General features: G+C 42.8%; 3 protein-coding genes across 23 annotated transcripts in view; 2 read left to right on the forward strand and 1 right to left on the reverse strand.

Annotated features, from left to right (window-relative positions):
* The first annotated feature begins 8,677 nt into the window (after positions 1–8,677).
* LOC309644759 (zinc finger protein 75A-like) lies at positions 8,678–45,789 on the forward strand. Of its 8 annotated transcripts, XM_082428780.1 has the most exons (8): positions 8,679–8,832; positions 8,920–9,190; positions 10,727–10,855; positions 12,444–12,639; positions 13,656–13,747; positions 14,033–14,159; positions 17,792–17,902; positions 18,081–21,227. In XM_082428780.1, exons 3-8 carry the CDS (start codon positions 10,835–10,837, stop codon positions 18,677–18,679), a joined length of 1,146 nt encoding a protein of 381 aa, XP_082284906.1. In that variant the 5' UTR covers positions 8,679–8,832; positions 8,920–9,190; positions 10,727–10,834; the 3' UTR covers positions 18,680–21,227. The 8 variants fall into 8 exon arrangements, with proteins under 8 accessions (XP_082284908.1, XP_082284906.1, XP_082284905.1 ...); XM_082428782.1 differs by having other exon boundaries at positions 8,678–9,132; XM_082428779.1 differs by having other exon boundaries at positions 8,679–9,190.
* On the forward strand, positions 33,505–59,504 carry OR2C1 (olfactory receptor family 2 subfamily C member 1). The gene is given in 4 exon segments (XM_082428799.1): positions 33,505–33,585; positions 48,446–52,915; positions 52,919–53,191; positions 53,195–59,504. Coding segments are annotated over 3 exon segments (990 nt in total). The 5' UTR covers positions 33,505–33,585; positions 48,446–52,534; the 3' UTR covers positions 53,531–59,504.
* Positions 59,505–72,040: 12,536 nt separating this feature from the next.
* Positions 72,041–72,089, reverse strand: part of ZSCAN32 (zinc finger and SCAN domain containing 32) — a 12,779-nt gene continuing 12,730 nt past the window's right edge. For all 14 annotated transcript variants that reach the window (XM_082428746.1, XM_082428744.1, XM_082428745.1 and 11 more), the window contains one exon: positions 72,041–72,089. This exon is cut by the window's right edge and continues 1,524 nt beyond it. The gene's annotated coding sequence lies outside the window, so the exon portion shown is untranslated.

Here is a 72,089-nt window from a genome sequence, read left to right on the forward strand (position 1 = left end):
TGGGTTCGATCCCTGGTCAGGAAACTATATCCTGCATGCCTCAGTGAAGATCACATGGCAACGAAAGTCCTGTGTGCCACAACTAAGACCCTGTGCAGCCAAATAAATAAATAAATAAATATTTTTTTAAAAAAAGAGTGTGGTCTTGGTAAAGGGATAGACCCACAGATCAATGGCATAGAATAAAAAGTCCAGAAGCAGACCACATAAATACAGCAAGTTAATTTTTATATGCAATTCTTTTTTTTTTTTTTTTTTTTTGGCTGCACTGCCCTGCTTGCAGGATCGTAGTTCCCCAAGCATACACTGAACCTGGGCCCTGGCAGTGAAAGCACAGAGTCCTAACCATTGAACCAGCAGGGAATTCCCATAATATGCAATTTATAAATGAGATGACAATTACATAAAATAAAATTAACCATTTTAAAGTGAACAATTGAGTAACACTGAGTACATTCACAATGTTGTACACGTCTATCTAGTTCCAAAATATTTTCATCACACCCCTCCTGTAAAACCCCATATCCATTAGGCAGTTACTCCCCATTTCCGTTTCCCCACAGTGCCTGGAAAATTACAAACCTGTTTTTTGTACCTCTGGATTTATCTATTCTGAATATTTAATATAAATGATATCATACATTTATCATTGGGCCTGAATTTCTTTCACTAGCATAATGCTTTTGAAGTTCATTCACATAATAGCATGTATCAATCAGCACTTCATTCCTTTTTTGGCTGTATAATATTCAATAGTATTGATTTATTATAATTTGTTTATCCATTCATCTGTTGATGGACATCTAAGTTGTTTGTAGTTTTTAGGTATTGTGATAGTTCCTCTGTAAACATGCATGTACCAGTATTTTTGGGGGTACCTGTTTCCAGCTCTATTGTGTTTATACCCAGAAGTGGAACTGTAGGGTCATGTGGTAATTCTATGTTTAATTTTTGAGGAACAGTCAAACCTTTCTATGGTTGCTGAACTGTTTTACATTCCCACCAGCCATGTACAGGGTATCCAATAACTCTACATCCTTGACAACACTTGCTATTTTCTGTTTTTTTATTATTATTTTTGCCATCTAAATGAGTGTGAAGTGGTATTTGATTGTGGTTTTGATTAGCATTTTCCCAATGACTAATGATGTTGAGCATCTTTCTAGATTCTTCTTGGCCATTTCTCTTCTTTGGAGAAATGCCTATTCAAGTCTTTTGGCCATTTCAAAATTGGGTTGTTTGTCTTTTTGCTTTTGAGTTGTAGGAATTCTTTATATATTCTGGATATTAAACCCTTATCCTGTGTATGATTTGTAAGTATTCCCCACCCTTTTACACGTTTTCTTTTCACTTTTCTGATAATGTCCTTTGATACACAAAATATTTACATTTTGGTGATGTCCAATTTATCTATTTTTTCTTTTGTTGTTTTTGCTTTTGGTGTCATATATAAAAAGCCATTATCGGACTTCCCTGGTGGTGCAGTGGTTAAGAATCTGCCTGCCAATGCCGGGGACATGGGTTCAAGCCCTGGTTCGGGAAGATACCACATGCCACGGAGCAACTAAGCCCGTGCACCACAACTACTGAGCCTGTGCTCTAGAGCCCGCAAGCCACAACTACTGAGCCCACGTGCCACAACTACTGAAGCCCGCGTTCCTAGAGCTCGTGCTCCACAACAAGAGAAGCCACTACAATGAGAAGCCCGTGCACCGCAACGAAGAGTGGCCCCTGCTCACCGCAACCAGAGAAAGCCTGCGCACAGCAGTGAAGACCCAACACAGCCAAAAATAAATTTTTAAAAAAGCCATTATCAAATCCAATTTCATGAAGATTTTCTCATATATTTTCTTTGGAAATTTTATAGTTTTAGCTCTTATATTTAGGTCGTGGATCCATTTTCATGATTTTTTTTTGACCTTGCCACACAGCATGTGGGATCTTAGTTCCCCAAACAGGGATCGAACCCGTGCCCCCTGCAGTGGAAGCACAGAGCCTTACCCACTGAACCTCCAAAGAAGTCCCTCATGAATTTTTGTGTTTGGTGTGAGGTAGTGGTCCAACTTGTTTCTTTTGCATATGGCTATCCACTTGTGCCAGCACCATTTGTTGAGACTATTCTTTCCTGCTTGGAATGTTCTTGTAGCCCATATTGAAAATTGTTTGGCCATAGATATATTGGTTTATTTTTGGAGTTTTAATTCTATTCTAGTTGTCTGTATATCTGTCCTTATGTCAGTGCCACATTATTTTTATTACTGTAGATTTGTATTATTTTTTGAAATTGGGTAGTGTTTCTCCTCAAACTTTGTTCTCTTTTTCAAGACTGTTTTGGTTAATCAAGGGTCCCTTGCAATCCCATATTAATTTATATTGTAAAAGATTATTGAAATTTTGATATGGATTGCATTGAATCTGTAGATCACTTTGGGAGAATTGCAATACAATGTTAAGTCTTCCAATCCTTGAACACGAGGTGTCTTTCCTTTTATATATGTCTTCTTTAATTTATTTTAACAATGTTTTATAGTTTTCAACGTACAAGTCTTTCATTCCCTTGGTTAAATTTGTACCCAGGTACTTTATTCTTTTGGATGCTATTTGTAAATGGAATATTTTTCTTTATTTCCCTTTCATATTGTTCATTGCTGGTGTACAGAAACACAACTGATTTTCTATATTGATCTTGTCCTGCAACTTACTGATTTTGTTTATTATCTTTAGTAGTTTTTATATGAATTCTGTTTTTTGTTTTGTTTTGTTTTTTGCCCCACAGCGCGGCATGCAGGATCTTAGTTCCCCCACCAGGGATCAAACCCTGACCCTTGACTGAGAGCGTGGAGACCTAACCAGTGCATTGCCAAGGAAGTTCCTGGGGTTTTCTATATGTAGGATCGTGTCATCTCTGAATAGAGAAAGATTTATTTCTTCCTTTCCTATTTGAAGGCCTTTTCTTCTTTTTCTTGTCTGCGTACTCTCTATAGAACCTCCAGTATCAGTGATAACACTGAGCAGTTTTCTCTAAGCACTGGCACATGCATTATCTATCTTGAGCCTTACATTTTTCCTGCCAGCTATTATATCTACTTTATAGATGATGTAACGAAGTACTAGAGAGATCCACTGGCTACCACAACTGACTATCTGCAGAGTACACCAGGGTGCTCAAGTCTCTAGGGTCCTAGTGTTATGACCATTCTAAGGTATATGACCGTTCTTGCTGCCTCCCTTTTTAGAGGGCAGGTTAACTGGATGGCTTCGTTGACAGGAAGGAGAGAGATGAACATAGCAGAGTCTGATTGTGGGAAGAAGCAAAGGAAGAGCAGTGCTCCTCGGTAGCACTTGTGTCGTTGTCACATCTACAAACAGGGTATGAGCCCAGGTGGTGCTGGTGCAAAGACCCTTCGAAAAAAGAGAAGCGGAAGCGCCTGTCAAGCAAAACAGCAGTAACCAATAGGAGGCATCAACAAGCGCCCAGATCTAAGGCCCCGGGCTCTCGAGCAACTTCAGGGGTCCAGGTTATGACGCAAGGAGGATCCCATCTTCTCATTGGGGAACACTGCTGTCGATTAGCGGAGGGCGGAACCATGGTGGGGAGAGCTGTCCTGTAGCTCACCGCCTCCGTGTCCGGCGGCGCTGTTTTCCGGCTTAGCCCTTGCGCCTGCGTCAGGCCTTCTGGAAGTCCCGGCTTGCCCCGCGGCAGCTTCCGGCCGCACGCGCTGGAAAAGACAGCCTGGCGGGTGAGTGATGTGTTTGAGGTAGGGTTTTCCCGGGGGGCGGGCCCCAACTCCGCGGCCCCGCCCTCTTCTCTGAGGTTCTTGTCTTGTCCTGGGTCCTGTGACGGGAAGTCTCTCCGTGGCCGTTGAGCCGGAACATCCTCTCTTTGTTTGGAGAGGTGTAGGGGCGAGGTACCTGGTGTGCGGGGCCTGTCGCCCTTCACCCTGTCCGCTCAGTGTCCCCGTGAAGTGTGCTTTCAAAGGCCCTGAGCCTCTTACCCTTGTGTTTTACGCGAATAAAACACTGGTTCACGGAGGGCTTATCGCGTCCTTGTGCGCCCTTGTGCTGGGCGGTGGGGACACAAGACACCTCAGACATGCTCCTTGCGCTCAGAGAGAGCTCCCAAACTGTGGAGTAGATAAACCCGCAGAAACAAGTTCTGGTGTTAGTTGGGGTAATGTAACTGAGCAAGGGCTGTGTGCCTGCGGCGCAGAAAGCCAAACGCCGATAGCAGGTGTTTGCAGTGTTAACAGGGGCGGCGAGGCGCGCTAGGCCTTAGCGGTCCCGCTCCACCAATGGTCAGTGCCGCAGTGGTCCCCGCGGTGGCAGTCTCCATAGGTCGCAGTCCCCGAGATGCGGCCGTTTGCGCTCGCGCCCCCTTCCGGAGCATTCGTGGCGCCAGACCTGGCAGAGTGGTGCCAGAGGAGGGGGACTGAAGGGGAAGGCTGCGGCAGAGTCAGGTGCGCGCACACGTTGCAGCTTCTGGCTTTGGGCGAGTCTGGGGTGTTTCTGGCCGGGCAGGCGCACTGACAGGTAGACCTGCAGGCTGGGGAGATGGCGACGCTCTGACCGTGAATTAGGGAGACCCTCCCCTGGCATGAAAGGCCACTTGAAGATGCTGTGGCTGGAACCTGTGACCTGACCCACGTGGACAGCAAGAACAAAGGATTGACACCAAGAAGTTGACAACTAACCACGCCCTTCCCTCACCTTTCTTGTTAAAGGGCTTTGCTGAAAGCCTTTGAGGAGTTGGAGGTTTCTCAAGGCATGAGTCACCCGTCTCCTTGCATGACCCTGCAGTAAACCTTTCTCTGCTCCAAATTCTGACATTTTTGAATTGTTTGGCCTCACTGACACTTAACAAACCCCATAAGCAAAGCTAAATCATTACCCCTCATTTTACTTGTTCAAGGTCCCAAGGATCAACTTTCGCTCTCTGAAGTCTAGGCCCTGGCTAAGAGGAGAGGGTCCCTGTGCGGGCTGGTTACCCTGCTGGGGAGCATTCATCCAGCATCCAGCCTGTGTCCTCCTGCCAGTGCCCAGGCCCAGCTGGAGAGGCAGATCTCAGCTGGTGGCGCCCTCCAGGCCGGGTCCCCAGACCCTGCCCAGCCATCATCACTGAGGGAGCAAGGCACCCAGGACCTAGCTGGCCCTCAGGCTCCTCAGGCCCTGCAAACAGGGGTCAGGTCCTGTGGACTGCAACCCAGGGAGAGTGCCACCACCGGGACTACCATGATGCTGACCATTAGTATAGCAAGGCCACTAACAGCCTCTCACTAATGGCTGTGCTCTCGCCCCGCCCCCACCCCATTACAAACTGAGGTCAGAGCGTACAAGAAAGGTAATAAAAGTTTTGGGTAGAGTGATTAATCATAAACTCAATAGGGAAACTCAGTTTTAGGGGGACTCATTTTCAGTAAGAGAAGGCACGCTGAGAGAGAGTTAAAGACGGGACTGAGGAGTTCAAAGTGTTAGGAGCTTCCAAGAAGGTGATAGTGGTGGTGTTACCAGTCCTCATTCTCTGGGTTTCTTGCCTTCTCTGATGGTGCACTCCTTGAAATTTTTTCCTTATTTCCACATGTCTAATTTCTAAACAAAGTTGCCCTTTCTCCCTTGATTGGAAGGAATGCAAACTGGTACCGCTAGTGTTCAGTTTCTATGGAAAGGATGAATCAGGCCTTGGGAAAAGGCACTAAGGCTGGAAGGCACAGAGTCTGTTCCAGGATGTGGGACCAGTTCACCTGTGCTGGTTTGTAGACTGTGTATAGGAGAATGTGCAATGAGGCTGGAGGGGTAGGTTGGGCCTTGAATGCTAGGGAGAGCCTTGCGAGTTAGGAGATCTTGGCTTATTTCAGTGGCATTAGGAAGTCTTAAAGGCTTTTGAGCAATTAGATTATTAGAAAGTCAAGAAGTCCAGATCTGCTCTGTACAAAGACCAGGTGAACAGATGGGAGACTCATCTACCAGCCTGGCCTAATTGTATGTGCCTAGACCAGGTGTTCTCAATCGGGGCCGATTGCCGCCCAAATACATTTGGCAAAGTCTGGAGTCAGTCTTGTTGTCAGGACTGGTGGGTGTTCCTGACATCTAGTGGGTGGAGGCCAGGGGTACAGCTAAACATCCTACAGTGTATAGGATACCCACCCACGCACACAGACAACAAAGACCTGTCTGGCCCCAAATGTCAATAGTTCTGAAGTTCAGAAATCCCACTCTAGAGCTATAGGAGTGGAAACGAAGGGGAGACAGATCTCAGAGACATCTAAGCTAGAGACGAGTCTTCGTCTCCTTTCATACTGTTTATAATGCTTAAGTACTGGACACCCAGGCAATTAATGAGGTCTGAAGACCCCAGTCTTCCTTGTCTTTTTTCACCCATTCATTTGCCAAATATTTATTTTAGGACCAGACACTTCTTGAGGAGCTGTGATTCAACAATAAAACAAATTACCTGCTCTCCAAGAACCTTACATTTTTGTGGGGATGACAGACATTAAACAAATTAATATATGTTAAGTAGTGAGATATGCTTGAAATTCCTGTAAGATGGAGCTTCTCTTACACCACCCCAGACCATTTACTCTGCACCTTCTAAGTGCGAAGCACTGGGCCAGATGTTATACAAATAGCATTTCTAATCTTTTTCTCTGTGCTGCATGGTAGGTATTGTTATGCTCAGATGAGAAAAAGAGGCTAAGAGAGGTTGAATATTTTCCCTCACATCAGTTAGTGTGGAGTTCAGCTGGGACTGGAAACTGGATCCACCCGATGGTCGAAGTCTGTGCAATTTCCATTAGGTAACAGGTAACAACTTCCATTTCCTGTCTCATATGCCAGGTTGATTAACCCCACATTGTAGGGATTGAATTTTGGGCCAAAGATCAGCCTCAGTTCGATTTGAATTCCCCTTTATTGCTCACATTCTCCCAGGTGACTGATGGCAGATTCTGACCTCTCAGAGAGGTTGGCAACTTGGAGATCTCCCACTAGCTCTTCAGACTCTCCCATTATCAGCAACTGCTGGGCCTCACTCACAAGCTTTCAGCCAGCTCTGGGAGCTCTGCTCATGATCGTTGCAGCCCAAGCTGCATTCAAGGATAGGTTCCTGGAGCTGAAGCAATTCCTGATCTTTCTGCCCAGGGATATCCAAGCCTGGGTGAGGGCGTATCATCCAGGAAGCATTGAGAAGGCAGTGACCTTGGTGCAGCATTTAGAGTGAGAACCAGGAGACGAAGGCAATGGTGGGAAGGGAAGTATGGAAAGAGAATGGAAATCAGATTGGAGAGGGCCTGGGTTAGGGGACAGGCAGTTGAAACAAGGTGGAGAAACTTGATTTAATTACTGCTTCTTAAGCACTTGTTTGTTTTTCTCATTGGTCCATGGCAACTTTTAAGAAAACAGATTTTCTTTCCCCACTGAAGGAAGGAGGGTGGGTAGAGAGTTTTCAGTAGTTCTTGTCTGCCAAGAATAAAGGAAGGGAGGTATTTGTCCCTGTAGAACACAAGATTTCTCCTCTGCATGTTGTAAGTACCTGAGCCAGTTCTGTAAACAAGAATTTTCTGTTTTTTTAAAATTGAAGTTGATTTACAACGTTGTGCCCATCTGTGCTGCACAGCAAAGTGACTCAGTTATACACATATATACATTCTTTTTAAAAAATATTCTTTTCCATTATGGTTTATCACAGGATATTGAATATAGTTCCCTGTGCTATACAGTAGGACCTTGTTACTTATTCATCTTGTATATAATAGTTTATATCTGCTAATCCCAAACTCCCAGTCCTTCCCTCCCCCACCCTGCTTCCCCTTGGCACCCACAAGCCTGTTCTCTATGTCTGTGAGTCTGTTTCTGTTTTGTAGATAAGTTCATTTATGCCATATTTTAGATTCTACATATAAGTGATATCATATGGTATTTATCTTTCTCTTTCTGTCTGACTTCACTTAGTATAATGTCTGGTTGCATCCATGTTATTTCATTCTTTTTTTATGGTTGAGTAGTATTCCATTGTATATATATAGCACACCTTCTTTATCCATTCATCTGTTGATGGACATTTAGGTTGTTTACATGTGTTGGCTATTGTGAATAGTGTTGCTATGAACAGAGGGGTGCATGTATCTTTTTGAATTATAGATTTGTCCAGGTATATGTGCAGGAGTGGGACTGCTGGACCATATAGTAATTCTATTTTTAGTTTTCTGAGGAACCTCCACACTGTTTTCCATAGTGGCCGCACCAACTTATATTCCCACCAACAGTGTAGGAGGGTTCTTTTTTCTCCACACCCTCTCCAGTATTTATTTGTAGACTTTTTAATGATGGCCATTCTGACGGTGTGAGGTAGTTTTGATTTGCATTTACATTTCTCTAATTTTTCTAATTAGTGAGAATCTTCTGGTTGTTGACATGCCTGTTTTAAGACAGAGGGATTGCCGTGCTCAGCCAGCTGTAGGAACACTGGTTGCATGTGAGTGTCTGGGTTACACCTATCACAAGCCAGATTAGTTAGACGAAACTGCCTTTGTGAAAATTATAAACGGTACCTCATTTAAAATGGAATCAGAGCTCAAAGGGGGAGAGCTCACGCCCAACCACTAGACATCAATTGCATTTGCAACAGGTTACTACTTTACTACGCACCAGGAGGAAGATTTTCTCCTGACCCAGCAACAGGTGAGCCAATGAGAGACTGTCAAAGTTCAGCCAATGACAAGCCACTACACTCCCATTTTCCTCCAGTGGATTCTTAGGTTACAACAGTCGCTCCGAACTCTTCAGGTCTCCTGTGTAAAAGAACCATCTTCTCCAGACTTGCTTATGGTTGCCAGGGTTTGCATATTCCAAATTGCAACTCTTTATTGTCCCCAAATTAACTCATTTTGCTGATAAAATAACTGGCTATTTTATTGTTTTAAGTCAACACCAGGTACCGGAGGAGGCTGTGAGAAGCGGCGGGAGGACAGCTCGGGCACTGGCAGGGGCGGGGACGTCACCCGGTGGGACTCCGGGTTACCAGTCGCCAGCCACCCACAACGACGAAGGAAGTAATGGCCGCGAGAGGGCGGCGACCGTGCAGGGCCCTCAGGCTCCGCGGGCCTGAGACTCCGTGACATCAACTCTCGCCACCAGGTAAACCCAGTTCGCGGCGGTGAGGACGCATTGACCTGCGAGGAGCCTCTCCCCGGAAGTACGTCACTTCCCCTTCCGGTTTGATAGAGTGAGGGGTAGGGGTGGGGGTGGGTAAGCCCGTGGCGCAGGAACTGCTCCGGGCGGGCCGTCTGGGCTAGGCGAACCTAAGTGGTTCCGGGCCTGAGCCTCGGAACCCACCTCTGAGTGGCGCGGGGCGGGGAGCTGTCCTCAGAGCAGTGGCCGGACCGCCGGCGACTTGCGGTAGAGCCCCGGGAGGAGGGAGCGGCCTCCACGAAGCCAAGCCATCCGAGGTAACTTAGAAGCGGCTTCCGCTTCGGCGCAGGCTCCGGAGCCCCCGAGAGACGCCGGCCGCTGCAAGGCGGCCGGGGGTATTTCCGAGACGGGCGGTAGGACTGTCTGGGGCGAGGCCCGCCGTCAGGCTCGTGAGGCCGCTCTCTCCAACGTTTGTGCGGGTGGCGCCCGGGGCCGCGCGGCGGGAGCCCGCTCGGGCACTGCCCGCAGGCACAGTGCTCGCGGGCGCGCCCGGGCGGTCGTGTCCACTTTCCCGCCTCCGCCGGCGTTTCCTTTACTGGCTGATGTTACTGCGGGAGAAACGGGCGGTCCAGCCTCAGTCAGATCATCTTCCTCTGATGCAAAAGCCTGGGAAGTGTCCCCAGCACCTCAGAGTCATCGGGAGCCGGCCGTTTGTGAACACCGTGGCTTCCTGGGCAGAATTTCGGTGCCCTTTCCCCTGGATCACCTCAGGGAAAGTGAGCCTCACGAAGCTCTCCTCAGCCTCGCTTAGAGGTCTAAATGAGCCCTGGAGAAAGGTAGCAGCTGAATGTAATCATCACCAACTAACATGCTGTCCTTTTTTTTCCAATTGACATTTGGATAAACATTTTGTGAACAAGGATCAGCTGTAATTTTTCCTAGGTCAAGTAATGAAAATTAAAAATTCAGGTATAAGTCTTCTGCATGGTGTTCTTTATATATCTTACGAAGAAATGCCAAGATGAATGTAGAGCAACTAGTTACTTAATTGGGGGGTGCTTTTGAGAAGAATAAGGCTCCATCTTTCTGAATTACTGTTCTTCCATTCTGGTCTCATTGTTTCAGCTCTCCTGCCAGTTTTCATACAATGGAAAGGAGCACCTCAAATGGTCCAGAATCTTCCCAAAAGAACAAAGGTCATAGAAGTTGTACCCTCTTACTGAAGAGACTAGGATGATATGTTGAAATATAAGAGAAACTCAGAATAGTCTCCTGATCTTTCCTTTACAAGGAGAGGATGGCATAGGAAGTGCATCAATTAAATCTTTGGATAATCCCCAAACTCCTTGGAGCCAGTGGGTACTAGTTTTTTCACCCACCAACCTCTCCTGATTTTTTTTTTTTAAGGCAAAGTAATTTATTTATATTTGTCTTCAATAAGTCCTGCTGTATTGCGTTGAATAATAGAAAAGGAGAGAAACAAGGGCTTGGCAGTTGATTTTTAAAGTTCATTTTTCTCTCATAATAAGTAACAAGTAGTAAAGATCATGTGACTTTCTTATTGACATGCACTTTTTTTTTTTCTCACTTTAAACCTTAGAAAGAAGAACCTTCTATTGGTTTTGTTCCAGACCAGACTGGGCCTCAGTTGTCAAAGATGGTGCTGGTGGTGTGTCCAACACAGGAGCCAAATTGTTCCTAGATCAGAATGATGACAGTAGATCTGAAGGTGGGTAAGTACTTGAACCCTCAGATCAGGGCTCTGTGGGAGACCAGGGGACCTGTGACAGAGAGCTCCAGTCAGCATAAGAAATATGCCCCCCAAACGGATGGTCTCAGTCCCGAGAGGTCTCACTAGTACTTCTAGAGCTTCCTCTGTCATGATGGAGCTGGACCCAGGGAGGCTGTTGACCAGCTTCAGAAATTAAGCCCATGGTGGCTGAGGCCAGAGATTCAGTCAGAAGCGCAGATCTTGGAACTTGTGGTCCTAGAGCAGTTCCTGACCATTCTGCCCAGGGACACCCAGACCTGCATAAAGAAGCACCATCTACAGAGCATCGAGGAGGCTGTGGTCCTGGTAGAACACTTACAGAGGGAATCTGGTCAAATGAGGAATGGGGTGAGAAGAAAGATTCTTCATGTGTGCAGTGAAACAGGGTGAAGGTGGATGTATTGGGGCAGTTAATTGGGAAATAGGATGAATTAGGTCTCAGTTCTGTTGTTCCTTTAGGACATGTAAAGCAGGACGTGAAAGCACAGACCCACAGCCATAGTCAGTCCACAGGTTTCAGAGATCCTGGCAGACTTCCCTGGCCTTAGGGAGAGAGTTGCTTTTGGCCTTCTTTGGAGCCAGAGTGTGTTGAGGGTAATGAGCCTAGTCTGGCTTGGCGAAGGAGATGGGCCTCAAGTTCTTAGAAACAAACAAAAGGCAATAAGGAGTTGGAGAGGACGGGACAGATCCAGAAAAGGAGTAATTTTCAGAGACCAAAGGAGAGTGAAGATACGAAAGAGAGGGAGAAACCAAACAACTAGAGGAAGACTGCCCAGGAAGAGAAAAAGTAGAAAGAAAACAGGGAAAGAAAGATTTGGAAATCCCAACAGAGTAGCTGAGAGAAGAAAGAGCGTGAGGGATAGTGTCCTCTGTACCGTAGACAAGGGCCTCCACTGCCCTCCCTCAGTGGTTGTTCCTTGGCTGTGCTGTGAGCGGGGATCCAGGGCATGCCCTTGGGCAGGTGGCGGCATACCAGCTGGCTTCACAGGCCTGCTCAGAATACCGGGAGGGCACACGTTTTGTGTCAGAATCATTTGGGGATAGGTTGGAGCCCTGACTCTTTCCTCTTACTTTTTTCTGCATTTTATCCCAATCCTCTGTGAGACTCTTCCCTGGCCATGTGGAAAATCTGGTTGACAGGACAACTTTTAAATTCAATTCCTTAATCTTTTGAGAGAGTTAGAGGACAGGAAACCACTAAGGCAAGAATCTAAGTTGGGAGAGAAAGTCTGTCAAGGCAGCATGAGAACAGGTGGCCTGTGCAACCCTGTTAGTGATCTGAGCTGGGCTGAATGCAGAGGGTGGGGGCTGCTGTCTTGGAGGGCTGGCAGTAACCACACCTTTTTTCCTCTTCTGCCAATTTTCCTATATTTTGTGTATAGTTCTTGTGGAAAATTGGTGGTCCCGTATCTCTTTTAAGTCTCTGTGACATTTCCTTTAGTGTCTCCTTCTTCCCACAGTTTGCACTCTGCTTTTTCCTCCCTCTCCCACCAACTCCCAAACCAAAAGTAAGTTCCATGGTAACAAGGAGGGGCATTATTTCTAGGTTGCAGACCATGAGCTGGGAAAGGAGGCAGTGCTCTTGGGAGAAACAGCAGAGGCCCTAGGCGTCAAGCTGAAGCCAGCAGAGGCCCAGCAAGTGGGCATGTCCCAGGATGAAGAATTTTGGAATACACACCAGAGTCTACAAGAGCTGCTGATCAGGAATACCCACAGAGAAACTGAGCCCATATGTGAGAGGGGTAAGGAACTTCACGTTACTTTCCTTCTCCTGGGAGCTGTGATAGTAATTTGTTAAGCCAGAATGTTGTTACCACTCTCTTGCTTGCCCTGTGGATCTACTAATGCAGCCACGTTAGCAATTAGGATGCCCCCCAGGTTATGGTAGAGCAGACCAGGTGTGGGTTGGCCTAAGATACAGAAATCTCCAAACCACAGAATCCTGGTAATAACATCAGGAGTTCTGGTTTTAGAAAAGCAGAGAGGGTCAGTCTTACCTCATGCTGAAAATATGGAAGGAATTGGGATCAGAATGGGTGGTTAGTGGCAGAATGTGAACACTATTTGAACCAGAAAAAAAGTAATAAATGATAAAAAAACAAAAAAACTACATCTCTTACTGTACACTGGATTCCCTGAGTATTTTGTTTTCAATTTATGTCACGAGAGGGTAATAAAAATTTTTTCCTTTCATTAATATGCTCATGAGAACTAGGGAACCTGTTTTAGAGGCTGGTAGTTCCATGGTTTTCATTTATAATGAGAGAGGCATTTCTGAGCAGCACACACACTTTTTTTTTTTTTTAATAAATTTATGTATTTATTTATTTTTGGCTGTGTTGGGTCTTTGTTGCTGCACGTGGGCTTTCTCTAGTTGCGGCGAGCGAGGGCTACTCTTCCTTGTGGTGCACGGGCTTCTCATTGCGGTGGCTTCTCTTGTTGCAGAGCATGGGCTCTAGGCGTGCGGGCTTCAGTAGTTGTGGCTCTTGGGCTCTGGAGCGCAGGCTCAGTAGTTGGGGCACACGGGCTTCGTTGCTCCACGGCATGTGGGATCTTCCTGGACCAGGGCTCGAACCCATGTCCCCTGCATTTGCAGGCGGATTCTTAACCACTGTGCCACCAGGGAAGTCCAGCACACATACTTGTAAAGGTATCTCATCAATACTAAAAAAATCGGGGTCTTCTGTATTTTAGAAAAGAGCCTACCACGTTCAGAAACAGAAGCGAGAGAAATTACCTCTGCTGTTTTCACCCACAGCAGTGCCTGCTCACCGGATCCTAGCCTTTCCTGAACAGACAAACACCAAAGACTGGCCAGTGGCACCTGAGCTCATCTTGCCTGAGTCCCAGGTGAGCTGTGCTTTCCAGCTTCTTAGGGCTGCCTCTCCCTGCTGCCCTTGACCTGCACTGCCCAGCACGTGCTCAGAGGCGTGTTAACCCAGATGATCCCCCTGGGGAACTGGACACCTCTCAGATTGTTTGCTGATCCCTTGCCTCTTCCATTTCTGCCTCCTCACTTTAAAAAGTATCATGTGCTGTTCCTTTAGTTCCTGGCCTGACATACAAATCATGGGTCAGATGGTTGGGCTGCTTTTGAAGTGTCAAATACTGAGCTAAAGCCTATTTTCTTTTTAGAGCTTGTTGACATTTGAAGAAGTGGCCATATATTTTTCCCAGGAAGAATGGGAGTTACTGGATCCTACTCAGAAGGCCCTCTACAATGATGTAATGCAAGAAAACTATGAGACTGTCATCTCTCTAGGTAAAGATTCTCCCCTTCCCTTCATTGAATCTTTTTATTTATTTTATTTTTTTTTTATTTATCTTTTTGGCTGTGTTGGGTCTTCGTTGCTGCACGCGGGCTTTCTCTAGTTGCGGCGAGCAGGGGCTACTCTTTGTTGTGGTGCACAGGCTTCTCATTGCAGTAGCTTCTCGTTGCAGAGCACAGACTCTAGGCACGCAGGCTTCAGTAGTTGTGGCTCACGGGCTCTAGAGTGCAGGCTTAGTAGTTGTGGCGCATGGGCTTAGTTGCTCCGCGGCATGTGGGATCTTCCCGGACCAGGGCTCGAACTTGTGTCCCCTGCACTGGCAGGCGGATTCTTAACCACTGCACCACCAGGGAAGTCCTGAATCTTTTTTTAAAAAAAATTATTTATTTATTTGGCTGCGTCAGACCTTAGTTGTGGCATGTGAGATCTTCGATGTGGCATGCAAGATGTTTCGTTGCGGCACGCGGCCTTCTCTCTAGTTGTGGCACACAGGCTCTAGAGCGTGCCGGCTCAGTAGTTGTGGCGCGGGCTTCGTTGCCCCGTGGCATGTGGGATTTTAGTTCCCTGACCAGGGGTTGAACCCCCGTCTGCTGCATTGGAAGGTGGATTCTTGACCACTAAACCACCAGGGAAGTCCTTTGCCCTTCCGTTTGCATAGGAGTTGAGTAATCTGTGATATTCTTGGTTTTCTCTGTGAGAGAGTCTCTGTTCCAGTTGCTTTTTTTTTTTATATATATACAGATATATTTACCAGTTGCTTTTTTAAAAATTTTTTTAAATTTATTTATTTTTGGCTGTGTTGGGTCTTCGTTTCTGTGCAAGGCCTTTCTCTAGTTGTGGCAAGAGGGGACCACTCTTCTCCTCACGGTGCGTGGGCCTCTCTTGTTGCGGAGCACAAGCTCCAGACGCGCAGGCTCAGTAGTTGTGGCTCACGGGCCTAGTTGCTCCACGGCATGTGGGATCTTCCCAGACCAGGGCTTGAACACGTGTCCCCTGCATTGGCAGGCAGAATCTCAACCACTGCGCCACCAGGGAAGCCCTACCAGTTGCTTTTTGATTCTCAGATACTGGTTCAGCAGGGAAAAGGTGTAACCAGTTCACCTGGGAGCTTTTGCCAAGTTCACATGCTCATTCCTTATCCAGAATTTTTGTTCCCTTCCCTCCAAATTTGCTTTGCTCTTCTCTTTCCCGTCTCCCTAAAGGACGCTACCATTCACCCAATATTTCAGGCCCGAAAACCTATGGATCATTCTTTACCGTGATCTTGCCATCCTACCCCACTACTAGGTCATCGCTAATCATCTTGGCTCCACCCTCACAGTGTAGCTTGAATCGGATCATGTCTCAGCCTCTTGTGCTGTTAGCATCCTCGTCTCAGCCACAAGGTTCGCCTCAGTACTTTCTAACTGCCACCCACTGCCACCACTCCTGCCCTCCCACAATCAGTTTTCCACACAGCAGCCAGAGTCTTTTAAAACCTAATCATGGGGGGCTTCCCTGGTGGCACAGTGGTTAAGAATCTGCCTGCCAATGCAGGGGACACGGGTTTGAGCCTGCTCCAGGAAGATCCCACATGCTGCAGAGCAACTAAGCCCTTGCGCCACAACTACTGAGCCTGCATGCAACAACTGCTGAAGCCCACTTGCCTAGAGCCTGTGCTCTGCAACAAGAGAAGACATCACAATGAGAAGCCCACACACTGCAACAAAGAGTAGCCCCCGCTTGCTCACCGCAACTAGAGAAAGCCCACGCACAGCAACGAAGACCCAACACAGCCAAAAATAAATAAATAAAGTTATTTAAAAAAAAACAACCCTAATCATGGGAAATTCCCTGGTGGTCCAGTGGTTAGGACTCTGCACTTTCAGTGCCAAGGGTGTGGGTTCAGTCCCTGGTCGGGGAACTAAGATCCTGGAAGCTGCAGGGTGTGGCCAAAAAAACCAAACCTAATCAGATGATGACATTTTCTGCTTCAAAACTTTACGATAACTTCTCATCACATTCAGTATAAGAACCAAATTCCTTACCAAGGCTTCCTCCACGATCTGGCCCCTCCTCATCTCCCTGCTGTCGTCTCCTGCCACTCGTGCCCTTGCTCTGGCCTCTCTATTCACACTGCTCATCTTGCTGTTTCATGGGCTTGGTGTGCTCATTTCTTTCCCCTTCCCTGTGCCTGGCACACTTTTCTGCCATATGACAAAACTCTCAGTTTAGGGTTCTGCTCAAAATATCACTTTTTTTTTTTTAATATATATTTATGTGGCTGTGCAGGGTCTTAGTTTCGGCACTCTGGATCTTTAGTTGCAGCATGCAGGATTTTTAGTTGCAGCATGCAAACTCTTAGTTGCGGCATCTTAGCTCCCCAACTACGGATCGAACCCGGACCCACTGCATTAGGAGCATGGGTCTTAACCACTGGACCACCAAGGAAGTCCCTCAAATATCATTTTCTAAGAGAGGCTTTTCACATAGCCTTATCTAAAATAGCTTCACAGAAACAGAATCTTAAATGTTCTCTTACCCTGCTTTAGTTTTCTTCAAAACATTTATCACTTCCTGATATTTTATTTGTGTGTTTATTGACGTTAGACTGTCTCACTGTGCACTAGAAGATAAGCTCTGTGAGATCGGGGGACTTGGCTTATTCACCACTGTATCCCTAGCACATAGAGGGTGCCTGGTGCACCATAGCCACTCAGCACATATGTATTGAATGACTGAGTGATGAATGCTTTCCATACTTGGCAGTATGATTTAGAGAAAGTCCACTAAGTAATTCTGGTCTGTTTCCTCCACCTGGATGTGAACCAGTGAGCTATAAGAGTGGTAGAAATCTTTCCTGGTGCAGTGTCTGGTACCTGAGAACTCAATTGAAACTTGCTATAATATAACAGGAATCACTTGTGTTTATGATACCCAGCCCACTGACCTTCACATTGACTCCCTTAGACCTGGCCTTATCCAGTATGAGTCTTCCTAAAGAGGTAATAGGACCAGCCTGTATTTCCTGCAGCCTCTGGAGTTTGGTTACTGCTTAGTTGAATATGGAGTATTGGTTTCAGAAGATGGGGAACACGCAATGAATTCGCATACCCTTTTCATAGATCTAGCTTAGGTTTATTTCCCAGTCTTCTTTTTTTTAATTTTTATTTATTTATTTATTTATTTATTTATGGCTGTGTTGGGTCTTCGTTTCTGTGCGAGGGCTTTCTCTAGTTGCGGCAAGCGGGGGCCACTCTTCATTGCGGTGCACGGGCTTCTCACTGTCGCGGCCTCTCTTGTTGCGGAGCACAGGCTCCAGACGTGCAGGCTCAGTAATTGTGGCTCACGGGCCCAGTTGCTCCACGGCATGTGGGATCTTCCCAGACCAGGGCTCAAACCTGTGTCCCCTGCCCTGGCAGGCAGACTCTCAACCACTGCGCCACCAGGGAAGCCCCTATTTCCCAGTCTTTACATACCCACTCACAAATGCAGTATAGTGTAAACTTAATATTGGATATGAGACTCTCCATTTAACCATTCAGGATAAGAAACTGTTAAAGTATCTTTTGCTCTTCCTGAAGTAGTCTGGAATTAGTGAACCATTGTTAGTTCCAGTCACTGACCTCAGTTTTTTATTTCACAGCATTATTTGTGCTCCCCAAAACTAAAGTGATCTGCTGCTTAGAGCAAGGGGAAGAGCCATGGGTTCAAGGATCCCCAGTGTTCAAAGACAGTCCCGGAGAGCTGTTTTCAGGTAAATATACCATGGGAAGAGGAGAAATGTGCCTTGGTAGGAACCTTTACAAGGGCTTAACATTTTAAGATTCTACTTCCCTATTTTTTTTAAATCAGTGAATATTGCGGTTTTTTCTATTCCCATGGTTTTCTTGCTCTGACATACAGTTGGCTGATTCTTATGTTTATTCCAACAGAGATAAAGATGAAAAATGACACTGAAAATCATCAACCTATATGTTTTTCTGACTTAGAAATACAAGCACCAGGAGACATAGTATCAAAAAAAGCCAGTGTGAATGTTCATCAGAAAACAATGGGCAAAGAAAATCATGGTGATATGCTTAGGGTGGGGAAATGGCACCAAGATTTTCCAGTGAAGGAAAGAAAGAAATTTTCAAACTGGTGGGAAGAAGAGCTGCTGAAACTTATCGAGCTTCACAAGAAAGAACGTGCAGGAGAGAAGCCTTTTAAATGTCAGGAATGTGGGAAAAGCTTCAGAGTTAGCTCTGACCTTATTAAGCACCAAAGAATTCACACTGAAGAGAAACCATATAAATGTGAACAGTGTGATAAGAGGTTTAGATGGAGGTCAGATCTTAATAAGCACTTAACAACACACCAAGGAGTAAAGCCATATAAATGCTCATGGTGTGGGAAAAGCTTCAGTCAAAATTCACATCTCCACACACACCAAAGAACTCACACTGGAGAGAAGCCCTTTACATGTCATCAATGTGGAAAAAAATTCAGTCAAAATTCCCACCTTGTTAAACACCGGAGAACCCACCTGTAGCACATGCAGGAGAAGCTTCAGTAAGTGCTCAAGACTTTGACACCAGAAACCTTGACACCAGTGAAGGAAAGCTTGTTCAGTGTCCTTAGTCTACAGACATATACCAAGTGGCGCTTGACCCTAAAGTTTATGAAAAAATGCAAAATTAAGAAGCATGAAGAATTTTTCACCAGTGGAAAATTTGGAGATGTAAACGTCATGTTTCACAGAAAGAAATCAGGGTTGACTGTGGAGGGGAAACGTTAATAGTTGTACTACTTACTGTTTTTACTTAGAACTTTCACTGAATTCCTTAGCAAAAAAAATGTTCTAAGAATATTCTGAGTAAGGGAAAAAGCAGGTTTGGGATTGTACCTGGCAAAATAGCAAAATCAGCTTGAAAATAGCAGATGCAATCATGAATCATCAGTCTTCTGTGGTCCTCCCCAGCCACTCTTAAGCACATATGATAGAAACATTTGTAGCATGGTCTTCCAAAACAAAAAGCAGTAATATACATGTTTCATTGCATACCATCGTCTTCCAGTTAGCAGACTTACAAATTTCAGTAGTCTCATGAGGTAGAAATGAATTCTAATGTAAAGTTTTCCAAGAACCAAATTGGATTTTCTTACTCTTTTGTCATTGGACAGTGTTCACAAAGTTGACCTGGTTCTGAGTTCCTTCTTGAACATTTTAGCAACTATATCTCTTGAGTCCTGTTAGCACAGTTTTTACTGTGATGAAATCATTTACTTCACTGTTAGAGAATTTGCCAGGTGAACTAATAATGCACTATCATTGCCTCTCATTTGTGGTGTTCAAAAAAAGAATATCTCTAATGAGATCATGTGGACATGGGTTGGAATTTTTAGCCATTCGGTATATTTTAGATGAAAAGAAGAATTTTCTGCAATTAAATGGACTCCTTACCTCACAATGCCAATTGGATAAAACAGCCATAAACATGAGCACTTTTCTGAAGCTCATGGAAATTAATGGGAATTCAGGATCAACTTCTCAGGTTTTTGTCTGTTTGTATTTTAACTTGGCTTTTGTTTGTTACTAAGAACAATAAGAAAGTTATGTTTGTCTGGGAACTGAAGTGTATGCAGTAGGGAGGATCCTGTGGGTCACTGGGAATGGTGCCCTGGGAATTCAGTGAGCAGGAGACCAAGTTCCCAAAAGGAAAGGTTTGGGAACTGATGTTGAGTGGTAGGCAAGGATAGGTGAACCTGCATCTGCCTTGGTTGACTTACACTGTGAACTGTAAACAGGCAGGGTCTTCCAGTTTCTGTTTTCTCCAGCATAGCATAGAATGCCAAAAATCTCTATGGGCTGTGGATTTTCTTATAACACCTACAGCAGTGTTTCAGATGTGTTCCTGTTAGAGCTTTCAGGTAGTATTAGGAAAGAGGTTAAATGATCTCTTACAAATCTCTTATAAAAAGGGAAGTTAGGTTCAAAGAGATCCAGAGGCTTGTTAAGACCCCATAGCTAGTGGGTCTGTTGGCTGTCACTTAGCTGCATCAGTCAGGCCTGAGGGCAGGATTAGCAGGACTCATCTGTATGTTGTCCCTGCCCAGCTAGCCTGGATGACACTGTATCATATCTATTTCTATTTCTAGCTTGTAAAACATTCCTGTTTCTTGATTGGTTACTGAAACACTCTTAAATCTCCAGTTTCCTTATGAAATAGAGATAACACTCAACTCAGGGTTTTTTTGGGGATTACAGGGGTTGATGAAGGAAAAGCACCTAACGGCCTGGGCAATAGCAGGGTCTCAGTCAGTGTGCGTGTCCTTCCCTTTCCCCTGGTCCCCAGTGGTATGTTGGGTGGACTGACTACATTCAAGGAGCAGATGCATTTGTGGCTGTTGCAGCTCCTTCCAGGAGCTGAGCACTCGTGGTGGTGGTTTGCTCGGTTGATTTGGTCCTTGGCTTCAGTGCTTTATGGTGTAAGTCACCTGAGGTTTTGGTCTGCCGCTGTCAGCAGGATTTCATTTTCTTCTCTAAGATGATCTGTACCAGTATACCAATGTGCTTATTTCTTAAGCTCAGCCAGCTCTGCAGCTCTGGTCTACATAGATCTTACCCAACAGTCTCAGCCTTACACCCCTGGGACTCTGTTTCTTCTCCCAAGATATACATGTGGATTTCTTGCTGACACTGCATTCATTCATTCAAGTTAATGAGGGCCTATTATGTGCCCAGGTAGTCTTCTAAACTAAGGATATAGTAGTGGACAAGGAGACAAAATGCATATCCTCATGGAGCTTGTATCCTAGTGAACAGTAAGAAGGGAGTGGTTAGACTTTTTTCTCCTTGCAGTTAGCATGCTGAGATAGTTTTGAGCAATGGGTGTGAGCAAAAGTTTCCCTTCTCGGTGCAGGACTCTCTAGTGCTGTCTTTTCCTGCCTCAGTCATATAAGCACATAGAGAGGAGTCACAAGATCAGAACAGTCTGGAATGCCGAGCCCCTCACATTGGGGAGGGGTATCTATTCTGGAGAGTCCCCCAGACCTATAATGGACTGTAGGAATGAGAAATAAACTTTCGTTGTGTTAAATCACTGGTATCTTGGTGCTATGTGTCTCTGCAGCATAACCTGGCCTGTCAGTAAGACTGTCTATTCTGCTAGAGCTCAGGAAACTTCTTTGTCATTCCACCTGGTCTTTGGTCCTTGGAAGAGATCTGGTTTCCTCTAGATGCTCCACTAAGCTGGTGTAACACTGATGGGAACACTTAGGAGCTTATAAGACTGTAAGTGATGGGAAAGACAGACTGCTTGCTTGCTTACTGGGGACAAATCCTGTAGAGGTCAGTTGTTGAAGTGGACGAGGCAACCATGTGTCCCTCTCTCTGGCCTATTCCATTTTTTTTTTAATTAATTAATTTATATTTTTGGCTGCCTTGGGTGTTTGTTGCTGCGCATGGGCTTTTCTCTAGTGGCGAGCGGGGGCTACTCTTCGTTGTGGTGCGCAGGCTTCTCATCGGGTGGCTTGTTGCAGAGCACAGGCTCTAGGCACGTGGACTTCAGTAGTTGTGGCACTCGGGCTCAGTAGTTGTGGCTCGTGGGCTCTAGAGCACAGGCTCAGTATTTGTGGCGCATGGGCTTAGTTGCTCCGCAGCATGTGGGATCTTCCTGGACCAGGGATCAAACCCGTGTACCCTGCACTGGCAGGCAGATTCTTAACCACTGTGCCACCAGGAAAGTCCTGGCCTTATTCCATTTCGCTGTCTTTGTCCCCCCTCTGTTCCACTGCTCCACAGCCCCCCCTCTGTTCCACTGCTCCACAGCCCCACATGCACAAGAAAGGCTTCTGTTGATCAGTGGGCTAGGGAGAGGTTAGGGGTTTCTTTCCATTCCTAAGTGAGTGCAGTAGACTTCAAGGAATGGTTTGGTAAATAGCTCTGTTGTACCTTCTGTGAATTGTGCCTCAGAAAACACGGGACGGAGATCACCAAGTTTTCCCAGATTGTTGTAAAGAGGAAGGTGGCTTCTTTTCCTGGACTGAAAGGTAACAGTTGGGAAGAAGCTTGGACAGGAAAACAAGAGCAGGGCACTCCAGCTGGGGAATGAGAAACTTCCAGTGGGAAAGTTCTAGCTTAGCCACTAATCAGCACAATGTTTTACTACTACGTATGTTTTGGAATTTGGGTTGGATGTATTCAGGTTGGAAGAAGGCATTTCTATACCTCATCACAGCGATGAGAGCCGATTACTAAAACAACAAGGTAAAACCAAAACTGTGAGGCTTCGTTTAAAAATGAAATCAGACACAACCCTAGGTTCAGCCTCAAACAGTGTTAAAGTTCTCACTAATATGACCTGCATAATCAGATTTCTAGAACAAACCAGAAGGTGTTTTGTTTTTGTGTGTCCAGTTAACAGCCTTATAGAGGCTCCAAGGTTGGTTCTGAGAATTGGATCACTGACCTAGCCTAGTCCCCAAATCCTCGACCCCTTCTCTGCACGGGTCCCAGTGGCCACGGTCCTGGGACCATTGTATACCCAGAGTTCTCACCATTAAGCTGACTGTAACCTCAAGCTGATCTTGAGAATCTCAACTATCTTTTAACTGGAGGGGAAGTACAGGAGGAGAGCTTGGATGAAACAAACTGCTTAGGGTTTCGATCAGCTTTTGAAACTAAGAACAGTGTTTAATTGCGCTGGAGATCTTTAGAGGAGGAATGCTAAGCAGCCTTTTCTATCCAGCTGGACAGTTGGCATAATAAAAAGCTTTGAACACCATAAAGGATTTTCCGGACATTCGTTCACCCACTCCACAGACAAGTGTTTACTGAGCATCTTGTGCATTTCCTGGCTCATTCCCACTCACGTGTAATGGATCAAGGCTGCCCATTACTTTTCTCTCAGGAGCTTTCCCTCTAGTGCTTACAGTGGATTATTTGCTGAAGGCCTCCTCAAGTTCTTTCTGTGGGTTCTCTCCTGTACAGTCTCTGAAGTGCCCTGAGTAGGAAGTGCTGAAGCTTTACCCACATTCTGTTTCTAGGGTTCTTTCCAAACAAGTACAGAAGCATTTTGTTGCTCTATCTATTCCACACTTGTCACTTTTATAGTTTCTTCCTTGTGTGGGTTCAATGGAGAGCAAGGCTGGAGCACTGTTTAAAGCATCTACCGAACCCGATGTATGTGTAGGGTTTGTGTATGAATTCTCCAGTGGACAAGGGTATTGGGCTGTACTGAAGTTCTTTCTGCAGTCAAGCGTCTATAAGGCTTTCCTTCTGTATAAATCATCCATATCTGATAATGCCTGCACTTCACTTAAAGCAGTTCTCCCATCTGGCTCTTGTGAGAGGAATTATGCAAGCAAGCTCTTGTCTTTCACTCAGTTTCGGATTTAGGAAAACTATCAGAATCGCTTTTCATTTCCACCACAGTAGGATTATGAATCTTGAATTGCACAGATCTAAGCACTAATACAAAAATAAGGTTTATAGTATTTGAATACCCTGAACCTTCAAGGAAATACTTGGTAAGAAATCTTTCTGTTGAATTTTTTTAACCAATGAATATAATATTTCCAGCATCATGATTTTCACACTAAGCATTTGTCCATGACTTGTACAAGCAGAACAGTTTCAAAGCATGTGAAAAAATGAAAAAGTGGAGGATCTTTAATGTTCACAAAGAGAAGAGTTATTAGATATTTAAAGCTTCAGAACAATCTTTTTTTAAAATGTTAGTAGCTTAAGGAACAATAGTTTCTCACACAGAGGAGTTATGGAAATGTGTTTTAATGTTTCCTTCTTCCTGTAACTTCCTGTTGAGTAAGCATTACCCAGCATCAAAGCTATTTATCCTCCTTAAAGGAGGAGCTCATATTTCCAGTCTTACTCTTCTTTGAGTTAAGAGGCGCTTCTACAGTATTCTCCTCTTGGATCTCTCCACAGCTCCCACAGTTTGAAATCCAAGCTTGCACAAGGGCTCTGTCTTCTCTTGACCTTCACTCTTATACCAGTCAGTCATGTCTGCACTTAACCATTCTGAGCATTGTGTTCATTCCCTTCATAGGAAGTATCACAAGGCAGGGTTATTTGGCTTGTTTGCTTGCTTTTGTCTGTCTTAACCCATTAGAATATAAGCATTAGGAGGGCAGGGGCTTTGTCTTGTGTAGCCTTCAGTGTTGGGCACAAAACTGACATATAATAAATACAAGGATGAAAATACAGTTGATTCTTCAACAACGCGCAGGGTAGGTTAGTTGCGCCAACTCCTACACAGTTGAAAATCTGTGTATAACTTTACAGTTGGCCCTCTGCATCTGTGGTTCTGCATCTGCAGCTTCAGCCAACCATGGATCATGTGCTGTGGTAGCTATTTATTGAAAAAAGTCCACATGTAAGTGGAGCCTTGCAGTTCAAACCCATGTTCTTCAAGGGTCCACTTATATCAAACGGAAAAAAACTGCCACAGCCACCTGAACATTAGCTTTGGTTACTCAGAGCACCCCCTGGCCCAGTGTTCTCCCTTCTTCAGGTATTGAGTGCTTGACAAATGTGTGATGGCCATGAGTCCTGGTCTTGTTCTTTATCAGGAGAGATGGAAGAGAAGAGCATGCAGGCCCTCTGAAGGAATGCACAGAGGATTCCTATGTTGGGGACTTTGGAATGTCTAAGGCTATCATTCCATCTGAATGAATGCTCTAGCTTGGAGCTCAGGGAACTTCACCCTGGAATAGGAAGACTGGATTCCAAGTGCACCCCAAGGAAAGCACCTCCACTCGGGTTGCCTGTCCTCTCAGCACCCACCCCCACCGTGTCTGCTCTCCAACACTTGCTGTTAGCAAGGGCCTGAATGCCCACACAGACCTAGGGGTCTTGCAGGCACTCAGCACATCTCTTCCCAAGGACTCGCTCAACACCGAGGTGTATAGAAGGACCTGGAAGGGGCCTTGGAAATCTGTTCTGTCAGTGGGTACCAAATGTAGGTAGAGAACAATGTGAGATATGCAGAGCTATTCCATGAAAAAAGTATTAGGCACCCAAGTAAGTCTGGGGACAGTGGGTTAAAGTCAATGTTTTGTTATAGGAGGACTTCTCAGTGTTTATGTTTAAATATACAGTGTAGGGCTTCCCTAGTGACACAGTGGTTAAGAATCCGCCTGCCAATGCAGGGGACACGTGTTTGAGCCCTGGTCCAAGAAGATCCCACATGCCACTGAGCAACTAAGCCTGTGTGCGACAACTACTGAGCCTGCGCTCTAGAGCCCTCGTGCTACAACTCCTGAGCCCGCGTGCCTAGAGCCCATGCTCCACAACAGGAGAAGCCACCGCAATGAGAAGCCCGCGCACTGCAAGGAAGAGTAACCCCCGCTAGACGCAACTAAAGAAAGCCCGGGTGCAACAACGAAGACCCAACGCAGCCATAAATAGATAGATAGATAAATTTATTTTTAAAAATTAAATGTACGGTGTAAACTCCGGGTCAAAGGAGAGGAGTATAAGCACGCAGTGATTGCCAGTCTTATTTGATCGTGGTGGTGGTGGTGGGTGTGTGACATTCACACCTAACATCCATCTCTCAGTTTTGTGGAATACCAGTTTGGGAAACACTGACCTAGTTAATCCTTTCACCATTATGGAAACTTGAGAGAATATCTGAATTAGTGGAACAAAATTAGATCCCACACCACCTGGCTCGCAATTAAATGCCCTTTCCTCTACACCACACAGCCTCTTGGGTAGTGGGACAGGCATCACCATTAAACATTAGGAAGGTGAAGCTTCAGGTCCCATGGTTAGATATTGCGGGCAGAGTAGAACTAGTACCCGTGCATTCTCTTTCTAGGAGAGAACTTGGAGACTTCTCTCTTGCAAGGGCCCCAGCCAAAGAATTTGTTTCTCGAAGGTCAATGCAAACAATTGTGTTTGGCATCTTCTGTATCTAGTAGAAGATCCAAACGTTTAGCAACAACAGTCTCAATTGCTTCCAGCGTCTGCTATGCAACGAGTGTTTTACACACAAGGGTTTGGAAAATGGCACTTCACTTTTACAAAGCTGACAACCCAGTATAAGATCTTTCAACTTCAAAGCTTATCTACTCCCCAGGAGGGGTGAAGAACAGGGACCATCAGTCCCACTTGAGACATCAGGTATATAAGACAAATTTCAGGAAGTGGTTGCCTTAAGATGCGTTGCAGAAGATGCAGGGACGGAATTGAGATTTCCTGGTTCCCAGTTTAGATACCACAAGAGTTCTAGGAAGAAAGTAAATTGTTGTCCATGCATGTTGTGGAGCAGGATTTAGGAGTCAGCGCTCCTGACTGATTCCTTATTACCCATTCTTCTCCTCAGGCTGTCTGAGACAGACTGCCAGGGCTCCATTCCACCACCATCCCGACCACTCATATCAGCCCTCACTGTCTTAGAAGGAGGAAAAGGAGAGACCAGGGCACGGATATCTCAGGAAGTATCATCACTCAACTAAATCATGATCTCTCACCTGTCTCCACAAGTGACAGGAATCCCTTCTTAAGTATGGTCTCTTTTTCTCAGAAAGAACCCTGTTTTCTCTTTGGCTAATCCCTTGGAGTTAACCTGGGTGCTATGCCCTCCCAAATTACTTCTTGTCCTGTACACCATCTGGGACCTGGAAACAGTCTGTCCTCTAACCATTGGCAGGCACAGAGTGGTCTGGGATTTGCTGAAGAATAACAGGAAACGCTGTGCCATTTTGCATTCCCATCAACAATGAATGAGAGTTTCTGTTTTTCCATATTCTTATAATGTAGTTGTCAGTGTTTTTGGATTTTCACCATTCTGATAGTCGTATAGTGGTATCTCATTGCTTTAATTTACAATTCCCTAATGACATGATGTGGAGCATCTTTTCATATGGTTTTTTTTTTTTTAATTATCCCCTTTTTTAAAAAATTAATTAATTCATTATTATTTATTTTTGGCTGTGTTGGGTGTTTGTTTCTGTGTGAGGGCTTTCTCCAGCTGCGGCGAGTGGGGGCCACTCTTCATCGCGGTGCACGGGCCTCTCACTGTTGCGGCCTCTCTTGTTGCGGAGCATAGGCTCCAGACGCGCAGGCTCAGCAGTTGTGGCTCACGGGCCTAGTTGCTCCGCGGCATGTGGGATCTTCCCAGACCAGGGCTCGAACCCGTGTTCCCTGCATTGGCAGGCAGACTCTCAACCACTGCGCCACCAGGGAAGCCCTTCATATGATTTTTTACCATCTGTGTACATTGTTTGGTGAAGTGTCTGTTCATATCTTCTGCCCCTTTCTTAATCAAGTTGATCATTTTCTTATTGTTGAACTTTAAGAGTTCTTTGCATAAGTTATATAAAATTCCTTTATCAGATAAGTATTTTACAGATGTTTTCTCCCGGTCTGTGGCTTGTCTTATTCTTTTGACAGTGTCTTTGCAGAGCAAAAGTTTTTAATTTTAATGAAGTCCAACTTATCAATCATTTCTTTCCTGGAGCATGCCTTTAGTGTTGTATCTACTGTATAAAGTCATCACCAAACCCAAAGTCATGTAGGTTTTCTCCTATGTTTTATCTTCTGGAGTTTTATTATTTTGGTTTACATTTAGATCTAGAACCCATTTTGAATTATTTTTGTGAGGGGTGTAAAATCTGCATCTAGATTCTTTTTTTTTTTTTTTTGCATGTGTATGTCCAATTGTTCTAGCACCATTTGTTAAAAAGACTGTCTTTCCTCCATTTTATTGCCTTTGCCCTTTTGTCAACAGTCAGTTGTCCATATTTATGTCGGTCTATTTCTGGGCTCTCTATTCTGTTCCATTGATCTATTTGTCCTTTCACCTGCACCACACTGTCTTGATTATTGTAGCTTTACAGTAAGTCAGTGTTGAGTAATGTCAGTCCTCTAGCTTTTTTCTTCTCCTTCAATATCATGGTGGATATCCTGGGTCTTGTGCCTCTCCATTTATATTTAAAAATCAATTTGTCAATATCCAGAAAATAACTCGCTGGGATTTTTTTAAAAATAAATTTATTTTATTTATTTATTTTTGGCTGCGTTGGGTCTTCATTGCTGTGTGCGGGCTTTCTCTAGTTGCAACGAGCAGGGGCTACTGTTCGTTGCAGTGCACGGGCTTCTCATTGAGGTGGCTTCTCTTGTTGCGGAGCACGGGCTCTAGGGCATGCAGGCTTCAGTAGTTGTGGCACGTGGGCTCAGTAGTTGTGTCTCATGGGCTCTAGAATGCAGGCTCAGTAGTTGTGGCACACGGGCTTAGTTGCTCCGCGGCATGTGGGATCCTCCCAGACCAGAGCTCAAACCCGTGTTCCCTGCATTGGCAGGCGGATTCTTAACCACTGTGCCACCAGGGAAGCCCTTGCTGGGATTTTTATTGGGATTCCATTGAATCTATAGATCAAGTTGGGAAGAATTACCATCTTGACAGTATTGATTTTTATTCTTTAGCCTGTTGATGTGATGGATTACGTTAATTAATTTTGTATAAGTTCTTAATTAATTAATTACTTTTGGCTTTGTTGGGTCTTCGTTGCTGTGTGCAGGCTTTCTCTAGTTGCGGCAAGCAGGGGCTATTCTGTTGCAGTGCGCGTGCTTCTCTTGTTGTAGAGCACAGGCTCTAGGCGCGCGGGCTTTAGTAGTTGTGGCTAGCGGGCTCCAGAGTGCAGGCTCAGTAGTTGTGGCGCACAGGCTCAGTTGCTCCGTGGCATGTGGGATCTTCCTGGACCAGGGCTCGAACCCGCATCCCCTGCACCGGCAGGCGGATTCCTATCCACTGCGCCACCAGGGAAGTCCTGACATTAATTAATTTTTGAATATCGAACCAGTCTTGCATTCCTGGAATAAATCCCACTGTAGAACTCTTATTATACATTGTTGAATTTGATTTGTTAATATTTTGTTGAGGAGTTTGGAATCTATGTTCATGAGAGATATTAGTAATGTCTTTATTTTGGTTTTTGGTATTAGGGTAATGTTTGCTTCATAGAATTCCTCACCACTGTTCCCATCCACCCCAGACACTGCATGTTCTTTCGTTAAGGTAACCTTTCATCTCTCAGTCTCAGGGACTGTCCAGGTCCCTGATCTCTGATTATAGCTTCACAACTATGTCTGTTACAGTTTTAGAAGCTATCATTCAATGTCCTCTATTCTATTATACTGGAAGTTTTACAGGTGAGGCGTGTAGTAGACATTTGTTGGTTGCCTCTTAGCATCCGTTTTTCCTTTCCTCCTTCCTAACAACCCTGATTCAATTTGGAGACCTGTGAGGTTTCTGACCCCGGTTTCTAAGAGTGAGTAGAGAATAATAATGTAATGAACCCTATGTAGGCGTCAACAATTATCAACATTTTACCTATTTTGTTTCATTTAACCTCTCCAGTTTTTGTTTTTATTTTGTTTCTTTTGGAGTATTTTAAAGCAAATCTCAGACGTTAAGGCATTTCATGCATAAATAGTTCCATTTAAAAGAGAAATACATCTTGACAATCATACCCTAATCTGTCTTTGAGAAAAAATTCCCACTCAACAGAAGCCTTCTCTCCCACAAGAGGCAAGCTTAATTGAGAATGTGGGAGCTGCCTTTCCCTCCCTCAAATGGCAACCAGAACTTGACCAACAACTTCTCAGGATGACTTTGTAAGAGGACCCTCTTGATCTCCCCCCCCCGCCAGGGGGTATTCATTTATGAGAACAGCAGGCAACCTGAATGCTTCATAATGAGGGTGCTCCAAGAAACGAAATTGAGTTACTTGTAGTGAGGTGGATGGACCTAGAGTCTGTCATACAGAGTGAAGTAAGCCAGAAAGAGAAAAACAAATACCGTACGCTACCACGTATATATGGAATCTAAAAAAAATAAAAGGTTCTGAAGAACCTAGGGGCAGGACAGGAATAAAGACACAGACATAGAAGATGGACTTGAGGACACGGGGAGGGGGAAGGGTAAGCTGGGACGAAGTGAGAGAGTGGCATGGACATATATACACTACCAAATGTAAAACAGATAGCTAGTGTGAAGCAGCTGTGTAGCACAGGGAGATCAGCTCGGTGCTTTGTGACCACCTAGAGGGGTGGGATAGGGAGGGTGGGAGGGAGACGCAAGAGGGAGGAGATATGGGGATATATGTATATGTATAGCTGATTCACTTTGTTTCACAGCAGAAACTAACACACCATTGTAAAGCAATTATACTCCAATAAAGATGTTAAAAAATAATAATGAGGGTGCTCCAGAAGGAATACTAGATGCCTGTAATGATCACAAGAGCAATTTATTAGTAAGTTGAAACTGCATGATGGACTGCTAACTTTTAACACGCCCCAGAGTGATTCGCTCATTAAGAGTTCAGTGGCAACAGTTAATTGTTGGTTTCCTGGAAGCCACTAAAGAACAAAATAATAATAGTAATTACTCTCTAACATGTTCATATAGGACATTTCCCCTGGAGCTCAAAGTGGCCCTCATTTACCTACTTTGTTTTTCTCTTTTTTTCTTAATTGAAATTATGTGTAAATGAATACTAAAAACATTAGAATTTGTTATAATTCCCTCTAATCATATGCCTAATCCTGAGCTATCTTCTAACCATTCCTACTTGATGGTATTTCTTTCTTTTTCTTTTAAACAAATTTATTTTATTTTATTTATTTTTATTATTTTATTTATTTTTATTATTATTTCATTTATTTATTTTTGGCTGTGTTGGGTCTTCGTTGCTGCATGCAGGCTTTCTCTAGTTGCAGCGAGCGGGGACTACTCTTCGTTGCAGTGGGCGGGCTTCTCATTGCAGTGGCTTCTCTTGCTGCCAGGCACGGGTTCTAGGCGCGTGGGCTTCAGTAGTTGTGGCACACAGGCTCAGTAGTTGTGGCTCGCAGGCTCTAGAGCGCAGGCTCAGTAGTTGTGGTGCAGGGGCTTAGTTACTCCACGGCATGTGGGATCTTCCCAGAGCAGGGCTCAAACCCGTGTACCCTGCATTGGCAGGCGGGTTCTTAACCACTGTGACACCAGGGAAGTCCTGGTATTTCTTTTTATTAGCATTTAACTATAGCATTTTGGTAACCACTAAGATGAAAAATGATGTGGAAATTTAATACTCCTTTTCTATTTCCATCCCCATTTGGCACCATACTTCCTCTTCATGAGGAATTTTCTCTCCTTTTCCTTGGTTGGTGTCCACTCCTTCCCTTGATTCTCTTTCTGGAGTTATTCTAAAGTAGTTACTCTGTACTTCAACACCCAGTGCTCTAATAGTCAAGAAGTGTGGTGCAAAATGCTTTGAAAGATCATTTTATGACCAATTAATACTTGCTGTAGTTTAACATTTATAAAAATCGACTTAACAAACCAAGTGTTACTTGTAACCAGTATTCCTGGTGCCATAAACTAGTGTTTATCACCTGCAGTTCCCAAATTGACACATTAACCTGCTGCCAAAAACTGGTTCTATTTCTGCCTGTGGATGTTTGCTCCCTAGAACTTTTGGAGCAATATGCACTGTGAATGTTCATGTATTCATTCAACATTGGGCAAATGTTTATTGCGCACTTTCTGCATGCCAGGCATTGTTTTAGGTGCTGGGATTTTATGTTCACAAGTATTTTTGGTTTTGTGTTTTTGCTTCTAAAGAATGCTAGGTTGGGGATAAAGTGGGCATTTTCTAGGTTTCTTTACATGGTTTAAACAATTTGTATAATATTTGTATCATTCATTTGTTTGGCAGATTGGCTTTCCATGGTCAGTTTCTCACTCTGCCTTATCTTCAAGACCAACTGCAGCTTCCCCAAAATAGAATAGGAAAAACACAACTCTACTGTCTTACATACCTTAATATTAATTTAAAAAATAGATGTGATTGAATTGACTTAGGCACTCTACTTTTTTGAGAGTGGACTTTAGCATTCACATTTGAAGAGTATCTTTGATATTTTTATTTTAAATTTTAAAATTCTTATGAATGACATGATTAGAGCATTAAAGGCGGAGACAAGAAGTCTAGATACATTCAGTCACAAAGAAAACACCTACGAAAATTTAGGCACTTTAGTATATAAGCAATTCTACTTGCTAAAAGGGTTTGTTTGTTTTTTGTTTTTTGTTTTTTTTGGTCTATGTCTCAACTTTTCACAACCATCAACCCCCAAGTGCTCAGAAACTTCATCTCAAGCAGCATTATTTAACACTACATGAAAGAAACTCAGTAGTAGAGAATTTAATATTGAAAAGGGCAAAGGATTTGAATAGGCATTTCTCACAATAAGATATACAAATGACCAGTCAGCACATAAAAAGGCACTCAACATCATTAGCCATCATGGAAATGAAAATCAAAACCACAATGAGATACTATCCACTAGCATGTGGATAATAGATAAGAACGTGTTATTGAGGATGTGGAGAAATTAGAACCCTCATACACTGCTGGTGGGAATTTAAATTGTTCAGCCACTGTAGAAAACACATTGGCACTAACTTCAAAAGTTAAACATCGAATTACCATTTGTCCCAGCAATTCCACTGCTACATATAGACCCAAGAGAATAGAAAACCTGTGTCCACAAAAAACTACTATATGAATGTACATAGCAGCATTATTCACAATAGCCCCAAACTAGAAACAACCCAAACGTCCATCAGCTAATAAATGGATAAATAAAATGTGGTATATCCATACAATGGAATGTTGTTTAGCAATAAAAGGAAAGGAAATTCTGATATATGCTACGACATATATGAACGTTGAAAACATTCTAAGTGAAAGGAGTCAGACACAAAAGGTCACATGTTGTATGAAATATCCAGAACAGACAAATCTATAGAGACAGAAAGTGGATTAGTGGTTTCCAGGGACTGGAAACTGCAGGGGGTGGAGGTTGACTGCTAAAGATACAGGGTTTCTTCTGGGGTGATGAAAATGTTCTGGAATTAAATAGTGATGATGAAATGTAAGTATGGTAATAAAACTACTGAATTAAATATTTCAAAATGGTGAATTTTATGATATGTGTCTTATATCTCAATTTTAAAAACCTGACTAAGAAGGGACTAAAACAGAGGGTGACAAGTTGGCTTCCAGGTAACTAATAGTAGCAGGTGGGACAGGGAAGAAGATTGTGGACAAGAAAAAAGGTTAAGTAAAGCCTTTGAAAAGAAGTAAAATAATTTGGGAAGACCTCGGTGGAGGCAGGGATTAGGTATCAGAGTGGAGAACCAGTAATGCAGGAAAAGAAAGAAAATGTATAGATGTTGGAAAGGCACAAGAAAAACTAAGTATTGGGGTTCCAGCTCTGGATAAGATGAAGTAAGCATGCTTCACCTTTTCTCTCACATAGAAAACAACTCTAAAACCTGGATAGAATGTATGGAGCAGCTATTTGAGAACGTCAAAGCATTAATAGCAGTTGGTGATTTGGAGAAGAACACCAGAGTTCAAAGTACCACTGAACTGATGGTGAGTTTACAGTTTATGTTCTCTGATATCCCTTTACCTCAGCTCAGCACAACTGGAAACCTGGAAGTGAGCACTGTGGTGAAGATGGAGGCAAAATACAACATTTACTTATGACAAAAACTCCCAGGAAACTAGGAATAGAATGGAACTTCTTCAACCTGTAAAAGAGCATCTATTAAAAAAACTCTATAGCTTATATCATACTTAGTTATCAAAGATTGAATGCTTTCCCTCTGAGATAAGCAACAAGACAAGAATACCCAGTCCTGCCACTCGTGTTTAGCGTTGTACTGGAAGATTTTACCAGTGCAATAATGAAAGAAAGGGAAATAAAAAACATCCAGATTGAAAAGGAAAAACAAAATTGTTCTGTACACTGATGACGTGAGTGTCAATGTAGAAAATTCTAAGACCCTGCCAAAATCTCTAAAATAAGTAAATTTAGTAAGATCACAAGATGCAAGGTCAATAAACAAAACAAATTCTATTTCTGTACATTGGAAACAATGTAATTTACAATAGCTTCAAAAAAAGAAATAGTTATAAATCTAACAAATCATGTAGAGGTTGTGTGTGCTGAGAACTATAAATCACTGGTGAAATAAGTCAAAGATGTCCTAAATAAATGGAAAGACATACCATGTTCATAAATTAGAAAGATTCAAAGTAGTAAAAATGTCAGTTCTCCCCTGATTGATCAATAGTTTTAATGCAATGTGGAAAGATAAAGGAACTAGAATAGCCTAAACAGTTTTGAAAAATAAGAAAAAAATTGAAGAAATAACATTACTTGATTATAAGACTTTCTCTAAAGCTATGTTAATCAAAAGAGTGTGATGTTGGTAAAGGGATAGACACACAGATCAATGGCAGAGAATAAAGAGTCCAGAAATTGACCCACATAAATATGGCAGGTTGGTTTTAAATAGGCAAATATTTAATGAGGTTACAATCACATAAAACAGAATTAACCATTTTAAAGTGAACAACTGAGTGGCATTTAGTACATTCATAATTTTGTGCAACTACTACTTCTATCTAGTTCCAAAATATTTTCATCACACCCAAAGAAAGTCCCATATCCACTAGGCAGTTACTCCTCATTCTTGTTTTCCTATAGTGCCTGGCAAATCACAAACTTACTTTTTGTCCGTCTGGATTTATCTAATCTGAATATTTAATATAAATGGAATCTTACAGTATGTGACATGTTGGGCCTGACTTTCTTTCACTAGTGTAATGCTTTTTAAGTTGACCCACATTGCAGCATGTTTCAATCAGCACTTCATTCCTTTTTTGGCTGAATAATATTCAGTATTATTGATTCATTACAATTTGTTTATACATTCATCTGTTGATGGACATTTAAGTTGTTTCTACTTTTTGGCTATTGTGATAGCCCTGTTGCATTCACGCAAGTACAAGTATTTGTTTTGAGTACCTGTTTTCAGCTCTGTTGGCATACAGTATACCCAGAAGTGGTACTGTGGGGTCATATGGTAGTTTTATGTTTAATTTTTGAGGAACAGACTTACCTATCGGGCCTGAAATATTTTATAGGCATACCTCATTTTAGTGCACTTTTATTGTCTTTACAGATAATGTATTTTTACAAATTGAATGTTTGCGGCAACCCTGTGTCAGCAAGTCTAGCAGCACCATTATTCCAACAGCATTTTCTCACTTTTTGTCTCTGTGTCACATTTTGATAATTCTCACAATATTTCAAACTTTTTCATTATTATATTTGTTATGGTGATCTGTGATCAGTGATTTTTCATGTTACTATTGAAACAGTTTTGGCATTATGTAGACATAATGCTATTGCATACTTAATAAATTGCAGTATAGTATAACTATAACTTTTATATTCTCTGGGAAAACAAAACAAAAAAAGTGTCACTTTATTGCGACGTTTGCTTTTTTTGTTTTTTGGCTGCACTGTGCGCCTTGTGGGATCTTAGTTCCCAGGCCCTCAGCTGTGAGACCACAGAGTCTTAACCACTGGACTGCCAGGGAATTCCCACAGTGTTTGCTTTGTTGCAGTGGTCTGGAACTGAACCCTCAGTACCTCCAAAGTATGCCTGTGCATTCTCACCAGACATGTTCAGGGGTTCCTTTTTTCTACTTTCTTGCTAACACTAGCTATTTTTCTATTTGTATTATTATTATAGCCATCTAAATGAGTATAAAGTGGTATTTAATTATGTTTTTGGTCTGCATTTCCCCAGTGACTAATGATGTTGAGCATGTTTTCATGTGCTTGTTGACCATTTATCTTCTTTAGAGAAATGTCCCTTTGAGTCCTTCAGCCATTTTACAGTTTGTTTGTTTGTTTGTTTGTTTGTTTATGGCTGTGTTGGGTCTTTGTTGCTGCGCACGGGCTTTCTCTAGTTGTGGCAAGCAGGGGCTACTCTTCGTTGCGGTGCGCAGGCTTCTCATTGCAGTGGCTTCTCTTGTTGTGGAGCACAGGCTCTAGGCACGTGGGCTTCAGTAGTTGTGGCACATGGGCTCAGTAGTTGTGGCTCACAGTCTCCAGAGCGCAGGCCCAGTAGTTGTGGCGCATGGGCTTAATTGCTCTGCGGCATGTGGGATCTTCCCGGACCAGGGCTCAAACCCATGTCCCCTGCACTGGCAGGCGGATTCCTAACCACTGCACCACCAGGGAAGCCCCAAAACCTTACTTTTAATAATACATAGAACAGCTAGACAGAAGATCAAAAAAACAAACTGAGTTCTTCAACAACATTATAAACCAGGTAGATGTAACAGTTATATATAGAACACCCTGCCCAACAACAGTACACATTCTTCTCAAGTGCACATGAACATTCTCCAGGATAGACCATATAGTAGGCAATGAAATAAGACTTAGTAAATTTTAAAAGATTCAAATCATATAAGGTATCTTCTCTGACTGCATGGAATAAAACTAGAAATAAACAACAAAAAGAAAACTGGCAAATTCACAAATACGAGAAATTAATTAACACACTCTTAAATGACCAGTAGGTCAAAGAAGACGTCATAAGGGAAATTATGAAATATTTTGAGATGAATGAAGACAAAAATACAACATACCAAAACTTAAGGGATGCAGCAATAGTAATACTCAAAGGGAAATTTATGGCTGTAAATACCTATATTAAAAAAGAAGAAATATCTCAAAGCAATAACTTTCTGTTTTAAGGAAAGAGCAAATTAAATGCAACAGCAGCCAAAGGAAGGAAATAATTAAGATTAGAATGGAATAGGGAATAGAAATAGAGAAATGAAATGGAATGAAATAGAGAATAGAAAAACAATAGAGAATCAAACACACCAAAACTGGTTCTTTGAAAAGATTAAAAATATTGACAAAACTTAGCTGAACTGACCAAGAGAGAAAGAGAGAAATCACAAATTACTAAAATCAGAAGTGAAAGTGAGGACATTCCTACTGCTTTTATAGAAATGAAAAGGATTATAAGAGAATACTATGAACAACTGTACACCAACAAATTAGTAACCTAGATGAAATGGAAAAATTGTTAGAAACACAAAACTGTAAAAACTGACTCAAGAAGAAATAGAAATGTAAATAGACCTATAACATGTAAAAAGAATTAACCAGTAGTGAAAAACCTCCTAAGAAACAAAAAAACAGGACCCAATGACTTCACTGGTAAATTCTACCAAACAGTTAAAGAAAAATTAACACCAAACCTTCTCAGACTATTCCAAAAATAGAAGAGGAAGAACTTCTTCTGAACTCATTCTATGAGGTCAGCACTCCTGTGATAACAAAACCAGACAAAGACATCACAAGACTACAGATTAATATGCCATATGAATGTAGATATAAAAATCCTCAACAAAATACCAGCAAACTGAATTCAGCAGCTTATTAAAATGATTATACATCATGACCAGTGGAATTTATTCCAGGAAAAAAATAGTGGTTTAGTATATGAAAATCAGTCAATGTAATATAGCACATTAGTGGAATAAAGGACCAAAATCAAATGATCATCTCAATTGATGCAGAAAAACCTTTGACAAAATCTTACATCCTTTCTGATTAAAAAAACACTCATCAGGCTAGGAGTAGAAAGGTACTTCCTCAACATGGTAAGGGGCATTTATTAAAAAACCCACAGCTAAGATCGTGGAAGACTTAATGACTTAATGGTGGAAGACTTAATGACTTAATGATGGAAGACTGAAAGCATTCCCCCTAAGATCAAGAATAAGATGAGAGGATGCTCGCTTTGATCACTTCAATTCAACATTTTACTGGAAGTTCTAGACAGAGCAATTAGGCAATAAAAATAAATAAAAGACATGCAAATTGGAAAGGAAGATTAAAAAATATCTCTATTCACAGGTGAGATGATCTTATATATAGAAAATCATAACGAATCAACAAATACCCAAGTATTAGAGTTGATAAATTCAGCCAAGTTGCACAGTTCAATATCAAGACATAAAAATCATCTGTGGTTCTATATATTAGCAAGGAACAATTTGAAAAGGAAATTTAAGAAAACAATTTCATTTATAATATTATCAAAAAGAATAAAATATTTAGGAATGAATTTGACCAAGAAGATACAATACTTGTATACAAACAAGTATAAAACATTGCTGAAAGAAATTAAAGAAGACCAAAATGAATAGAAAGACATCCCATGTTCGTAGATTGGAAGAGTTAATATTGTTAAGATGGCCATACTTTCCAAAGGGATCTACAGATTCAATGCAATCCCTGTCAAAGTTCCAAATGTGTCCTTTACAGAAATGGAAAAGCTGATACTAAAATTAATATGGAATTGCAAACCCTGAATAGCCAAAACAATCTTGAAATAGAAGAACAAAGTTGGGGAACTCACATTTCCCAGTTTCAAAAATTTCTTCAAAGATATAGTAATCAAAACACGGAGACAGGACTTCCTTGGTGGTCCAGTGAGAAGGAATCCGCACTCCCAATGCAGGAGACCCCGGGTTTGATCCCTGGTCGGGGAACTAGATCCCACATGCATGCCACAACTACGAGTTTGCATGCCACAAACACGAGTTTGCATGCTGCAACTAAAAGGATCCTGCATGCCTCAACTAAACATGCCGAAGTGAGGATCCCGCGTGCCGCAGCTAGGACTCAGTACAGCCATAAATAAATAAATAAGTAAATAAATAAATAAATAAATAAATAAATAAATAAATAAAATGTTTTTTAAACCCCACAGAGATAGATATATAGATCAGCTGAATAGAACTGAGAGTCCAGGAATAAACCCATACATCTATGGTCAATTGATTTTTGACAAGAATGGTAAGACCATTCAATGTGGAAAGAATAGTCCTGTCAACAAATGGTACTGAGAAAAATGGGTATGGACATGCAAAAGAATCAAATTGCAGCCTTACCTCACACTATATACAAAAATTAACTCAAAATGAATAAAAGACCTAAATGTAAGAGCTAAAAGTATACCTCTTAAAAGAAAACATATGGGTAAATCTTCATGACCTTGGATTTGGCAGTGGATTCTTAGATATGACACCAGAAACAAAAGCAAAAAAGAAAATATAGGTAAACTGGACTCATCAAAATAAACAACTTTTGTATTTCAAAGGGCACTATTAAAAAAGTGAAAAGACAATTCAATTGCACATGAAATGATGCTCAACATCACTAGTCATTGGGGAAACGTAAATCAAAACCACAAAGAGAAATACATCTCACCCCCTAGGATTGCTATAATGCTTTTTAAAAGGGACAACAATAATTGGTAAAGATGTAGAAAAATTGGAACCCTCTACGTTGCTGGTGGGAATATAAAATGATACAGCCTCTGTGGAAAACAGTTTGGCAGTTCCTCAAAAAGTTAAACATAGAATTACGATATGAACCAATAATTCCACTCCTACATATATCCTTGAAAGAATTGAAAACATGCTTTCAAACAAAAACTTGCAAGTGAATGTTCATAGGAACACTGTTCACAATAGCCAAAAGGTTTAAACCACCCAAGTGTTCATCAGCTGATGAATGGAGGAACAAAATGTAGTATATCCATATAATGGGATATTATCAATTCATAAAAAAGAATTTAGTACAACTAAATTGTACTAAATTTAACGGGGATGAAGCTTGAAAACATTATGCTAAGAAAAGGAAGTCAGGCCCCAAAGGTCACATATGATTCCATATATATGAAATATCTGGAATAGGGAAATCCACAGAGACAGAAAGGAGATTAGTGGTTGTCAGAGGATGGGGCAAGGGAGAATGAGGAGTAACTACTAAATGGGTAGAGGGTTTTCTTTGGGGATGATGAAAATATTTTGGAAGTAGACAGAGGTAATGATTGAACAACCTTGTGAATATACTAAAAACCACAGGATTGAACATTTTAAATGGTTAAAATTATGAATTTTGTTATGTGAATTTTATCTCAATAAAAATTTAAAAGACACTCAAAACTTTCCCTAATTGGATTTTTCTAATTGTAAAGAAATACATTCTTATTGTATTTAGCCAAACAATACAGAAGTCTATTTCAAAAGAAGTTAATCATTCTTCTTGGGGCAGGGACTATTGCTTGGCTGCTCAATACCTCCTCTCCATTTCTTTCTTACTAATACAACACTTGTATTATGGGGGCTGCCTGACATGATGTGATGTGATGTGATATAATAATTGTGACTAGCTAAAAACTACATTTTACAGCCTCCTATGCAATTAGGTGTAGTTATATAACTGAATCCTCATCCATGAGATGTACGGGTAAGATATTTGGTGGGACTTCTAGGATAGCTTCCTAAACTAGGTGCAAACATCTCCTTCCACCTTCCGTGCAGGAATGTGGACATGTGGCTAGAGCACCTACCACCATCTTAGACCACAGGTGGCCTTGAGGATAGACGCCACTGTTAAGAATGGTGGAACAGGGGGAATTCCCTGGTAGTCCAGTGGGTAAGACTCCGCGCTCCTAATGCAGGGGGCCCGGGTTCGATCCCTGATCGGGGAACTAGGTCCCGCATGCATGCTGCAACTGAGAAGTCCATATGCCGCAACTAAAAGATCCCGCATGCTGCAACAAAGATCCCGGTGCTGCAACTAAGACCTGGCGCAGCCAAAAATAAATAATAAGTAACTAAATAATTTTTAAAAATTGAAAAATAATAAGGCAACTTTCTTTAAAAAAAAAAAAAAAAAAGAATGGTGGAACAGGGACTTCCCTGGCAGTCCAGTGGTTAAGACTTCGCCTTCCAATTCAGGGGATGCAGGTTCGATCCCTGGTTAGGGAGCTGAGGTCCCACCTGCCTTGTGGCCAAAAAGCCAAAACATAAAACATAATAAATTCAGTGAAGACTTATAAAATGGTCCATATAGGGCTTCCCTGGTGGCGCAGTGGTTAAGAATCTGCCTGCCAATTCAGGGGACACGGGTTTGAGCCCTGGTCTGGGAAGATCCCACATGCCAAGGGGCAATTGAGCCCATGCACCACAACTACTGAGTCTGCACTCTAGAGCCTGTGAGCCACAGCTACTGAGCCCGCATGCCACAACTACTGAAGCCCACGCGCCTAGATCCCGTGCTCCACAACTAGAGAAGCCACGACAGTGAGAAGCCCGTGCACCGCAACAAAGAGTAGCCCCCGCTCGCTACAACTAGAGAAAGCTCGGGCACAGCAATGAAGACCCAACACAGCCAAAAATAACTAACTAAATTAATTAATTAATTTTTAAAAAATGGTACACATCAAAAAAAATCTTAAAAAAAAAAAAAAAGAATGGTGGAACAAAAAGGCACAAGGAACCTGCACTGGTGATTGTTGAGCTGCTGCCATGCTAGACCCTGATTGTCTATTTTTTATTTATTTATCTATTTGGCTGTGTCAGGTCTTAGTTGCGGCATGCGGGATCTTTGTTGCTGTGCACGGGCTTCTCTCTAGTTTTGGTGCGCAGGCTCTAGAGCACTCGGGCTTAGTTACCCCTCGGCCTGTGGGATCTTAGTTTCCCGACCAGGGATCGAACCTGTGTCCCCTGCATTGGGAGGTGGATTCTTAACCACTGGACCACCAGAGAAGTCCCTGATTGTCTATTTCTGAACTTGCTTTTTGTGAAGGAAAAATAAACCGCCTATTTTCTTATAAAATAATTAATTTGGATCACTACCTCATACCATATACAATAGTGAACTCCAGAGAATTAAAAACTTACATATGAAAGATAAAACTATATGAAGAAATTGAAATGAAATATATTTGTAAATTTGGGATTGGGAAGAACTTCTTAAAAATCTTAAATGCACAAATCAACTTTAAGGCAGATAGTGTATTATTGGATTATATAAAAATCTAGGATTTCTGTTCAGAGGTTAGCATAGACTAAACTAGGGGGAAATATTTACACTGTATATACCCAGCAAAATTTATCTAGACTATTCTAGGATCTACTGCAAATCAGAAAACCACAGAAAAACTAAAATAAAAACGGGCAGAGGATATGAAAAGGCAGTTTATAGAAGGAGAAATAAAAATAGCCAACACATTTATTAAAAAATGTCCAATCTCGGGCTTCCCTGGTGGCGCAGTGGTTAAGAATCCGCCTGCCAATGCAGGAGATACGGGTTCAAGCCCTGGTCTGGGAAGAGCCTACATGCCGCGGAGCAACTAAGCCCATGCAGCACAACTACTGAGCCTGAGCTCTAGAGTGCACAAGCCGCCACAACTACTGAGCCTGCGTGCCACAACTAGTGAAGCCCATGCGCCTAGAGCCCATGCTCCACAACAAGAGAAGCCACCGAAATGAGAAGCCCACGCACTGCAACGAAGAGTAGCCCCTGCTCACTGCAACTAGAGAAAAGACCACACGCAGCAACGAAGACCCAATGCAGCCAAAAATAAATAAATAAATAAATAAATTTTAAAAATGTCCAATCTCACTAGTAATCACTTTAAATTAAAATCAAATTAATCTGAGATACCATTTTATACCCATCAGATTAGCGTAAATTAGAAAATTTGATTGTAGTAGGTGTTAACTAGGTTGGGGCAGGGGGCTGCGGAATCAGAACCCTTCATTTATAGCTGTTGGGAGTGGTATACTGCTACAACCCTTTGAAAGAGTCTGGTAGTGCTTATGTATATATATCCCTATTCCCCAGCATTCTCAATCGTGTGTGTGTGTGTGTGTGTGTGTACACATATGTGCATACAGTAGAGGCTCATGCAGGTCCATAAAGGGACCTGTACACAAATGTTCACTGCAGCATTGTCTGTGGTTGTGGGAAATTAAGACAAGCTATACATTCATCCCTAGTAGAATGTACAAATAAAAGATGATAGATGCATATTCAACATAGAAAACACTAAACTAAATATACACATAACAACATGGATATATCTTTTAAAACATAAGTAATAACACTGTGGGAAAAAAGGAGTTAAAATGTAAGCAGAACGGGAGGTATAGCACAACAACATTGATGCAAATTTAAAACATTTACATATATAAAACAACATTACATGTCCTACAAGGATTCAATACATACCAAAACACTTATATGTCAAACATATGAGACAGAGGAGGTGCCTATGAGGGTGGAAGGGAATGAGAGTGGGATTGGTAATAAAGTGGAAAAGTAAATAAAGTAATATTAAATTAAATTAACAAAAGAGAAGTCTTGCAGAGACCTATGATCACATTTTGTACAGTATTCCAAGGTGACATATTTACTGAATTCCCCACTGATGGACACTGAGATTCTCCATTTTTTTGTGATTGTGGACTTTATAGTCAAATAGACATAGTTTAAGCAGCTCTGCCATTTACTAACTAGTCCACGTGCCCTGGACAATTATCTACTATCTCTGAACAGTAAGTAGTGTGGTCATCGTGGTAATGTAAACTACTGAACAGAGCATCTGGCACACAGAACAAGCAGCCCACAGTGCTTATGAGTGCGAGAGACTTGTTGGAGACAGGCCTACGGGGCAGGGAGCCCCACTGGGCAGGGGCCAGGCTCAGCTTGCTCACCCCTGTACCCCACCAGCACCTGGGATACTGTCCACCCTTAGTGACCGTTCCTTGAATGAGGTGGTTTCGAAGTCAGCAGTTTCGGGGGTAATTTATCTTACATGACATCTAATGACCTAATCAGGTTGCCAGTCACATTTTACATGTTTATTTAGCATCATTTGTAGGTGATTCCTCTTCACACAGAATGGTGTGAGTGTCTAAGTTTCAAGCCTCTTATCCTCTTATGTTAAGGCCAGAGATAGTGGGAATCCCCTTTTCTCTATTCCCCCCACAAATAAAACACTCAAAGACAACATCTCCCAGATGATGAGTCAAAAATACTAACTTCCTCATCAAAAAGAATAAAAGACCTAGGAATAAACTTAACCAAGGAGGTGAAAGACCTATACTCTGAAAACTATAAAATAAGGATGAAGGAAATTGAAGATGATACAAAAAAATGGAAAGACATCCTGTGTTCATGGATTGGAAGAAATAATATTGTTAACATGTCCATACTACCCAAAGCAGTCTACCCTATTGCAGTCCCTGTCAAAATACCCGTGACATTTTTCACCGAACTGGAACAAGTAATCCTGAAATTTAAGTGGAACCACAAAAGACCCCAAATTACCAAAGCAATCTTGAGATAAACGAACAAAGCTGGAAGTACCACACTCCCTGGGTTCAGATGCTACTAAAAAGCTACAGTAATTAGAACGGCATGGTACTGGCACAAAAACACATAGATCAATGGAACAAAATAGCTCAGAAATAAATCCAAGCACTGATGGTCAGTTAATCTATTACAAAGGAGGCAAGAATATACAAGGGAGAAAAAACCCAGTTTCTTCAATAAGTGGTGCTGGGAAAACTGGACTGCTACATGTAAAAAAATTAAATTAGAACATTTTCTCAAACCATTTACAAAAATGAACTCAAAGTGGATTAAAGACTTAAATGTAAGACCTGAAACCATAAAACTCCTAGAAGAGAACATAGGCAGAACACTCTTTGACATAAATCATGGCAGTATTTTTTTTTATTTGTCTCCAAAGGCAAAGGTAATGCAAGGAAAAATAAATAAATGGCACCTAATTAAACTTAAAAGCTTTTCCACAGCAAAGGAAACCATTGACAAAATGAAAAGACAACCTACTGAATGGGAGAAAATATTTGCAAATTATATGACCAATAAGGAGTTAATGTCCAAAATATATAAACAGCTCATACATCTAAATTAAAAAAAAACAACCTAATTTAAAAATGGGCAGAAGAGGGCTTCCCTCGTGATGCAGCGGTTAAGAATCTGCCTGCCAATTCAGGGGACACAGGTTCAAGCCCTGGTCCAGGAAGATCCCTCTAGAGCCTGCGAGCCACAACTACTGAGCCTGCATGCCACAACTACTGAAGCCCGCATGCCGGAGCCCGTGCTCCGCAACAAGAGAAGTCACTGCAATGAGAAGCCCGTGCACCGCAACAAAGACTAGACCCTGCTCGCCGCAACTAGAGAAGGCCCGCGCGCAGCAACAAAGACCCAATGCAACCAAAAATAAATAAAAAGAAAAAGAAATAAATTTATTTTAAAAATGGGCAGGGCTTCCCTGGTGGTGCAGTGGTTGAGAATCCGCCTGCCAATGCAGGGGACACGGGTTCGAGCCCTGGTCTGGGAAGATACCACATGCCGCAGAGCAACTGGGCCCGTGAGCCACAACTGCTGAGCCTGCGCGTCTGGAGCCTGTGCCCAGCAACAAGAGAGGCCGCGACAGTGAGAGGCCCGTGCACCGCGATGAAGAGTGGCCCCTGCTCGCCGCAACTAGAGGAAGCCCACACACAGCAACGAAGACCCAACACAGCCAAAACTAAATAAATAAAAAAAAATTTTATAAAAAAAAAATGGGCAGAAGACATGAATAGACATTTTTAAAAATTTGATATACACATAGCCAACAGGCATATGAAAAGATGCTCAACATCGCTAATCATCAGAGAAATGCAAATCCAAAGTACAGTGAGACAGGTGTGAGCACCTCATACCTGTCAGAATGGCTATTGTAAAAAAAAAAGTCTACAGGCAATTCCCTGGCGGTCCAGAAACCACTGCTGAGGGCACGGGTTCAGTCCCTGGTCAGGGAATTAAGATCCCACAAGTCACGCAGAGCAGCCAAATTAAAAAAAAAAAAAAAAAAAAAGAAAGTCTACAAATTACAAGTGTTGGCGAAGATGTGGAGAAAAGGGAACCCTACTACACTGTTGGTGGAAATGTAAATTGATGCAGCAACTATGGAAAACAGTATGGAGGTTCCTCAAAAAACTAAAAATAGAACTACCATATGATCCAGCAATTCCACTCATAGGTATATATCTGAAGAAAATGAAAACATTAATTTGAAGAGATACGTGCACCCCAATGTTCACAGCAGCGTTATTTACAATGGCCATGATACAGAAGCAACCTAAGTGTCCATCAACAGATGAATGCATAAAGAAGATGTGGTATATTTTTACAATGCCATAGTACTCAGACATAAAATAGAATGAAATTCTGCCACTTGCAACAACGTGGATGGACCTAGAGGGTATTACGCTTGGTGAAATAAATCAGACAAACAAATCACTTAGATGTGGTATCTAAAAAATAAAATAAATGAATATATGAAAACAGAAACAGACTCACTGATATAGAGAACAAACTAGTGGTTACCAGTGGGGCTAAGGAAGGGGAAGGGGCAAGTTAGGGGTAGGGAATTAAGAGATACAAACGACTATGTATAAAATAAATAAGTGGGACTTCCCTGGTGGCTCAGTGGTTAAGAATCCGCCTGACAGTGCAGGGGACACGGGTTCGCGCCCTGGTCCTGGAAGATCCCACATGCCGTGAAGCAACTAGGCCCATGTGCCACAACTACTGAAGCCCGTGCACCTAGAGCCTGTGCTCCACAACAAAGAGAAGCCACCGCAATGAGAAGCCTGCGCACCGCAATGAAGAGTAGCCCCTGCTCGCTGCAACTAGAGAAAGCCTGTGTGCAGCAATGGAGACCCAACGCAGCCAAAAATAAATAAAAACAAAAAAACAAGGTAACTTAAAAAAAGACACAGACCTACTAGAGAATGGACTTGAGGATATGGGGAGGGGGAAGGGTAAGCTGTGACAAAGTGAGAGAGGGGCATGGACATATATACACTACCCAGTGTAAAATAGATAGCTAGTGGGAAGCAGCCGCATAGCACAGGGAGATCAGCTCGGTGGTTTGTGACCACCTAGAGGGGTGGGATAAGGAGGGAGGGAGGGTGGGAGGGAGGGAGACGCAAGAGGGAAGAGATATGGGAACATATGTATATGTATAACTGATTCACTTTGTTATAAAGCAGAAACTAACACACCATTGTAAAGCAATTATACTCCAATAAAGATGTTAAAAAAATAATAAAATAAATAAGCAACAAGCATATATTGTACAGCGTGGGAAATACAGCCAATATTTTGTAGTAACTTTAAATGGAGTATAATCTATAAAAAATACTGAATCACTATATTGTACACCTGAAACTAACATAATATCAGCTATATGTAAATCAACTGTACTTCAAAAATATATGTAAATCAACTATACTTCAAAAAAATACTAACCTCCTCTACATAGAATAGTCTGTTTATGCCTAGTGAGAAAACGAACACTGTTTAACACTAAGCAAGTCATTTTATTCTCACTTTATGCTTGGTTTACTTGTCTACCAAGTGGGGATAAGACCACCTGCCATAGAAAGCATTTTAACAACTAAGCTAGATCCTGTGAAAGTACCTTGGAAAGGATAAAATTATATAATTAGTAATTATTTAAGGAATGAAGTAATTCTTATTGCTCTTTCAATTAGTAATCTGTGTTTGGGGATGGAGTTCAGGTGAAAGAACCAGTCGGTTCTTCGGGGACAGCCTTTTTCCTGTGTCCCGGCCGTGCGAGTGCTTTGTGCTTATTGCCTGTGGGGGACAGAGATCCCCTCTTGGGCCCTGCAGAATGAGCCAGAGCGAGCCTGGCTTCCAGGTGGCAGAGCCAGCACTCCTCAGAGGGCCAGGGCCAACCCCAAGGTTAAAAGCCTGCGCTCTCAGCTTGAGGGCAGGGGAGCAGCCACAGAGCACAGCCACCATCCTAATTCCACACTCTCTCTCCTACTTGATCCACAAAGCACCGATGACAGTGTGACAGATTCAGGTGGAATCTTGAAGCCAAAGGTATGTTTCCATAGAAAATCTGTAGACATTTATTAGTGGAGAATCCAGGGTGTGGGAAAGAGAGGCAAAGAGTAAAAAAGATAGAGAAGGAAAGAGCAGTCATGGGGATCAGAGAAGAGAGAGCATGTGAAACGGCCTTTTACAGGGGCTGATTTTGGATTCTTCCTGCCTGGGAAAAGTTGGAGGTGATGATATGGTATTAGGGCCCCAAGCACATTTGTGACCTTCTCTATCAGCTAAGAGAAGAGATAGGAAGGAAAAATATTTAAGCTGCACACGGGAATTGTAAAACTACAAATTAAGAACTTTTATTGAATAAAAGTCATCTCTAGAATGTCTAGGAGAGAAGCTGGAAAATTTTTATCCTGATCCCCCCCCCCAAAAAAAGACCCTTTTGTGTGCACATTCAAGTCCTAGGAACAGAATCCTCCAACAGAAAAGGGTCATAGCAGACTTAGGGAAAGCCCAGTGCCCTTGGTCAGGCAAATGTCTAAACACGAAGTCTCTAATTCCTTTTTCTCTTGCCAAAGGATTTGCCAATATTTTATCATGCCAAAATCTCAGAATGTATAATCACAATTTCTCTTGCTTTTAATTTAAGCCTGTTTTTCCTTTTCCTAGGTAAGGAGAGCACCTGCTCTGCAAGCAGGCATCTTTGAAATCCCACCATATAGCAAAGACATTCTTTAATCACTTCTTAAATGAGCTAATATCTTGGCCATTTTCCATAGAACCTATTTCCTCCTTCTCCCTCTTCTCTGAAAATCTGCACATGCTCCATGTCTTTTTAAAAATGTCTGACAGGGGACTTCCTGGCTGTCCAGTGGTTAAGATTTTGCCTCCCAGTGCAGGGGGTGCGGTTCTATCCCTGGTCGGGGAGCTAAGATCCTACATGCCTCAGGGCCAAAAAACCAAAAACATAAAACAGAAGCAATATTGTAACAGATTCAATAAAGACTTTTAAAATGGTCCACAACAACAACAACAAAAATCTTTAAAAAAAATGTAAGACCCTCCAGTAAGGAACTTCCTAGGCAAGACAGGGCAGAAAGCTTCCTGGACCTAACGTTGAGCGCTCCTCTCTCCAGTTTTCCCTTACGAGACCCGCTGCAAACTGCCCTCAGCTTGCACAGAAATGTACCCTCAATGGAACACCATGCTTATCCAGCCTTTTCCAGTCTGAGTTTTTGGTGGTAAACTTTTATATGTATTTGATGTACTGCCATGCATTTAGCCTTCTTTTAATTTTATAAAATCCTATGCTCATTAGAATTACCCCCTTAGCCAGCCTGATAGTCCATGCATCCAGCATCCTTTTTCCAACAGTAGCATCAGAAATCAATTTAAGGGAGCTTGGTTGGATTCCCTGATGCAAACATCAAATGTAGAGGCCCCTTCAGACATTGTAGATTCCCTTCATTTCCCTTTATGAATCTTAAATTTTATATATTTTTTCAACTGTGCTGCTCTTAGGGGTAATAATTTCCATAGATTTACTATGAACTATGTCATTTTTTCTTTTATTGATCCTATGTTTACTTCTTTTAAGATTCAAACTCCCACATCTCTAATTCTTGAATTCTAAGATTCGGGGGTAGAACTCCTGTTCAAATACCTGAAATCCACCGTAGACTTCAACCTTCTAGACAAATTTTGTTCTGTTATATGGCTCTTGCCTGCCATACTGCCACAATGTTTACACTGAAAACCTTATCTCCAGTTCTGACCAAGTCATCATGAAAAGGTTAACTTAGACCTTAGATGCAAGATAGGCACAAACTGAGCTCTCAGGAATATCACTGTCAACTGTCTCCCACATAAATGAAATATTTTAAAATAAAACATATATAAAAACTTCTCTGCCAGGATCAGGAATTCAGGATTAGGTTTATTTATTTGTTTTTATTTTTTATAATTCCCTTTCCTTTTATTACTCAGGCTAATATTAAAGCAAGGCTTGAATTCTGAGAACTTGCACCCATATATGGGGAGTGCTAACAGCTCAGGAGCAGTTTCCATGATAGGAGAAAGCCAACTCCAAATTCCACGTTTGCTGTGGCTAATCCACGAGTGGCCAACTGAGAACTGTGGTAAAATTTAGGGGAGGAATGGGCAGAAATCTGGGTGAAGGTGGGCAATTACCACACTCAGGATTATCTTTAAGAAGCAAGTCTTGGCTGCTTTTCTCAAAATCCTGAAAGTTCAAAACAAATTTACGGACAGGCCAAGATGGGAACCATCTATGCATACATGAGTGATTCCTAAAAATCTTTCTGTAGCCAAACAAACTCCATCTGGGTGCTCCTAAATTGCACCATACATGGCGCATCCTCTGAGTTCAGTATTGTCCTTTCTAGGCTTCTCTTAAAATGCAAATAGTGCCGGATCAATTTAACATTCCAGATTACAAGAGAGCTAGGAACCAAGTGGAGAGACCCTTTAAGGGTGGAAAACACCCTGAAGAGCAGTCGAGTTGCTGAATTCAAACTTGAAGTTACATTCATGTTTGCTTGGGGAGTTTGTCAAGATCAGACCAAGCATCTAGCTGGTATGGTATTTCCTCCTGAACTTTCTGGGTGCCTGGCATCAACATCCTCCCACTATATACCCTTTCCTTTTTCTGTGCTGACTGGTATGCATAGAGTGGGGGCCGAAAGAGTCCCCAGCTGAGCAGACACAAAGCATCAGCCTCCCAGAGACCAGACAACTTATGGAAGAACATGGGCCATGTCTGTCTGTGTTTCTTTCCCCTAGGGGTACAAGAGGACAAGCACTTATAGGAGGAGGTAGTGAGATGGATACCAGGAAGAACAGAAATATGAGCTACCAGATTGGTACCTCAGTTCCTCAGCTCCCTTAAGTCCTAAATGAAAAGAATAAGCAGTCACCTCTTCTTCTTTTTTAATTTATTTATTTTTGGCTGCATTGGGTCTTTGTTGCTGTGCGGGCTTTCTCTAGTTGCGGCGAGCGGGGGCTACTCTTCCGTTGTGGCGTGGGCTTCTCATTGAGGTGGCTTCTCTTGTTGCGGAGCACGGGCTCTAGGTGCGCAGGCTTCACTAGTTGTGGCTCGCGGGCTCTAGAGCGCAGGCTCAGTAGTTGTGGCGCACGGCCTTAGTTGCTCCAAGGCATGTGGAATTTTCCCAGACCAGGGCTCGAACCCACGTCCCCAGCATTGGCATGCGGATTCTTAACCACTGTGCCACCAGGGAAGCCCTAAGCAGTCACCTCTTCTTAAGGTATTAGATAGAGGTATGAAGGAGGGTTGAAAAGTGCTCTGAAATCTTTATCATCCCTGACTCAAAAGAAGGACTACCTTGTTGACCTAAAGAAACAGACAATTAGAAGAGATTTCCTGCCTGACATCTGGGTGGGATCTAGCATTAGGATCTCCAGTATTTTTGCTACTTATTGATGAAAAGGACAGTTCTCAGGGTCTTCAGCCAAGAGGTGTAGCCAAGTTGTCCCTGTCTGGAGCACCAGAACCAGATAAGCACACGTGCACACTTCCCTTGAGTAGAAACTCCTGTCAAGCCTGCTCTTTGGGCGTGGCAGCCAGGGTTCCTGTGGGACATGTCATGGTCCAGAGGAAGAGCAGAGCATTTACTCCCAGTCTTCAGCGTCCAGATGAGGACAGCTGACCCAAGACTGTTTGTTTTCTTCTCAGATCCTTTTATTTATTAGCCAAAGAAGGGGGATGGGCTTTGGTTCGTGATCTTCAGTAAAGCCTAGGTCTTGCCCATTGAAGGGAGATGGTAATTGACCCATTATTAACAAGAGGTAATTTTTGTTTATGAGATGTTAAGAATTACTCCATGGTTTAGAGGTGGGCATAGTGGTCATATACCTCAAACTTTGGGGGATCCCCTCTGAAAACTTCTATTTTCCTTTTCTAATTATGGGTATCCTGTAACTGATTTAACTCCTTTTGGGGTAGACCCTGTTTCTATCTTTAGCCTGTTCCACCTACACGTACTTGGGCTTACATGAAATTTTGTTCTGTTCTACATTTACCTCTTTTTAACTCACGTATTTGTATTTTCTGTATTTGGTGAATATGTCTATATTCATGCTTCCCATTCTTTTCCTGATTGTATAGACTCATCACCTTCTCCCTCAAACTTCATCTTTCTAGACCAGGAGTTTTCACTTGGGAGGGGAGGGATATAGAAGAGAAGGGAAGAAATTTATCAGAAACATTTGGGGAATTCTTCCAAATACAGCAGGTCTGCTCACCCCTCCTCTGAGTATACCAAAACCTTGGCTGGGGAAATTAGTATTTTTTGAGAATTTCCACATTTAGTTCCAATGGTCAACTCCCTCTACCCTTTTGAACTGAAGGAGTTCACACTCCTTCATCATGGACAAAGATGATGGATGGACAGGGTGCAAAGATGAATTTCTTGGGTCATCACTGTGTTGAACTGAAGACCCTGATCTTTTTGTTCTTCATGAGGCACTTCCTTCATTTTGTGATAGCTCATGTTTGATATTCAGATGGAATAAACTTTCCATTCATTGTGGGACTGACAGTGTTTGGGGATTGCAATGAAACCTTGCAATCATAAAATTTAAATTGGTACTTAACTACGAAGGCCGGCGACATCAGACCTGCACTGATGCAGATCCACCTAATCCAGTAGCTTCTTCTTCACTTGCTTTACTCCTGGTTGTCCCTGGACAGATTCCTCAAGTGACTGAAGGCAACCAGAGATGGAAAGGGCCAACAGCAGCTCCTTGGAGAGCTTTATTCTGATGGGTGTATCTGACCATCCCCAGCTGGAGATAATCTTTTTTGTAGTCATCCTCTTCTCCTACTTGCTGACCCTGGTTGGGAACTCAACCATGATCCTGCTTTCCAGCCTGGATGCCCGGCTCCACATACACATGTACTTCTTCCTCAGTAACCTCTCCTCCCTGGATCTTGCTTTTACTACTAGCTCAGTCCCCAAAATGCTGATCATATTGTGGGGATCAGACAAGACCATCAGCTATGGTGGCTGTGTGACCCAACTCAATGTTTTCCTCTGGCTAGGGGCTACTGAGTGCATCCTGCTGGTGGTGATGGCATTTGACTGCTATGTCACAGTGTGCTGACCCCTGCACTACACCACCATCATGAACCCCCGGCTCTGCTGGCTGCTGGCTGCCATTGCCTGGTTGGGTGGCTTGGGCAACTCTGTGGTCCAGTCAACATTCACTCTGAAGCTCCCTTTGTGTGGGCACCAGAGGGTGGACAGCTTCCTGTGTGAGGTGCCTGCCATGGTCAAACTAGCCTGTGGAGACACAAGTCTCAATGAGGCTGTGCTCAATGGTGTCTGCACCTTCTTCACCACTGTCCCATTAAGCATCATCCTGATCTCCTACTGCTAAATAGCTCAGGCAGTGCTGAAGATCCACTCAGCCAAGGGACAGAGAAAGACCTTTAACACATGCCTCTCTCATCTGGTGGTGGTGCTCCTCTTTTACGGCTCAGCTATCTATGGGTATCTGCTTCCAGCTAAGACCAGCAACCAGGACAAATTCATTTCCCTCTTCTACTCTGTGGTCACACCCATGGTCAACCCTCTCATTTACACTCTGAGGAACAAGGAGGTGAAGAGGGCGCTGAGGAGGCTGCTGGGGAAGTCAGCTGAAGGAAGGGAAAACTCTATCATTTACCACCTCTTCATCTCTACAAGCTTTTTCTCATTCTCTCTGGCCAGGTGAACATGAGGAGTACTGACCACAGTACAAGCACGTTCTTGACAGCACTAAGCTGTTGGTACATGGTTAATGTTATTTCTAATATTCTACACTTCTTTACCAAATATCCTACTGTGGACCACAGATAACAGGGCAGATGTGTCATCAATGGCTCAGAGATTGTTGACTTAGTACAGACTTAGCTCACTGTCACTGCTGTCCACATTTTATTATGTGTAATATATATTACATATGTATTATTATATTTCTAGAGAATTCTGTACTTTTCTAAAGAAAGCACCTCCACTTGGCAGTATCTTATATAATTCCATAAAATCAAGCCAGGTTTTATTAGCCCCAGTTGAAAACCCAAGAATTCATCTTTGCACCCTATCCATCCATCATCGTTGTCCATCTCTCTTTGTCTTTTCTTAATATTTCTGTCTATCTACCCACACTTCCCAGCCATATGCCCCTCTGTCATCTTGTTTAACCTCTCCTTTATGTCTACATTCCATTTTCCCTTTTGTCTTATCCAATGTTGAATGAGAAATGGTAGGAACGAGATTGGTTCAAGATGGCAGAGTAGAAGGACGTGCTCTCACTCCCTCTTGCGAGAGCACCGGAATCACAACTAACTGCTGAACAATCATCAACAGGAAGACACTGGAACTCACCAACAAAGATACCCCACATCCAAAGACAAAGGAGAAGCCACAATGAGACAGTAGGAGGGGCACAATCACAATAAAATCAAATCCCATAACTGCTGGCTGGGTGACTCACAAACTGGAGAACACTTATACCACAGAAGTCCACTCACTGGAGTGAAGGTTCTGAGCCCCACGTCAGGCTTCCAACCTGGGGGTCCTGCAACAGGAGAAGGAATTCCCAGAGGAACAGACTTTGAAGGCTAGCGGGATTTGACTGTAGGACTTTGACAGGACTGGGGGAAACAGAGACTCCACTCTTGGAGGGCACACACAAAGTAGTGTGTGCATTGGGTCCCAGGGGAAGGAGCAGTGACTCCCATAGGAGACTGAACTAGACCTATTAGCTAGTGTTGGAGGGTCTCCTGCAGAGGCGGGGGTTGGCTGTGTCTCACCGTGAGGACAAGGACACTGGCAGCAGAAGTTCTGGGAAGTACTCCTTGGCATGAGGCCTCCCAGAGTCTGACATTAGCCCCACCAAACAGCCCAGGTAGGCTCCAGGGTTGGGTCACCTCAGGCCAAACAACCAACAGGGAGGGAACCCAGCCCCACCCATCAGCAGACAAGTGGATTAAAGTTTTACTGAGCTCTGCCACCAGAGCAACAGCCAGTTCTACCCACCACCAGTCGCTCCCATCAGGAAACTTGCACAAGCCTCTTAGATAACCTAATCCACCAGAGGGCAGACAGCAGAAGCAAGAAGAACTACAATCCTGCAGCTTGTGGAACAAAACCACATTCACAGAAAGACAGACAGGATGAAAAGGCAGAGGGCTATGTACCAGATGAAGGAACAAGACAAAACCCCAGAAAAACAACTAAATGAAGTGGAGATAGGCAACCTTCCAGAAAAAGAATTCAGAATAATGATAGTGAAGATAATCCAGGACCTCAAAAAAGAATGGAGGCAAAGTTCAAGAAGATGCAAGAAATGTTTAATAAAGATCTAGAAGAATTAAAGAACAAACAAACAGAGATGAACAATACAATAACTGAAATGAAAACTACACTAGAAGGAATCAATAGCAGAATAACTGAGGCAGAAGAACGGATAAGTGACCTGGAAGACAGAATGGTGGAATTCACTGCTGTGGAACAGAATAAAGAAAAAAGAATGAAAAGAAAGGAAGACAGCCTAAGAGACCTCTGGGACAACATTAAATGCAACAACATTTGCATTATAGGGGTCCCAGAAGGAGAAGAGAGAGAGAAAGGACCTGAGAAAATATTTGAAGAGATTATAGTCGAAAACTTCCCTAACGTGGGAAAGGAAATAGCCACCCAAGTCCAGGAAATGCAGAGAGTCCCATACAGGATAAACCCAAGGAAACACGCTGAGACACATAGTAATCAAATTGGCAAAAATTAAAGACACAGAAAAATTATTGAAAGCAGCAAGGGAAAAACGACAAATAACATACAAGGGAACTCCCATAAGGTTAACAGCTGATTTCTCAGCAGAAACTCTACAAGCCAGAAGGGACTGGCATGATATACTTAAAGTGATGAAAGGGAAGAACCTACAACCAAGATTACTCTACCTGACAAGAATCTCATTCAGATTCGATGGAGAAATCAAAACCTTTACAGACAAGCAAAAGCTAAGAGAATTCAGCACCACCAAACCAGCTCTACAACAAATGCTAAAGGAACTTCTCTAAGTGGGAAACACAAGAGAAGAAAAGGACCTACAAAAACAAACCCAAACCAATTAAGAAAGTGGTAATAGGAAAATACATATTGATAATTACCTTAAATGTGAATGGATTAAATGCTCCAACCAAAAGACACAGGCTTGCTGAATGGATAGAAAAACAAGACCCATATATATGCTGTCTACAAGAGACCCACTTCAGACCTAGGGACACATACAGACTGAAAGTGAGGGGATGGAAAAAGATATTCCATGCAAATGGAAATCAAATGAAAGCTGGAGTAGCAATACTCATATCAGATAAAATAGACTTTAAAATAAAGAATGTTACAAGAGACAAGGAAGGACACTACATAATGATCAAGGGACCAATCCAAGAAGAAGATATAACAATTATAAATATATATGCACCCAACATAGGAGCACCTCAATACATAAGGCAACTGCTAACAGCTATAAAAGAGGAACGCAACAGTAACACAATAATAGTGGGGGACTTTAACACCTCACTTACACCAATGGACAGATCATCCAAACAGAAAATTAATAAGGAAACACAAGCTTTACATGACACGATAGACCAGATAGATTTAATTGATATTTATAGGACAATCCATCCAAAAACAGCAGATTACACTTTCTTTTCAAATGCGCACAGAACACTCTCCAGGATAGATCACATCTGGGGTCACAAATCAGGCCTCAGTAAATTTAAGAAAATTGAAATCATATTAAGCATCTTTTCTGACCACAATGCTATGAGATTAGAAATCAATTACAGGGGAAAAAAGTAAAAAACACAAACACATGGAGGCTAAACAATACATTACTAAATAACCAAGAGATCACTGAAGAAACCAAAGGGGAAATCAAAAAATACCTAGAGACAAATGACAATGAAAACACGACGATCCAAAACCTATGGGATGCAGCAAAAGCAATTCTAAGAGGGAAGTTTATAGCAATACAATCCTACCTCAAGAAATAACAAACATCTCAAATAAACAATCTAACCTTATACCTAAAGGAACTAGAGAAAGAAGAACAAACAAAACCCAAAGTTAGTAGAAGGAAAGAAATCATAAAGATCAGCGCAGAAATAAATGAAATAGAAACAAAGAAAACAATAGGAAAGATCAATAAAAGTAAAAGCTGGTTCTTCGAGAAGATAAACAAAATTGATAAACCATTAGCCAGACTCATCAAGAAAAAGAGGGAGATGACTCAAATCATTAAAATTAGAAATGAAAAAGGAGAAGTTACAACAGACACTGCAGAAATACAAAGCATCCTAAGAGACTACTACAAGCAACTCTATGCCAATAAAATGGACAACCTGGAAGAAATGGACCAATTCTCAGAAAGGTATAACCTTCCATGACTGAACCAGGAAGAAATAGAAAATATGAACAGACCAATCACAAGTAATGAAATTGAAACTGTGATTAAAAATCTTCCAACAAACAAAAGTCCAGGACCAGATGGCTTCACAGGTGAATTCTATCAAACATTTAGAGAAGAGCTAACACCCATCCTTCTCAAACTCTTCCAAAAAATTGCAGAGGAAGGAACACACCCAAACTCATTCTATGAGGCCACCATCACCCTGATACCAAAACCAGACAAAGATACTACAAAAAAAGAAAATTACAGACCAATATCACTGATGAATATAGATGCAAAAATCCTCAATAAAATACTAGCAAACAGAATGCAGCAACACATTAAAAGGATCATACACCATGATCAAGTGAGATTTATCCCAGAGATGCAAGGATTCTTCAATATACACAAATCAATCAATGTGATACACCATATTAACAAATTGAAGAAGGAAAACCATATGATCATCTCAATAGATGCATAAAGAGCTTTTGACAAAATTCAACACCCATTTATGATAAAAATTCTACAGAAAGTGGGTGTAGAGGGAACCTACCTCAACATAATAAAGGGCATATACGACAAACCCACAGCAAACATCATTCTCAATGGTTAAAAATGAAAGCATTTCCTCTAAGATCAGGAACAAGACAAGGATGTCCACTCTCACCACTATTATTCAGTATAGTTTTGGAAGTCCTAGCCACAACAGTAAGAGAAGCAAAAGAAATAAAAGGAATACAAATTGGCAAAGAAGAAGTAAAACTGTCACTGTTTGCAGATGGCATGATACTATACATAGAGAATCCTAAAAATGCCACCAGAAAGCTACTAGAGCTAATCAATGAATATGGTAAAGTTGCAGGATACAAAATTAATGCACAGAAATCTCTTGCATTCCTATACACGAATGATGAAAATTCTGAAAGAGAAATTAAGGAAACACTCCCATTTACCCCTGTAACAAAAAGAGTAAAATACCTAGGAATAAACCTACCTAGGGAGACAAAAGACCTGTATGCAGAAAACTATAAGACACTGATGAAAAAAATTAAAGATGATACAAACAGATGGAGAGATATACCATGTTCTTGGATTGGAAGAATCAATATTGTGAAAATGACTATACTACCAAAAGCAATCTACAGATTCAATGAGATCCCTATCAAATTACCAATGGCATTTTTTACAGAACTAGAACAAAAAATCTTAAAATTTGTATGGAGACACAAAAGACCCCAAATAGCCAAAGCAGTCTTGAGGGAAAGAAACGGAGCTGGAGGAATCAGACTCCCTGACTTCAGACTATACTACAAAGCTACAGTAATCAAGACAATATGGTACTGGCACAAAAACAGAAATATAGATCAGTGGAACAGGATAGAAAGCCCAGAGATAAACCCATGCACCTATGGTCAACTAATCTATGACAAAGGAGGCAAGGATATACAATGGAGAAAAGACAGTCTCTTCATTAAGTGGTGCTGGGAGAACTGGACAGCTACATGTAAAAGAATGAAATTAGAACACTCCCTAACACCATACACAAAAATACACTCAAAATGGATTAGAGACCTAAATGTAAGACCGGACACTATAAAACTCTTAGAGAAAAACATAGGAAGAACACTCTTTGACATAAATCACGGCAAGATCTTTTTTGATCCACCTCCTAGAGTGATGGAAATAAAACCAAAAATAAACAAATGGGACCTAATGAAACTTAAAAGTTTTTGCACAGCAAAGGAAGCTACAAACAAGACGAAAAGACAACCCTCAGAATGGGAGAAAATATTTGCAAATGAATCAACGGACAAAGGATTAATCTCCAAAATATGTAAACAGCTCATGCAGCTCAACATTAAAAAAGCAAACAACTCAATCCAAAAATGGGCAGAAGACCTAAATAGACACTTCTCCAAAGAAGACATACAGATGGCCAAGAAGCACATGAAAAGCTGCTCAACATCACTAATTATTAGAGAAATGCAAATCAAAACTACAATGAGGTATCACCTCACACCAGTTAGAATGGGCATCATCAGAAAATCTGCAAACAACAAATGCTGGAGAGGGTGTGGAGAAAAGGGAACCCTCTTGCACTGTTGGTGGGAATGTAAATTGATACAGCCACTATGGAGAACAGTATGGAGGTTCCTTAAAAAACTAAATATAGAATTACCATATGACCCAGCAATCCCACTACTGGGTATATACCCAGAGAAAACCATAATTCAAAAAGGCACATGCACCCAATGTTCATTGCAGCACTATTTACAATAGCCAGAACATGGAAGCAACCTAAGTGCCCATCGACAGACGAATGGTTAAAGAAGATGTGGTACATATATACAATGGAATATTACTCAGCCATAAAAAGAACGAAATCAGGTCATTTGTAGAGACGTGGATAGATCTTGAGACTGTCATACAGAGTGAAGTAAGTCAGAAAGAGAAAAACAAATATCGTATATTAACGCACATATGTGGAACCTAGAAAAATGGTACAGATGAACTGGTTTGCAGGGCAGAAATTGAGACACAGATGCAGAGAACAAGCGTATGGACACCAAGGGGGGAAAGTGGCGGTGGGGGGGGGGTCGTGGTGGTGTGATGAATTGGGAGATTGGGATTGACATGTATACACTAATATGTACAAAATGGATAACTAATAAGAACCTGCTGTATAAAAAATTAAATAAAATAAAATTCAAAAAAAAAAAAAGAAATGGTAAGAAGACCATTTTTCTTTTCTTTTCTTTTTGGCTGTGCCCTCTGGCTTGTGGGATCTTAGTTTCTCGACCAGGGATCGAACCAGTGCCCCCTGCAGTAGAAGCCTGGAGTCCTAACCACTGAACTGCTGGGGAATTCCCAAGGCCATTTTTCTTTCAATTAAATAGTTTTATTTAAATTATTTTCTCACTGGGACTTCCCTGGCAGTCCAGTGGTTGAGACTCCACGCTTCCACTGCAGGGGGTGCGGGTTTGATCCCTGGTCAGGGAACTAAGATCCCGCATGCCACGCGGCCAAAAAATAAATAAATTAATTAAGTAAATCATTTCCTCACCAAAGTCCCAGCCATCAGATTTGCTACCAGTATTTGGATATGCTAGTATGGTCAGTGGATTATGGAATGCTCTGAGATTCCTTAAGCAGGTTTAAGAGCCCAGGAAAGATCATCCATTTGTAAAGCATCTCCTCTGCCTCATGATCTAGTCTTTCACCCCTAAAGTTTCTAAAATTCAGCAATCAGTCCAGCACACCATGACTTACCAAAGAACTCAGGTATTGGAATGAGAATGCCAGTACGTGATTCTTCACGTCACTAGAATTGCCAAGGGAATCCACACCTGCCACTGCAGTTCGTATGTTCTTTCCCCAGGGAGAGAAGCTGGGTTGATATGAGAAAGTTACCTGGCAACTACATTACCAGAGAAAAGATGATCAATGATTTTAGGGCTACTTTCTAAAGAGTCTTGTGTCCTTCACAGCACCTAAACACATGCCTCATACATAGTAAATGCTCAATAAATGCTTAGTGAGTTGAATTAATTAACAAGCCTCATGAGTCTCCCTTTTTCACACTAGGAACTAAAAATGTCGAATGAACCATTTTCATATTTTCCACTTTGGGGTCATCCTGTCACTTGGACAATGCTGAACAAACAATAATGTTTCCCCTCTTTCCACATTTGCATAATGCCTCCCCAAAGACATCTAGTTATATTGTCCCAGCCTGAATTTGTTTTTCTAGTTGTAGATCAGAGCCATGACCTATTGTCTCAGTTCCTTACACAGTAATACTGAAGTATGTCTCCAGGCGTAGCCACCTAGCAGCATAAACTTGGTGAGTTCATCAAAGTCCAGAGTCTTGCAGGCTCAAAAGTTTTATTGATCAGCACACTCAGATTAGATGAAGTTCTCAGGAGGTAGAATCACAATGACCAAACTCCTAAGTTGATATACAAACCAGAATGCCAGTTGATTAATTTATGAGAACTGTACTTTCCAAGGAGATATCCCCTAGCTAATTCATTTAAATTGCAAAATTACTTGTGGGAAAATAGGAAGAAAATAGACAGGCGTTCTTCAAACACTTCAGAATTTTGCAGAGTCTCCCTACAGAAAGTACAGGATGTTTTGAATCTAACTTGCAGTTAAGGGCATAGTAAGACACAGAGAATAAGAGGGAGGAGAAAAAGCTTGGGACATGAACGCATCATGGAGATCACATACGCCATCATCAAAGTGTACACATATTCGTCTTCCATTCTCAGTGGTGTGCATGAAACAAAGTCAAAAATTGGGAGAAAAACCATTAAATGTGAGGGAAGCTCCTTGTTATTAAGGACTTTGATGTTCCATTTCTAGGGTTTCAGAAGAAAAAATAGGTTTTGTGTCTTATTCAGTTGGAAATTCAAAAAAATGAAAAACAAAAGATATACCAAGAACTATAGAAGGTTCACCAACCTTAGTAAAACATAAATGTAGAGAATTTGAATATGCTAGTGTGGTCAGTGGATTTAAGTGAATTTAAGAGCCCATCTCTTAGAGCCTTTCACAGAGTCTGTCCAAATCCCACCTTGCCCTGTATCCTAGCAAAGTGAGTGCAATGACTAAATTTTGAACCTGTCAATGAAGGGAGTCAGTCCTTTTTCTGTCTTCACAGCCTTCAGGTTCAATTACATGGCTGTGGTTAGGAGATGTTGGCATAAAGAAGATGGTGAGAAATAAGAATGGGAAAGTGCCTTTGGCTTGGTGAGCTTATGCTCTAGTATGTGAGTGCTAAATTACAGGCTAATTTGGATGCTCCATTAATGATTGGGTGGAAAAGTCCAGTTTATTTGACTATATAGATGAGTTGAGCACATCAACTTTACTGAGTACTTATCCTGGGCTCTGTAACAATCTAAACCCTTTATAAAATCAACTCCTTTAATCCTCACAACAACCTATACCATTCCCATTTTAAGATGAGGACATTGGAGCACAAGAGGAAATGTGCTCCCAGCACACAGTGGTAGGTCTGGGAATCAAACCCAAGTACTCTTGACTCTAAAGCTTGTGCCTTTTCCAATTTTTTTTCTTTTTGTAATAATCACAAACTTACAGAAAAGTTGGAAGCATGATATAAAGGACTTTCTCTCCCTGGATCATTTGACAGTAAGTTGACAGCATGATACACTGTCTTCCCCAAATATTTTACTGTGTATCTCTAACAAACAAGGACGTTCTCCTACAGGACCACCATGTAGCCATCAAAATTACTAAATGAACATCAATACATTATATTATTTAATCCTGAGACCCTATTCAGCTTTTGCCAATTGTCCCAATAATGTATTTCATAGCAAAAGGATTCTGTTCAAAATTACACTTTGCATATAGTTGTCATGTCTCCTTAGTCTCTGTCAGTCTGAAATTGTTCCTCTGTCTTTTCTTGACTTTCGTGACCCTGACACTTTAAAAGATCATCCAATTATTTAGTAGAACATAGCTCAATTTCAGTTTTTTTCCTCATAGTTAGATTCAGGTCATCTTTGTCAGGAATTCCACACATGTGATGTTACATTCTTCTCATCGTATGCTATCAGGTGGTGCTATGGACTGAATTTGTACCCCACCTGAAAATTCATATATTGAAACCCTAAACCCCAATGTAATTAATTGTATTTGGACATAGAGCCTTTAGGAGGTAATTAGGGTTAAGTGGTATCATAAGTGTGCGCCCCTCATCTGATGGGATTGGTGACCTTACAAAGAGAATAAGGAGAGGGAGATCTTTGTCTCTCCACACACAGTCAAAGGAAAGGCCAACTGTGGACAAAGCAGCCTTCTGCAAGCCAGGAACGAGCCCTCACCAGAAACTGAATCCTGCCAGAACCTTAATCTTGGGTTTCCAGACTCCATAATTGTGAGAAAATTAATTCCTATTGTTTAAGTCACTCAATCTATGGTATTTAGTTATGGCAGCTGAAGCAGACTAAGACAGGTGGTGTAAATTTCGATGTCTTCAGACTAAGACAGGTGGTGTAAATTTCAATGTCTCCCATTACTAGTGATGTTACTTGGATCACTAAATGAAGGTGGTGTCTGCTAGGCTTTTCCATTATTTCCTACTTTGTAATTAATAAGCATTTTACAGGGAAATACTTTGAAACTACTTAAATATCCCGATACTAATGAAACTCAACTTAATCTTTTATTTATTTACGTTTCCTATTCTATTCTATGGTTTATAACTTTTTTTTTTAAACGCAACAACTCTTCAATTTATTTATTTATTTATTTATTTATTTATTTATTTATTTATTTATGGCTGCGTTGGGTCTTCGTTTCTGTGCAAGGGCTTTCTCTAGTTGTAGCAAGCGGGGGCCACTCTTCATCGCGGTGCGCGGGCCTCTCACTATCGCGGCCTCTCTTGTTGCGGAGCACAGGCTCCAGACGCGCAGGCTCAGTAATTGTGGCTCACGGGCCCAGCTGCTCTGCGGCATGTGGGATCCTCCCAGACCAGGGCTCGAACCCATGTCCCCTGCATTGGCAGGCAGACTCTCAACCACTGCACCACCAGGGAAGCCCTATAACTTTTTACTATCATTATATTGTTGTCCCTTGTTTAATCACTGGGAGTCCATTCAAACTGGCTTTTGTGTTTTTTGACTTGTCCCCATATTCCTTGAGCATTTCCTTGCTTTCTGCCACATCAAGATGTCCCAGGCTTATGTTTTATTAACCCTCTCTAGCACTCTGTTTCATCATATGAAATGTGAATATAGTAGATGGCAGGAACAATGTAAGGATCAAAGTAGATAGCGCATGTGCGAGTGCTTCGAGAAAACTGCTCAGTGTTGTACTTAATCAAAGATGGAATACTTACCCTAAGGAGGTTTATCAGTCTATATCACATCCCAGCTCCATTTATATCCTGATGGAGTACTACTCTCACTGTGCAACCAGATTGTTTATAAATGATGGATGGATGAAGTGGGGCCAGAATAAAGGCAGAGAGAAGCCTCCACCGTTCTTTCCCACACACTCTTATCCCAACCCATGAGCTCCCTCTTCAGAATATATCCAGAATATCCCAATCCAGAATCACACACACACACACACACACACACACACACACACACACACACACACGAAAATTAGTAAAGTATTTGTATGTCCATCAAAAGGGAAATGATTGAAGATTGAACACATAATGGTAAATGCCAAACACAGGAGTTTAAAAAAAAAAAAGATGAGGTTGATATATTGAAACAGAAAAACTTGGAAGATATACTAAGTAGACAAAATTACAGATTAAGGTCCAGCAAGACATACACACTAATGACAGTTATTTCCTCTGGAGAGGGAGTGTAACTTGGGAGTTAAGGGATGAGAGGCTTCATTTTTAAATGAGAATGTTCTGCGGTACTTGTGGAATATGAAAAAATTAAAACAGAGGGAAGAAAAGCATTGGGTTAGAAGCGAGTTCTAGTCCTACTTCTGTGATTAGACAGTCACTTAAACCCTGTCGCAGTTTTCTCGTCTGGAGGACGATAATAGTATTGGCTTCATAGGATTGGTGTGAGGATAAGTTACTGTGTACGTGTGTAAAACTGTGCCAAACATACAGTAAGCGTTACGTATTTTTGATACTGTCATTGTCACATCTGTAAGTAGGGTACCAGTCCGGGTAGGCCTGGTACAAAGACCCTTCTAAGTAAGAGAAGCGGAAGCGCCTGTCAAGCAGAACAGCAGCAGTAACCAATAGGAGGGACTAACAAACGTCCAGATCCAGGGCCCCAGGTTTTCGAACAGCGTTATTGGTCCAGGTTATGACGCAAACGAGGAGCCCGTCTCCTCATTGGGGACGACTGCTGTCGATTAGCGGGGGGGGGGCGGAACCAGCTGGGGAGGGCTGTGCGTATCCCGCGGCGCTGTTTTCCGGCTTAGCCCTTGCGCATTCGTCAGGCTTTCTGGAAGTCCCGGCCTGCCCTGCGGCAGCTCCAGGCCGCGGGCTCTGGGAAATTTGACCAGGTGGGTGAGTCGCGCGTTTGAGGCTGGCTTTTCGCGGCGGGGCGGGCTGGAGGTCCGCGGCTCCGCCCTCTCCCCTGAGGCTCTCATGATGTCCTGGGTCGTGTGACCGTAAGACTCTCAGTGGCCGTGAGCCGGTGCCTCCTCCCTCTGTTTGGAGAGGCCTGGGAACATGGTAGGCTGGTGTACGGGACCTGTCGCCCTTTGGGGTTCCTGTCCGTTCCATTTCCCCGTGAAATGTGCTTTGAAAGGCTCAGAGCCTTTTACCCTTGTGCTTTACGCGAATCAAACACTGGTTCACCGAGGCCCTATCGCTTCCTTGTGCGCCCTTGTGCTGGGCGGTGAGGACGCGAACACAGCTCAGACATGCTCCTTGCCCTCAGAGAGCTCCCAAACTGTGGAGTAGATAAACCCGCAGAAACAAGTTCTGGTGTTAGGTGGAGTAAGAGAAGGCGCCCTGAGAAAGAGTTACAGACAGGGCCGAGGAGTTCAGAGCGTCAAGAAAGCGTCAAGAAGGTGGTGATGGTGCTGTTACCAATCCTCTTCCAGTGGGTTTTTTGTCTTCTTTGATGGACTCCACTCACTGAGAACATAAAATTTACCGTATTTCTAATTTCTAGGCTTAGGTGCTCTTCCTCCCTAGCTTGGGAGGAATGGAGATTGGCAGCCCCTGGTGTTCACTTTCTCTGGAAAGAATGAAATCAGGTCTTGGGAAAAGGTTAGAGGGCAAAGACACTATGGAAAGCAGAGAGCCTGTTCCATGATATGGGACCAGTTCACCTGTGCTGGATTGTAGACCATGTGTAGGAGAGTGCGCAGTGAGACTGGAGGAGTAGGTTAGATCTAGAATGCCAGGGAGAGCCTTTGCAGGTTAGGAGATCTTGGCTTATTTCAGTGGTATTAGGAAGTCTTGAAGGCTTTTGAGCAGAGCAGTTTACACAATTGAATTAGATTTGTAGAAAGTCAAGAAATCCAGATCTGCTCTGTAGGAAGACCAGGTAGACAGATGGAAGACTCTTGTACCAGCCTGGCCTAATGATGTGTCCCTGACCAGGGGTTCTCAACCAGGGAAGATTTTGACCCCCCAAAGATATTTGGCAAAATCTGGAGTAGTCTTGTCATGACTGACGGGTGCTCCTGACATCTAGTGGGTGGGGACAAGGGGTGCAGCTAAACATCCTACAATGCATAGGACACCCCCCCCAACCCCCCGCCCCGACCCACACAGACAACAAAGACCTGTCTGGCCCCAAATGTCAATACTGTAGTGCTGAAGTTCAAGGGAATTCCCTGGAGGTCCAGCAGTTAGGACTCCACACTTCCACTGCTGGGGGCACGGGTTCGATCCCGGGTCGGGGAACTAAGATCTGCATGCCGCGCAGCGTGGCCAAAAAACAAAAACCTAAGCTTTAAAACAACAACAAAAAAATAGTGCTGAAGTTCAGAAATGCAACCCTAGAGCGATAGAAGTGGAAACGAAGGGGAGACAGATCTCAGAGACGTCTCAGCCAGAGACCAGTCTTCGCCTCCTTTCATATTCTTTACAATGCTTAAGTACTTTAAGCAGTCAATCAGGTCTAAAGACCCAGACTTCCTTGTCTTTTTTCACCCTTTCATTCCTTTGCAAAATATTTATTTTGCATGAGACACTATTCAAGGTGCTGTGATTCAGCAATGAACAAAACAAATTACCTGCTCTCCAAGAACCTTACATTCTTGTAGGGATGACAGACATGAAACCAATAAATATATGTCAAGTAGTGAGATATGCTATAAAGAAGTTCCTGTAAGATAGAGCTTCTGTTATTATCACCACAGACCATTTACTCTGCATCTTGTAAGTGCCAAGCATTGGCCAGATGCTTCACAAATAGCATTTCTAATCTTTTTCTCTATGCTGCAGGATTGGTATAGTTATGCTCAGATGAGAAAAAGAAGCTTAGAGAAGTTAAGTATTTTGCCCCACATCAGTTAATGAGGAGTTGAGCTGGCACTGGAAACTGGATCCACCTGACAGTCAAAGTCTGTGAGATTTCCATTAGGTAACACTGTCTGACTTGAATGGGAGAAAAAAAATCTATACCTTCTCACCCAAACTTAGCAAAGTGAAGTAGAAATGAAGTTCTTATTGGAGAGGCCCAGCTGGAAGTGATTCTCCACATTGTAGGAACTGCATTTGAGAACACATGAGCCTCAGTTGAATTCGTCTTCATTACTCACATTCTCTCAGGTGGCTGATGGCAGGTCCTGACATCTCAGAGAGGTTGGCAACTTGGAGGTCCCCCACCAGCTCTTCAGACTCTCATGTTATTGGCAACTGCTGGGCCTCACTCACAAGCTTTCAGCCAGCTCTGGGAGCTGTGCTTATGATGGCTGCAGCCCAAACTACATTCAACGAGAAGATCCTGGAGCTGAAGCAATTCCCGACACGTCTTCCTTTCTGCATGGGAAGATCCAAGCCTGGGTGAGGGGGCATCATCCAGGAAGCGTTGAGAAGGCAGTGACCTTGGTGCAGCATTTAGAGTGAGAACCCAGAAGACGAAGGCAATGGTGAGAAGGGGAGTAAGGAAAGAGAAATGGGATCAGGTTGGAGAGGGCCTGGGTTAGGGGACAGGCAGTTGGAACAAGGTGGAGAAACTTGATTTAGCTGCTGCTTCTCAAGCACTTGTTTGTTTTCCTGATTGGTGTCCATGCCAGCTTTTAAGAGAACAGATTTTCTTTCCCCTTTGAAGGAAGGAGGGTGGGTAGAGAGAGAGTTTGGACCCTCATCAATCACCGAGCTTTCAGTAGGTCTCAGCTGCCAAGAGTAAAGGAAGGGAAGTATTTGTCCCTGTAGAACTCAGGCTTTCTCCTCTGCAGGTTATAATGACCTGAGCCACCTCTGTAAACGATAATCTTCTGGTTCTTGACATGCCTGTTGTAAGACAGAGGGATTGTAATGCTCAGCTAGCTGTGGGAACTTTGGTTACATCCTCAGTGTCTGGGTCACACCTCTCACAAAACAGATAAACAGAACTGGATTTCTGGTCAGGAGAGGGCCAGACTGGGACCTGCTGAGGACTGATAGTAATCCTGCAAGATACAACAGCACTGTGGGGCCCTGGGCAGGGGCTGCCCCAGACCTCCCAGCACTGCCCTGAGCACACAGGACTCAAGCGCTCTCTGCTGTTCTGCTCAGCCACACACATCACATTCCTCAATCAAGTTTCTAACTCTGGCTTTGCAGGCATCTCCGTTCCTATACTTTTCCTCCCTGGGCCCATATGATGATCTTTGGCGGGGGAGGTAGGGTGTCCATTGATGGGGTTTATTTCCAGGTGATGGTGTTTGTGCTCCAAGAAGAGCCAGCAACCGGGGTTATGGCGGGGGGGGGGGGTGCGGTTACCAGGCTTCTATTGGAGACCATGAAGCCCATCCTCAGGAGCTTTCCCAAGAGAAGAGGCAGAGCTATGCTCAGACCACTCAGACCCTGGGGCTTTAAAGAACAACCCACCTATTTGAAGAACAGAGTCTCAGGCTGGAAAGGGGAGAGGCAGGAAGAATCCAGGAATGAGAGGTTGTCCGTGCCTGTGCCATCCATCAGAGACGTGACCTTATCGTTCTGTCATGACCACAGTTGGGAGCAGGAAGCTAGTGATTTGGGACGCAGTTGTGGTTCTGAGGCAGCTCAGTTCCATATAGAGGCTTTGTCGTTCCCTCTGGTTCTCCCTTCAGAAAACCTCATTCCATGATAGCTCTTAGAAGGGTCATGTATGAATCAGGTCTAGGGGCTTACATGGTGACCTGCTGCCATACAAGGCAGAGGGCCGGATCTTAGTTTAGACCTATAAGACTCTGCCACTGTCAGGTGCGGCACTGGGGTCCTGACTCTCTTCTGTTCTGCCCAGCCACACGTACTGTGCCTTGATGGAAGGGGTACCTTTTGACCATCCTGTATAACAAGTGAGATCTCTGATGGGTCTCCTTTTCTGTCTTTTTAATGGGTTTCTTTTTGCTTTTTCTCACTTTTGGCTGTAAAAGTTTCTTAGGAACCATGTCTAATCTATACTGTGTAATAACTAGCTCTTAATCTTGTGCTAGGCACGACACCATGCCTGGGAGGTAGTTGCTGGTGATGGGTGTGACATGAAACCTCAACTGTGCCTTCCTCCTCCCCAGGAGGCTGGGCCTACGGCCCCTGCCACAACAAGGCTGCCCTGGTGGCATGAACATGTAGTATAAGGTCTGTGTTTGGAGGTTTCACAGAAATTGTTAGCCGGAAAGAGTGTTGAGAGTGAGAGTGAAAAATTAAAAGGTTTTGAAATTGATCTGACCCAGGTTCAAAATCCAGCTCTTTCACTTTAATCGCTATGCAAGTCACTTGAAACCTATGATAGCAGGTGTGTTATTGGGGCTACCAGGAAGACTTTACTTGCAAATCTCAGTAAATCCCCAATTTATCAAAAACTCCAGAAGTGCCACTAGAATGGCCAAGTGTACAGGGAATGCCCGAGCAGCTTCAGGACCACAGCTTTCTCCAGATGCCAGAACAGGGTGGCACAAGTTCAAAATCCTTCAGGCTAACTTCCGTATCACAGGGAGTAGCCAGGTTAATTGCTAGTGTCCTGTGACCTGCACTCAGTCCTTCTCTTTGTCTCTACCCAGAAGCCGAGCCGAGGACGAGCAGCAGGACTGCAAGGAGGCTGGAGCTGATGATGGTGAAAGCGAGGATTCGCCTGTGATGACGTCAGCGATGACATGGGCACAGTCTCACCCGGGACCCCAGCAGTCCTGGCTGTTCCCAAACTGACCGGTAAGGCAGTCCCTCACAGGAGAGGCAGACAAGAGGTGGCAAGAGGAAAGGAAGTTGGGTAGGAGGCCTGAGGGGCCCAGCTCTGGCTTTGGCTGTGACCACCCATCAGCCACCTTAGGCTGAGGAACCACAGCAGATGTGTGAAAAGGGAACGGTGTGCAGGCTTTGAGCTACTTCTCTGGGTTGTGAGAATATTTGATCCTGTCTGTGGCAAGTGGTTAGCAGTCCTTGGAAAAAAGGCATGCTGTCAACTGAAAAACTGTATCAATGAGTTAAAATGTTTCAGTGAGGAAGGGATGTACAGACTATATGGAGAGCCCCAGTTTTAAATGTACAGGGGAAAACTGGCTTTTCATTGGATATCTGAAGGGCTGAAGCAAACCAGGAGTATAAGTTACACGTCAGAGGAAATGGATAGACTTGGGGGTGTTGCCTTTTGTACAGCCTACTTCAAATGTATTCTCAAGTGGTTGGTGCAGTGATCAGGCTGATTTGTCAGTGGGACGTAGACACTAAGGTAAAAGAGGTGTAACTGTAGGAAGCAGCGACCACACAGGGAGTAGGGGGAAAGGTTGGGTTTATCAGAACTCGGAAGCAGGTTGGGTTTATCAGAACTCGGAACTTAGAAGAGTGGCCCTGCGGAGCTGGAACTCAGATCTTGGGGTTTGGGGGCTGGGTGTGCTGCCTGACTTGTGCTGTATTTCTGAGGGGTCCAGTAAGGCTGGTTCTGGAAGGAAGATACAGTGTCTGTTTCGTTCACTGCTTTGTATTTGGCTTCTGTGTCATACCTGGTACTTTATAAGCAATCAAATGTTTCCTGAATGAATGAATAACTGGATGTATTCTCCAGTTCTTACTGTCTGCTCCAGACCCTCCCGAGAGGCTGACAGGCAAGGGCTGGGCGCTCTAGTACTCTGTGTTCTTTCTCCTGCCCAGCAGACTAGAGGATAAAGCAATTTGGATGGTGGAGGCAATCTAAGAATGCAAGGAGTTCAACAGTTGCATCCCAGTTTCCCTGGTTACCGCAGACCCAGGGGTGGGAGGAGCATGCCTGTGAGGCCTGGGTACCTGCGCTTCCTTAGTGATTCCATTGACTTTCACTGGCTCTCCTCACTTATCAAAGCCAGCTTCTTTGAGCTGGTGTACAAAGCCCTTCAGTAGTTGATCCACCCCGGGCTGTCCCCCTCTTCCCCACCATGATCTCCAATGAAGTCAGGCTGTGCCCCAACAGGTCACATTCAAGCCCATCTCTTTGCCTTTGCCTGAGCTTTCCTAAGGTATCATTATTCCCCCCTCTCTGTTTTCCCCCTCTCTGTAGAGCAGAGGTAAGTATGTGACTCTGGGAACTGGCCTGCATAGCTTGTCCACTGGGCCATGTTCAAGGACCGTGTATGCAGAGAACTGCGGGATGGGCCAAGCGAGACTCAAGCTGAGGAAACACTTAAGTATATTTTTCTGTCCTGCCTTTGCTTCTCCTTTTCTAAATTAAGTTTTTTTTGGCTTTGAGGTATACATTCTCCTTTGCTCATCTGTAATTCCTCAAGAAGGCTTAAAGCAGAGACCATGACACTTGCTTTTCAACAAAGCTTAGGCAAGGTACTGACAACTTGCATGCACAAGCCAAGAACCATGGACAACTTACCCATCTTTCACCACATTTTATCAGAGATTTCACAAAAGCTTAAACATCTATGCCTTGTTCTGGATCAGTAAGCTTTAATTTTGGCTCTTCATGCTCCTCACACCCACCCTTCTTTTCACCTATAGTCAGAACCGCCTGCAGCCCCTGTGTTTTCCTTACTCCCCAACCCAGCTGTATTCCTTCTCTCCCCATTTCCTGTCCCTTATTCCTTCTCTGCATGTTCTACTGTCCCGAAGCAGGTTCTACCCTTGGATCCTCTTGAGGACCGTGCAGGCTTCTGCATGAGAATAAAGTTTCTAATGGAGAAAATTACAACCAAAGGCCAAAGAAGTAGAGGGAGAAACACCTTTATTGTCAACAGAAGCAGTAATGGTTATAAG

The sequence above is a fragment of the Balaenoptera physalus genome (genome assembly GCF_965194825.1).
Source record: "Balaenoptera physalus genome assembly, chromosome: 16".
Classification (NCBI taxonomy): Eukaryota; Metazoa; Chordata; class Mammalia; order Artiodactyla; family Balaenopteridae; genus Balaenoptera; species Balaenoptera physalus.

Coding starts and splice junctions, on each gene's coding strand:
- LOC309644759 (XM_082428782.1), top strand. CDS start 10,835: ATGATGACAGTAGATCTGAAG. Junction 10,856..12,443: donor TGATGACAGTAGATCTGAAG/GTGGGTAAGTAC, acceptor CATTATTTCTAG/GTTGCAGACCATGAGCTGGG. Junction 17,903..18,080: donor TCCCGGAGAGCTGTTTTCAG/GTAAATATACCA, acceptor TTATTCCAACAG/AGATAAAGATGAAAAATGAC.